Source organism: Notolepis coatsorum, assembly GCF_963971535.1.
Source record: "Notolepis coatsorum genome assembly, contig: SCAFFOLD_588, whole genome shotgun sequence".
Taxonomy (NCBI): Eukaryota; Metazoa; Chordata; class Actinopteri; order Aulopiformes; family Paralepididae; genus Notolepis; species Notolepis coatsorum.
The window spans coordinates 67,454-132,264 of record NW_028174836.1 but is presented as its reverse complement, the minus strand read 5'-3'; the positions used below and the strand labels follow the sequence as shown (position 1 = coordinate 132,264).

At 42.2% G+C, this 64,811-nt stretch overlaps 2 protein-coding genes across 2 annotated transcripts in view; both read left to right on the top strand.

The window, feature by feature from the left end:
• Nucleotides 1-5,781: 5,781 nt before the first annotated feature.
• On the top strand, nucleotides 5,782-35,833 carry LOC311247457 (endoribonuclease ZC3H12A-like; the record flags this gene model as incomplete). Its single annotated transcript, XM_084338498.1, has 6 exons — nucleotides 5,782-6,386; nucleotides 10,091-10,230; nucleotides 17,089-17,255; nucleotides 17,956-18,023; nucleotides 33,759-33,859; nucleotides 34,869-35,833. 6 exons carry the CDS (start codon nucleotides 5,782-5,784, stop codon nucleotides 35,831-35,833), a joined length of 2,046 nt encoding a protein of 681 aa, XP_084194624.1.
• Nucleotides 35,834-60,982: 25,149 nt separating this feature from the next.
• Nucleotides 60,983-64,811, top strand: part of smim13 (small integral membrane protein 13) — a 3,839-nt gene continuing 10 nt past the window's right edge. Inside the window, exons 1-2 of the mRNA XM_084338497.1 lie at nucleotides 60,983-61,474; nucleotides 62,733-64,811. The exon at nucleotides 62,733-64,811 is cut by the window's right edge and continues 10 nt beyond it. Coding sequence (XP_084194623.1) covers nucleotides 61,396-61,474; nucleotides 62,733-62,926 — 273 coding nt within the window. The 5' untranslated portion in view covers nucleotides 60,983-61,395 and the 3' untranslated portion in view covers nucleotides 62,927-64,811. The remainder of the gene's footprint in view (nucleotides 61,475-62,732) is intronic.

Here is a 64,811-nt window from a genome sequence, read left to right as displayed (position 1 = left end):
CAACTACACACCTGTACTACACACCTGTTCCAAAACAAGTTACACAACTACACACCTGTACTACACACCTGTTCCAAAACAAGTTACACAACTACACACCTGTTCCAAAACAAGTTACACAACTACACACCTGTTCCAAAACAAGTTACACAACTACACACCTGTTCCAAAACAAGTTACACAACTACAAAAAAATAAATAAATAAAATAAATAAATAAAATCAAGATAAATAACATTAGAACAAAAACACAACAAAAGCACATAGACATACGATAGGGATACAGGTCACAATACAGTCATGGACACAAGGACAGAGCACATTATGACATTAAAAGACCCAGGCATAGACAAACGCACCATATCCACGCACGCACGCACGCACGCACGCACACACGCACGCACGCACGCACGCACGCACACACGCACACACGCACACACGCACACACACACACACACACACACACACACACACACACACACACACACACACACACACACACACACACACACACACACACACACACACACACACATTGTGTTGACAATTCTGGTTATCAATGAGCCATTCCTTAACCCTGCACTTGAATGAATGATATGGACACTCTAATTGTTTGAGGTATTGAGTTCCATTGGTGGGATGCTCTATATGAAAATATATATTATAACCACCATTATTTCCACATTGTTTATAGTTGTTTATTGTTTAAAAGGATCCCCATTATCTGTCACCTAAGTGGCGAGCTAGTCTTCCTGGGGTCCACACAGAAAGACAACAGAAAACACAAAACATAACAACATGAGATACATATGACAATCACAATTAACCCTTTCCCCGCCAATAACGTCGTACAACGGGTTCAAGTTCATGCGAATTCTGCCAATAACGGCGTACGACGTGATTCTGATCATAATTTCATATTTTCGCCATGGTATTCATATTTCACTCATGGAGCCTTGTCGGATGCTGTGTGAGCCAGCACAACTCTGCAACGCTTCAATACTGCCACCTGGTGGCTGATCGGCGAGTTGCAACCGGAAGTGGATCTCTTGTGATCCCGGTGCGTCTCCCTATTCCGTCCGGCCACTCGTTTATCATCGCGGGACTTAATACACACACCGTGGATATGGATCTTTGCCATAACTCAATAATCTACATGATTTGGGCGTGTATTAGTAATATACAAACCGGAAATGGATCGCCTCGATCCCCACCACATAACTGGGATCTGTTTGCTCCACTCTCATCGCCCAACGGTACGAGGAGACTGACGTGAGTTTCAGCGTTTTTGTTTATCGATACAAACTGCCATACTACATAAATCATTTAACGTCGGTCACGGAATTATGGATTATAAACAGTAAACTGACTCATATTCAATCCACCCAGTTCTTCCTGTGGGGCTAGTTGGCGGTACCAGCAGGGGGCGGCAGGTGGCAGGCGGAGCGCACGAGAGAGGCATGGAGGAGGAAGCAAGTCAACTGAAACGGAAGTGGAGGCAGCCAGCCTCTTCGACATTGGACGTGGACCTGGATGGTCGTGCCGTTGTGGAGCCCCGTAGTGGATTACGCGGGTGAACGTATTGAACATGAATATATTACGGGTTATACTAGAAATATAAGCGTAGTAGCGTGTTGAACATCCCCACTGAATAACCCTAGTGATACAACGAGTTATCCTAGAAGAACGCGGTATAGCCAAGAGTTGGCTTATGTTAACGTTATCCCCTCCAGCGAGGTGCCCGGCAAGATTGCCTGAAGAGAACTGGGGCTTAGAGGCACCGTGCGTTGTTGCATGTTTTGGCTAGCAGGAGGGCTGTCTAGGACCCACAGAGTAGCTTCAGTTAAGGTAGCCCCAGGTTATTATTGCGCGTCAACCCAGCACCGGCAGCCAGAAGCCTGTCTTCGCCGGCGGTCTACATCTGCTCTGCACCGGCGGTCGTCAGCCTAGCACAGGAGTTCGTCCCGTCCAGCAGATGTCGCCATCACCCAGCACGCGCCGCCAGCCCGCTACTGCCCCCTCTGCATAACACAGCTTGCTAGCGCCTGAGATGAGAGCGTTCGACGCCATCTTACCACCCGGACAGTAGTGGTGCGGCGAGGCCGCCATCTTGGTTGAGTACACTGGCGCTTCGGTGCTCAGGATCCTATTGCACAGTACACAGTGTGGCGTGGCCTACGGGCGAAGCTAATGATTGCTAACCACAGTTCATAGGGGTACCCCATAAACATTACATGCCGGCATTAGTTTAGGACTTTTGTGTGGTAAAGTGGGCCCACCTTTTCATTTCCTTTGAGTGTGATAACGTGTATGGTCATGCCTCTTGATTTCCCGTCTAGTTAACCCTGTTTCTTCCTTGGGTACATTAATGCTGCCATAATATGTAAAGCCTTAGAGGAAGGTATTATTGTATATGTGTCATATATATGTTATTATTATAATTATTAGTAATTAGGAATAATGATATTATATGCCATTTGACTCACTGCCAGTAATACTTGTCACTGCCCAGTATAAGTAACACTAAACGAACTAAGACGGGAATTGTGTGTGTGCGTGTCCATTATTGAGTCTAACCCTAACCCTTTTTGATGCGGGTAATATTATTATTATTTAACCCTTTCCCCTTACAGTCATTAAGGTCTCTAGTGGTCATCAAGGGAGGGTACTGCTTGCGGGAGGAACAAATCTATTTATTCATCTATCAGTCACTAGGTGTGGGAGGGCTAACGGAGATATTGGGGGAAGTGAGAGCAGGTTGGGGAGTACTGCTGACCGCCCCGGAAGGGCGAGGAAGACCAGAGTACCAGACCAGGTTGGTAAATCCCGGGCCCCATCCCCTCCCACTGCCGGCCTCCAGTTTGACGCTCCAGGCCCAAAGACGAGGGTGCAGTCAGACGGAGCTCTACTGTGTCCCGCTACCCAGTGACTGTGCACACCTGTTCCCACGAAGCAGGGATAATCCACCCTGCTACATATACACTATAATTGAAATAAAAATAACATTTAACAGGGCTGTGCAATTGAGCAGCAGTGATTTCAAGTTACTTTGTGATTACTTTAACCCTTTCACTACCACACTACCAAAGGGTTAACCCTTTCACTGCGACAATACAGAAGGTTAACAAATCCATGTGGGCACTGAGAGGTGGTAGCTAAGCAGGGAAATACCCAACTTCCATGTCCTCTGCATCATGAGAACAGCATCACATCCTCCCTTGTAGCTACCTCATCCCATTTATATTGTATTGCAACTACTCTGCATTGTATATTGTACATATGTACATTGGACATTTCTGTCTTGTTTACACTTGTTTAAGTACTTGACTTTCTATTTTATACTTATTATTATACTTTTTATAATTATCTATGTTTGCCTAGCACACTCTCAGGAGCAAAACAGAAAGAAGCATTTCATACAAAAGTATCCTGTATTTCTGTATACCGGTAATAAAGAAACTTGAGCTGATTCCTGCAAAAAAGTAGTAGAACGCGCTCACCTCACTAGACTTGACACTGGGTGCTGTAACCTCTGATACTATACATAAAAATATGGAAAAAGTGCAGGCACGCACTCCAGGTTTATATGCAAATGTATTGGCAGCCTGAAATCATATGACGTTTCGGTGTGAACACACCTTCTTCAGAAATTAATTAAAATTAAGGGTAAGTGACCAATTATCTGTGTGTGTGTGTGTGTGTGTGAGAGAGAGAGAGAGAGGGAGAGTGAGAGAGGGAGAGAGAGACAAAAAGAGAGAGAGCGAGAGAGAGACAAAAGAGAGAGAGAAAGAGAAAACACACCTTCTTCCGAAAATTAAATGATGTGTTTGTGTTTGTGTATGTGTGTGTGTGAGAGAGAGAGAGAGAGAGAGAGAGAGAGAGAGAGAGAGAGAGAGAGAGAGAGAGAGAGAGAGAGAGAGAGAGGGAGAGAGAGGGAGAGAGATGGAAAGAGAGAGAGAGAGAGAGAGAGAGAGAGAGAGAGAGAGAGAGAGAGAGAGAGAGAGAGAGAGAGAGAGAGAGAGAGAGAGAGAGAGAAAAAAAGAAGAAAAAAAACACAGCTTCCTGGCTCTACAGCCAGACAGACAGACAGACTGATCATCATGTTGTCACTGTCTCGGAAAATTCGCCGGTGTGCAGCGACGAACTTTCAGTGTGCAGTTGAATGATTTATGTGAAGACGGGTTCATAACAACACAGCCCTCCGCTTTTCATCACTATATCCATTCGTGGTGGTAAGTTTATTTTCTTCTCGCAATTTTCTATCTAATTATATAGTTATGGTTTAGACAAGTTATGGTGTACAGTAGAACACAGTGTCGGCTATCTCACCGAGGAAAGAAAACAAGCACATGCAGAATCCTCCTGACCAACATAAAGATTCACAGAGAAGACCAGGGAAAGTTTATCAAATTGAACATGAACAGTTACAGTAATTGTCAAACGACAGCATCACAATGACAGGTATATGTCTATGCAAATATACATTTTAATAATAAACTAGTTTTCAAGTTTCAAGTTTCAAGTTTCTTTAATAGTTGTCATACAGAAGTACAGAATACTTTTGTACAAAATGCTTCTTACTGTTGCGCTCCAGAGACTGTGCAAGACAAGATAAGTATGAAATAAAAACATAGTAAAATTAGAAGTAAAACTAAAACTAAGAAGAAACAATGTCATATGACAATTAGCCATAGATATTTAAAAACTGTCTTGCCTACTTTGGAACTTTGTATTGTATCCATTCCAGACCCTTACCCACTCAATAAAAATATTGTACAAATAAGGTCCCAGTGGGGTCAAGAGGGGCAGAGACAGACAGCTAGATATCAGAGAGGTCCCAGTGGGGTCAAGGGGGGCAGAGACAGACAGCTAGATATCAGAGAGGTCCCAGTGGGGTCAAGGGGGGCAGAGACAGACAGCTAGATATCAGAGAGGTCCCAGTGGGGTCAAGAGGGGCAGAGACAGACAGACAGCTAGATATCAGATAGGTCCCAGTGGGGTCAAGGGGGGCAGAGACAGACAGCTAGATATCAGAGAGGTCCCAGTGGGGTCAAGGGGGGCAGAGACAGACAGCTAGATATCAGAGAGGTCCCAGTGGGGTCAAGAGGGGCAGAGACAGACAGCTAGATATCAGAGAGGTCCCAGTGGGGTCAAGGGGGGCAGAGACAGACAGCTAGATATCAGAGAGGTCCCAGTGGGGTCAAGGGGGGCAGAGACAGACAGCTAGATATCAGAGAGGTCCCAGTGGGGTCAAGGGGGGCAGAGACAGACAGCTAGATATCAGAGAGGTCCCAGTGGGGTCAAGGGGGGCAGAGACTGACAGCTAGATATCAGAGAGGTCCCAGTGGGGTCAAGGGGGGCAGACAGCGAGCTACAGGTCTATTATTCTTCAGTTGAGAGGTGCAGGATTGAGTTGGATACTGTATTCTACAAAGGGCTGCCAAATAGGGAACTTTAATCCAAAACCTTGTGGAATGTGTTTAATTTCTTCTAATATAATAATAATAATAATAATAATAATAATAATAATAATAATAATAATAATAATAATAATAATAATAATAATAATAATAATAATAATTGATAACTCAGTGATGTAGAATATGGCACGTGATTAAATAAATTTAGTTTTGTCACCCGCTTCCTACCGCAATATACAATATTGGATGAATCATTCTAATGACGGCCTGTCTATAGCCAGTGAGCTAAATCCCACCGATGTGTTTTCTCAACAGGTGGGGACCTGTGAGAAAGAGAGGGGCGCGCCAGAAAGGAGGGTGAAATGAACGTCGACGTGTGTCTCGTCCCAACGCTGCACCCGCCCGCCGGCGTCTCCCCGTGGAGCCACGCGGCCTGTCGGAACCCTTTGGAGACCTCCACGGTCACATGGAGCTCGACTCGACCCCTGGTCCCGAGTCAGCCCCGTCCCGTCCGCGAGAGAATGGAGCGCGGAGGAGGAGGAGGAGGAGGAGGAGGAGGAGGAGGAGCGCACCGCTCCGGCCCAGGGGAGGAGGAGGAGGCAGAGGCCGCCAGGTCTGACGGTCCCCCGGACGCCCACGCAGAGAGCCAGCTGGACCTCTTCCACAAACTGGGGTACTCCACGGCGCAGGTCCGTGCCGTGCTGCTGAAGTTCGGCTTGAACACGGACACCGACAGGGTGCTCGGGGAGCTGGTTCGGACCTGCGCCGCCGGGCCCGGGGGGGAGGAGGATGGGGTACCGGTGACCACCATGTCAGTGCTGGTGTCCAGGGGGGACGGGGCGGCCAAGACCACCCCCGCCAGCCTGCTCCCTCTCACGCCTGCTGCTCGGTACCGAGGACACGAGGAGGAAGAGGAGGGACAGGCTCTGAGGCCTGTTGTGATCGACGGGAGCAATGTAGCCATGAGGTGAGAAGCTGAGTTTGTTAGTATGTGGCTGCTATTATGTTCTGAGGGTTTGTTTGGTTTTGTTTACTCCAACTCTTTTAACAGTATAGGCCTACTTTTCAAGAACCACTGGAGTCCCAAGTTGCTCCAAGACTCTTGACCCCATAGGGAGGTGTATAGTCTGACGTCACTGGTTGTTCCACCCGTATAGGGATTTATCATTGGGAAAATGGATTATCGGCTATTGTAACAATTCTGCCGCATGGAAATTGAAAAGCTTTCCATTTTTGCACAAAATGAGTTCCCAATCCCTTCTATCACTAACATTATTGTTTAAGCATTTTTGGTTGAAATACAATTTGGCGATTTTTTGATTTTTGATTAATTGCGAATATTTTCATGTTGAGCTATAGATTGTGGATGAATAAGCACAGAAAGGTACACCATGCAAATGTTAATGCTTTATTTGTTTTAAACGAGACGATTTAGAAATGGGCAATGGGGAAATACATTGAACACGAAAAACGACAATGACGTAACCACTACACCTCCCTATTGGGACCTAATTTAGAGTTAATGTATCTTGTAGTTTAAGCTCGTCTTGCAGGCTATTCCATGCAGAGATGGAGCAGAAACCCCAAAAGACCTTCTTCTTTCCAAGATTAGAATAAAAACGTGGGACCGTCATAAGAATTATTACTGTTGTTTATCACTATTTATCCACTGGTTTATCATCCACGATGGAAACCATCCCCCCCCACAGATCTATTATGTTCAGACGAATGTCTAGCTGGTTTCTATGAGCTCAGGAGTCTCTCTGCACCTGTTGTTTAATGCTTTCAACACTTCGGCTCATCCTGTGACCTCACAGAGTCAGTCTGAACCACAGCTTTTTATTGTGTTCAGCGGACAATCTGGTAGGTTTGCAAAAGACAAAGCGCCAGTTCAGTCTCCTCCCCGTTCGTCTGGCCTCCCGCCTTCTCCAGGTCTCTAGAGCGTATTGTTGTCGTTTTTGGAGGATTCTCTTTAACACATCCACCGCCATAAACGGCTTACGACGGGTTTGCTGATCATGCGAATTCCGCCAATCCACGACGTACGACGTTATTGAGATCATATAATTTTTTTCCGCCATGGTTCATTCATAATTCCGCCACCCAGCCTCGGCTGAGACAGTGGGACTCGGCACAACCGTGCAACGCTTCAATACCGCCGCCTGGTGGATGATCGGGCGAGTTACTACCGGAAATGGATCTCTGGTGATCTCGGTGCATCTGGGAATTCCGTCCGGCAGTCACATATTGTTGCGGGACTCTAGACACACATCCGTGTATATGGATCGCTGCCATAACTCAATAATCTATATGATTTGGGCGTTTATTGCGCCATACAAACCGGAAATGGATCTAGTCGATCGACGTCAAATAAGTGGGATCTTCTTCCTCCAGTCTCATCGGCGAACGGTAAGAGGACAGTAACGTTACTTTCAGCTTGATGGTTTATTCTTTTCAATGCAAACCGCTCTGATCAATATATCACCCATACTACATAAAGCATTTACTGACGATCACGGAATTATAAACGACCCCCACCCCCTTTCATCCGCGCATGATGAGTCATAACGTTTAGGATCGTATTCAGTTGGATTTTTTAATATAGCGTGTATCGCGAATAAACTGCAATCGATAATCCATATTATGCGTTTAGGCCTATAACTAGCGTTCTAGGAATTACTGCAGAAAACGATAAAAACATACTTATATTCTAGACGGTATTTTCGGATGAATATATGAATGAAAAAGTATAACGTTCCTACATCCTGAACGATAGATAATCGATGTTGAATGGGCCATAGTAATGTCAATTTAGCAATACAATTTAAAAAGTTATAGCCCTGCAAAGAAGGTGAACATCTCCATAGGCTTAGACTGGTGGCAGTGATCATACATTGATGGATATAAGCGTGGCAGTTAATGTGTTAATCACAAGATGAATAACACATGAAGAGTTGGATATTGTTGAGATTTCTTTTTCTCTCCTATAGTAAAGCAATTAACCTACATAATGTCAAACATTCTAGGGACATCTGCCTCTGGGCAGACTCAACCTTTTCTCTCTTTCACACACACACACACACACACACACACACACACACACACACACACACACACACACACACACACACACACACACACACACACACACACACACACACACACACACACACACACACACACACACACACACACACACACACACACACACACACACACACACACACACACACACACACACACACACACACACACACACACACACACACACACACACACACACACACACACACACACACAAACTTTTATCTGCCCCGCCCATTTGGCCCTGTCCCATTCCGTGCACACAGCCAGGCACGCCCGTGCAGGCACGTCTCACTGCTCAGGTATGCAAATCTGAACATGCAAATCAGTGCCCCCCCTCCCCCCTCCCTGTTCCTCTGGGGAACAGAAGAAGAAGAAAAGCCCTCTGCTCCGCAGGAACCAGCCTGACGGTGTATCTGGTTCCCTCGCTGTCCTGGAAGCCGCTCCTCTCTCCTGGCTGAAGGTCCACACTGTTCATGGGCTGCCCAGGGGGAACCCCTTATACCAGGGGTTCTCAAACTTTTTTTATACCACGACCCCATTTTATTTAGGATTTCTTTTGGCGACCCCACACTTAATGTATTGCGTCATTTCAACGTGGAATTAAGGAATATCAAAATAAAAGCACACGTTGTAGAACTTGATCATGCATATTTATAGAAAATGTAATTACAGCACTATGTTATCAATACACATTTATAAAACGAGGCATATTTAGCCAAAATATGTTGCCAGAACATTAAAAAAAAAAAATATATATATATATATATATACTGTATATTATTTTACTTGCCAATGCGCTGTCACCTACCCATGACCCAACTTTGGGTCGCAACCCGTAGTTTGAGAACCGCTGCCTTTCTACTATTCATGGACCAATCTCAAATCCTACCCTCTTTTCCTGATCCTCCAATCACAACTGTTGCACTGTGGGACATAATAATAATAATAATAATAATAATAATAATAATAATAATAATAATAATAATAATAATAATAATAATAATAATAATAATAATAATAATAAATAATAATAATAATAATAATAATAATAATAATAATAATAATAATAATAATAATAATAATAATAATAATAATAATAAATGTTATTTGTAGTGCACTTTTTGTTCAAGCAGATCCCAAAGTGCTACAGGTTTAAAAACAGAAAAGTAAAAAACACAAGAAAAAAAGAAAATCACAAGAAATAGTTATAGTAGTTAGCATAGTTAGTTAGCAATCAAAGGCCTTTTGGAACAGAAATGTAATGTAATATTTTTTTACATTTATTTACCCAGGCAAGCAAGTAAGAACAAATTCTTATTTTATTTATTGTCAAAAGTATGCATAATGTTGTGTTAATTCCACGACAAGAGATATGTAATGTTAATTACCTGAAATTATTCCGCATATATCGGTATCGGTTGATATCGGTATCGGAAATTAAGAGTTGGACAATATCGGTATATCGGATATCGGTAAAAAAGTCAACATCGAACATCCCTATAGTTTCTAGTGGCGGTGAGTAAACATCTGGCCTGTCGACTCATTGGCTTCTCTTTGCTCCCTCTCTGTGTTCGCACCACACAGCCACGGAAACAAGGAAGTGTTCTCTTGCCTGGGAATCCAGCTGGCCGTGCGCTTCTTCCTGGACAGAGGCCACACAGACATCACAGTGTTCGTGCCCTCGTGGAGGAGGGAGCAGCCCAGACCTGATGTTCCCATCACAGGTAACTGAGGAGATGACTGGAGGAGTACACTGCTGTTAAGGTGTCATCCTTCTGTTTGTTCTGATTGTTTTTAGTAATACTGTGCATGAGCATTACACGTGACTAGAGGTTCCAGTAGTGGGCAGCTTGAATTGCCAGGTCCAAAAACCAACGCTTTTGACTATTTCTTTCACTATTTGGGCACTTTTACACAATTCCTGTGAGTCTATGGAACACCTCTCTGTAAGTTCTTTTAAAAAAAATGCATTGTTTTGTATTTCTAATCAAGTACTCAAAAACAGCATTTTTCTACCTCAAGATCTTAAGCCGTTTTGAGGCTGGGCTCCAACCACTGTGTGGCCTGGTGCCAACTGCCACATCAACTGCCACATTATTATGCAGCTGAGAAATCTCTGACATCACAGATATGCACATTTTCAGATGACTCAGTTCAGTGAGGGTGAATATTGTGAGAGGATAATTAGAAGAATGCGCCAATATGAGAATTAGAGACATAGATCCTATTAATATAAGTCCACATAGCTAGGAAACAATGCTAAACACTGAAAAAGGCCATTATAAGATAGTCCCCCTTTAAGGAGATCTTTTATTTTTAGAGCATTAACTCTTTGGAATAACCTGCCTCAAAACCTCTGCTGCATTTACACTGCATTCACTTTTAAAAATAATCTTAAATTGCATTTAACACTGTAAAGTTTTTTTTAGTTTTGTTTTCTGTTTGTGTGCTTGCATGTAATTTTAGCCATCTTAATTGTTAGTTTCATTATGTGTTGAGTACTGACTTTTAATAATTTAGTTTTGCAATAATAATTGTTTTTGTATGTTTTTTGTGTGTGGACCCCAGGAAGACTAGCTGGTTGCTATGGCACCAGCTAATGGGGATCAGTAATCAAATCAAATCAAATCAAATCTTCTGTACAAGGCGATGCACTGCGACCGAGCCCTCACTGTGACATAACTGTGCAGGGTTGGAAAGGAAGGCCTCCTTCAATTAAATCAATAATTTTTTTTAACAGAAAACGGGGTGTATTTTCTAACGGTAAAGATTGAGCATTCGTTCATTAATTATCGGTAAATAGGTTGGATAAGGAGACCTTCCTATGCCAAATTTCCAATAATTGTTTTTCCAACCGTTTTTAAAATGTATTATTATTTACATTTTTACTTGCCAATGCGCTGTCACCTATCCGCAACCCCAATTTGGGTCACGACCCGTAGTTTGAGAACCACTGCTCTAGGCTTTAGACGTGTCAATGTGGAACTCTCTAGGCTTTAGACGTGTCAATGTGGAACTCTCTAGGCTTTAGACGTGTCAATGTGGAACTCTCTAGGCTTTAGACGTGTCAATGTGGAACTCTCTAGGCTTTAGACGTGTCAATGTGGAACTCTCTAGGCTTTAGACGTGTCAATGTGGAACTCTCTAGGCTTTAGACGTGTCAATGTGGAACTCTCTAGGCCAGTGGTTCTCAAACCTTTTACACCAAGTACCACCTGAGAACGTAGCTGGCTCTCCAAGTACCACCATATATATGACCGATGTTAAAATACAGTCTATTCAGCTATGCACAGTTCACGCAGGAGGCAAATGTATTCCTAATACCATTATTTATTGTTAACTTTTGTCAGACACAGCCACAATGTACAAAGGGGTAGCACTAGAACTAGCAAACTCTTCCACACAACTCATACAATGCAAGGGGCATTGAGAACATAATAACTAACATTCTCACATAGCAAGTGAGAAAATTAAGAACAACTGTATTTCAGCAAATGTACTTAATTCTCTCTCTCTCTCTCTCTCTCTCTCTCTCTCTCTCTCTCTCTCTCTCTCTCTCTCTCTCTCTCTCTCTCTCTCTCTCTCACACAGCAAGCAATTGTCCTTCTCTCTCTCTCACACTCTCACACTATCACACACACACACACACACACACACACACACACACACACACACACACACACACACACACACACACACACACACACACACACACACACACACACACACACACACACACACACACACACGGCATGTTGTCCATTGACAACTAGGGTTGGGCACCGAAAACCGGTTCTAATTAGGAACCGGTTCCTAACTTCCGGTTCTAGAACCGGAAGTAACATACCTGCATTTTGATTCTTAAAAAGAAAATAAAAAAAATAAAAAAAAAAGTAAAATATTTTCAATATATCAAATGCAAAGTAAATTTTTCTGGGGGGGATTATTACAGGCTAGGCATGTGTCAATGATTAGCAACAACACAGATTTTGATGGATTTTTTGTAATGTCAGATTTAACAACAACTCTTTTCAGAAAAGTGGGAGTATTTCATTTTTGTATCTGACATTACAAAATAAATCTAAAAATAAAAATGGTTATGATCAGGGCTGAAGTTGAATAAAATATTTATGACTGTTTAGACTGCATTACTCTCTGTCACAGTGATCTCCTGGTTGTTCCCCACTTAGGTTATCTAACTCAGTGGTTCCCAAAGTCGGGGTCGCGACCCAAAGGTGGGCCGCGAGCAGCCATGGGTGGGCCGCGAGATGATAAAAAATAAAAATAAAAAAAAATCATTTTCTTATTCTTTTTTTTTCTTTTTTTGTCAGGCCACTGAACTTAGAAGCAGGCCAGGACAGTGTTTCTAGTTGTATTATATTCTATTGTATTCTAAAATGTGACTATATGGTTTTATATTAACTTAATAAATAAACAAAAACTAAAAAATCAACTTATTTCAACGAACATTTCAAACTAAATAACAGATTATGCACATAAAACGCTGAAAACAACCGAAGCAACAATAGTATTTTAATGAGGCTATTATTATTATCATTATTATTTTGCAACAAGTTAGCCCTCTCATAAATAGCACATATAAATGAATAACTAACTTGAACTAACTTAATAGGATTGAAGTGATATTTGGCTTAAAAAATCGGCCGCCTGGCAAAAAAAAAAAAGCCTGTCGATGTGCATTGGGCCGCGGCTCTCAGACGCCTTATTTTCTGGGTCCTGGCCTGAAAAGTTTGGGAACCCCTGATCTAACTATCGCGCCGCCGCAACTAGAAACATTGGCCTGGCCTGCTTCTAAGTTCAGTGGCCTGACTGCAAAGAAATATATATATTTGTTTAAATATATATATTTTTTTCAAGTACCACCAGCAGTACCACCAAGTACCACTAGTGGTACTCGTACCACAGTTTGAACTCTCTAGGCTTTAGACGTGTCAATGTGGAACTCTCTTGGCTTTAGATGCGTCAATATGGAACTCTCTAGGCTTTAGACGTGTCTGGGCAAGTCATGATGTATTGCATGTGTCTGTTTAGTAGGTAAACACGATGTACAGCACACGTATATAGACGAATGACTTGTCGGGTGTTTCCAGGGGCCCAGGTGTTCTACTATAATTATTTACATATGTCACTCAGACATCATCAGCACATTGTTCAGTGGCCCTGAGCAATATCTTCCTGCTAACAAACTTAAAGCCAATGTATGACTGTCATAATAATCTTGCACCCTAACTGTTTGCGGTATGAACATTTTAAATCAACCGAGACACATATGGGACTTTTCTTGTGGGCCTGTATCACTTCCTGTGATGGCCAAAGATAATGGCCATGTCATCATGAGCTGTTGCAAGTTTCAAGTTTCTTTATTAGTTGTCATACAGAAGTACAGAATACTTTTATATAAAATGCTTCTTTCTGTTTTGCTCCAGAGATTGTGCTAGATAAAAATAGATAAGTATAAAGTATAGTAAGTATAAAATAGAAGTCAAGTACGTAGACAAAGGTGTTCAATATATACATATATACAATGTACAATGCAGAGTAGAAAAGTAACTGAGTTACAATACAATACTATATACTATACAGTACAATGCAGAAATGGGATGCGGTACAATTTAGGTACAGGCAGCAGGAATACTGTATCATAACGATACCTGTGGTGGTTGTGAATGGCTTTGGCTATAGACTGCCAAGCTGTCGGCTGCTACCACCTGTTGACATTATCCTGTTCTGCTGCTAATCCCCTTCTAGTCGGCTGTTTGCTTTGCTGCATTGACAGTTGACTCCCAAAATTAAAACCGCTGTACATGTCAGGAAATAGTAGGCTTGCAAAAGTGTGTTTATTTTATTTTATTGGTGCTTTTGTTTTTTTGCAAAGCTGGGTCATGTATGTGGAAGTCTGTCTGTGAATGAATGAAATATCTTGGAAAGTGATGGCCGGATTGTCATAAAATTAGCTGTGTACATTCATGACCTCAAGAGAAAGAATCCCATTGGCTTTGGTGACCATGTGACCTTTCCTTTAGCGTCACCATCAGGCCAAACATTCCATTGTCAAAGAGCTCATGTCCTGGTCTGTTAGTCATACAGTCACAACATATGCTGTGAATATTCAGGACTGAGAAACCGTGTGACCTTTCTTCTAGTGCCACCATATGTATTTATAACCTGGGTCTGTTAACACATTCACGGCCATTGGAATGTGGCTGGAACGCCAGCTTTCCATTACACACTTTCACTGTGCGTCACGTTGTTTGTAGAGCTAAATCTATATTTTATATTATAGCTATGGATACAATATCATGGTCATTTGACAGAAAGAACCTTCCGTTCAATATGCAAAAAAGAGATATTTTTCCCATCCATACGTTCCCGTTTTATACCATGGTGAATATGAGTGTTATTACGGAATGATCAGGGCTAATTCCTGTGAGGTTATAAGCCGCGACGTGTATTATACCAAATCCATTGGCGTTTTGTCCCTACACAACACACGCTACAGTTAAAAAATCAAATGCTGATAGGCATTATGTTTCATCATGAATGCATGAAAGGGGTGGGGGTAGGGCTGGGCGATATGACCAAAAACGTTATCGCGATAAAATTATTAAATTATTTTCATATAATTCGATATCGATAATTATCGTCGATATAATGTCTGTCAAGTTTAATTAACTTCTAATATCCTGCTGCGAATGTCTCAAGTCGAGTTGATGTCGTCATCAGTCCGCGCACGTTAACAGTTAGCCGACAAGCGGAGTATCTCATGACAATAAATATGACACTAAAATACTCTCTTCCGCCACAATATATTGAAACGACGTCCACTCCCACACTACTATAAACGTGGCCTCAGAATTCAAAACACACACATACTCGGCACGTAAATATATAAAACAGTGCCGTGCAAGCTAGGTATCCTAGCCAGCCTGTTGCTTCTAAGCGATGTATTCCACGACAATGTGCTAAATATGACACTAAAATACTCTCTTCCGCCACAATATATTGAAACGACGTCCACTGTATACCCCACACTACTTAAACGTGGCCTCAGAATTCAAAACACACACATACTCGGCACGTAAATATATAAAACAACGGGCGTGCAAGCTAATTAGCCTAGCAAGCCTTGTTGTTGAGTGAGTCCTAGTACGTCTCCTTCCGGATCTCGTTCGCTCTCGGCCATCTCCTTCACTGATTGGTTGTTAGCTGTTGTGCGTATGCACGTCACGTCATCACGTAACGTTGGTTGTTGTTAGTGAGTGTGGTGAGCCGAGGCTGAATGGAGCCAAGCTTGGAAATCGATATATCGAAACTTTGCGACCACGTTTCATGTTTATTTCGAGGAAATAATTTATCGCGATAGTTATCGTTATCGTTTTATCGCCCAGCCCTAGGTGGGGGGGGTCGTTTCTGATTAATTGATTGCCAATAACGGCATTCGTTATTACCACAACATACGCTGATCAGGGGGATGGCTATGAAATCCTTGCACGATCAAGCTGAAGTTGACGTTAAATTGTCCTTACCTGTGGCGAGTGGGATTCCAAAAAGAATATTCCAATTATTTGATTGCCATCTGGTAGATCATATGTCCATTTGGCCCATGATATAACCCACCACAGCATAATGAATCGTGGGTCCAGAAAACTATTCAATGCGATCGGGTGAAGCCATAGATTCACGTTAGTAGAAAAGTCCGCCCGGAGTGTTTTATTCAGTGTGGCACCCGGTCTAGAACAGGGGTTACTGCATTCACAGCGCCACTAGCAGGATCTGGCCGGTACTGCACCTTCGGAGTCCCAATATGCCTTTTCCAGGCAAAATACAGCTCCCTGACATTGAATAAGGTATTAAAATCGAATAAAAGAAAAAAAGAGTCAAAAATGTATACGTTTTTGGCCGCCAACCGCTGGCTCCCAATAACGTATACATGGTTGGCCAGGAATGTGTTAAGACTGGCAATAACGGTAACACCAGCCAGTCAACTCTTGTTTCTATCCTCCACTCAGTAAAATGTTGCATGTGAAAGGACATGGAAGAGACTTAGGCCATGGCGGAGCTCTTCAAGTTGTCTACTTAAATTGATAACGTGGAATAAACAACACTGTCTGTCTTTAATCTGACTAACTTTTATCGCACTACACTATTGCATTATTTTGCTGCTCTTTTATCATTTTAAAATTGTCTATTTTATGTGTGACGATCAAGCAGAGTTTGTTTTTATTTGTCACATAAGGTACATGTATACTTTACAGTGAAATGCTTGGTTCTGTATGAGCCCCTGAGAATGTGCTTCATACAGTAAAAGAGGAACACAACATTATACAATATACAATACAATATCCAAACTAAAGTACAACCTAAGTACAATGAAGTAAAAATGCAGACAATGAGGTACAAATGCAGACAATGAGGTACACACACTTTTTAAGGCGAGGTGCAAATGAGGTAGCACCTTGAGCTGCATTTCTTGTATGAAAGGTGCTATACAAATAAAGTTTTATTATTGGTATTATTATTATTATTATGGTTATCTAATGTTTTGTGTGATCGGTCTGAAGATCAGCACATCCTGCGAGACCTGGAGAGGAGGAAGATCCTGGTGTTCACGCCGTCGCGGCGCGTCGCGGGCAAGCGCGTGGTCTGCTACGACGACCGCTTCATCGTCAAGCTGGCGTACGAGTCGGACGGCGTCGTCGTGTCCAACGACACGTACCGGGACCTGCAGGTATGGAAGGCCATAAGAGGCAAATATATACGCCAATAAATAATACAAGTCAAGTCATTTACATTTCAAACCTTTATTTATACTCGTGAAAGCAGCACTGAGGTTTCCCTCATTTACAGTGATGACGAGTTAACAAAGGACACAAATATCATAACAGTTATTAATTACAAGTCAAGAGTCAAGAGTTTTATTTGTCACGGCATACAAGGCATACAGTGAAATGCGGGTGGTCATGCCCGCAGCGATTGTGCAATAATACAAGTAATAAGAATAAGACATAACAGGTATAATGTACATACAGTTTAAAATGCATGGTAAAAGACATGCTAAGGTCCTGCAATACAATGTTAGCTACGGATGAGGCACTGGGTCTTATGTGTACACTACTATACAATACTATACAATATACAGTTATACTATATATCCTTATGCTATCTTGCTATATCCATCTATTGCTATATACAAGAACCACTCCCGTTCTTTTTTTTTATTAAATTTTTTAAGTAAAGTGACCTTTTCATTGTGTAAAGTGACAGTTTAGTGTGAGCGTGTGCAGCATGCGTGTGTGTGTGTGTGTTCGTGCTAAAGTGACTGTTAGTGTGTGAGCGTATACAGTATGTGTGTTGTGTGTGTGCTCATGTGTGCTTGTGTGCCCAATACCCACCCGTTTGTACAATAATGAACAATAATCCATATGCAGGGGGAGAAGCCCGAGTGGAGGAGGTTCATAGAAGACCGGCTGCTCATGTACTCCTTCGTCAGCGACAAGTGAGTGGCGTCTTTTACAAACGCAAGTCTCGTTGTGTGTGTGGTAAGGCCGTCCCCGAAGCCTGTTTTTGGGATTCGAACTTCGTCAGGGTTTTTCGAACGAACGTTCGAACCTTCGTTTTTAATAAAGAAATTATAATAATTAAAAGAAATGTCATTTTGTTTATTTTATTTTTTTTATATATAAATATCCTCAAACTAAACCCTCAATTAGAATAAAGTGATTAATCTGATTAAATTAGTATTTTATTTTATTAAATCAACTTTCCAGCCCCAGACCCAGCCCAGGGAGAAGCCCCAGCTGACTAAATCAATTAAATCAACTTTCTTTAATGAATATAACTCATCAGTTTCTTTTAATACTATAATATTAGTGTAGCCTAATCTTTATCTGCAACTGTGAAGAAAAACCAGAATGAATAGATAAATAAAAAATTCAAATGTTGATTTAGAATTCTAATGCCAACGTAACGAACAAAGGTTTGAACGTTTGGGCTCAGCCTATAGTGTGTGGGAGTTAAAGACTCCCTTCCCCCCTCTCTTTGATGATCTCCCTCACCCATCTTTCCTTCCTACCCCATCTTCTCCAGAGAGAGACAAGAAGATAGATACCAGTTTCCTCTCTGTGCGTTCAGTAGAAAGCTATTTGGCTGCATGTTAGCCTAGCTTAGCACAATGAATGAAAGCGGACAGTGACGGGTAGCCTTCGGGAGAGATGTTAGTTGGACAATGCTTAGGCTAACTGGCCATGTCCGCTTCCATTTAATTTGTTTCTTATTTAACAATATTTGATGGTTTTTGGTTTGTCTAGTGCAAATTAGAGTGTTTTTCTGTAATATAATTGTCATGGTGCTTTTTTTATACCCAAAGGGGTATATTTTAAATTTTTAATACAATTTTATCACAAACTATAATACTGCTGCAAGGAACACATTTTAGACTAACTTAAAAATACATGTATAATTTTAGGATTTGTATGTTATTATATGTATATATTATGGATGCCCCCCTGAAACCCGGTTCTAAACGGGAACCGGTACTAAATTCGAAAAAAACTGAGTATTGATAAGCTCCGACGTTATCGGTTTTGCTATCTGTACTCGAGAAATTATGGAGTTTTTTTTTCAAGGAATTTAAACGTCGCAAACTAATCTTGTTGGCCATTTTCTATATCTCTCCTCCCTCGGTCTCTCTCTGTCTGCATGAGGAGCGGGGCTGTTAGTTACACACACTCAGCTCACACTCACAAAAGCATGCATGGCGCAACCTGTGTAACATGCTATCTCAACGTTAGCAAGCTAAGCATGCATAGCGCGACGTGTGTAACATTAAGTTACACTGCTACAGTATCTTAACGTTAGCAAGCTAAGCATGCATAGCGCGACATGTGTACCGTTAAGTAACTTGTGTTCCGCAGGGAAAGACCGTTCATCACGGCATACAACTTGGTTTAATCCAAACCTCCATTCAGAAACTTGGTATTATGAAATAATTCTGGGATGATCATGTCTGACTATTTTCCTATGCCTTGTTTGGTGCGAGTTCAGCTGACACTGTTGACACGCCCACTACGCAAAGCGTGCGCTCTCTCACACACGCACACACACACACACACACTGCTCCGGTCATGCATCCACTCAACTCATGGAAAATACAGCATCAGGCTATTGTTCTAAAAGTATCTCTACTAATAAAATGGAGTATTGAACCGTTTTTAACAGCTGGGTATTGGGTGGGACATTCTGATTTAAGAACTTTCTAAATAAAATAGAAAGTCCCAAAATAGTTAATTTATCTGACTGCTTGTATTAATTGATCAAAAAGTAGCCATGTGCAGTAATATAGTTATATAAAAGAATAATAAAGCAATGTCGATTCTGTTCGTAATTAATTAAAAAAAAATTCTTGCAAAATAATAAAAAATAACCGATAAGAGTATCGATAAAGTACCGAACCGTTAAGCAGTATCGAGTAGTAGTATCGATAAAGTCCTAACGATACCCATCCCTAATTATATATTGTATTATGATATTGTTGATGACGTATACAAAAAATCCATACCTTTGCATGTATCCATGACAATCCATAAATTAACATTAAGGTTAACATTAACTCATTGGGGGCCAAACACGTAATATTACGCGTTTCACCGTCAACGCTTGAGCGCCGAATACGTAATACGTTTTTTGATCCTTTGATATTTTTCCTTTGATCCCCGTTCTAAACGATCATCCGGATCACTCTAGCCGTCCCTGGCTCGTTTGCCTACGTTGGAATTGCAATGCTGATCGAATCTTATCAGGTGGCAGTATCGCCTACCTTTTGAACTCTGATAGAAAGGGATCAGTAGAGACAATGAATGAACTGGACTATCAAGACTCGCTCTGAGGGGGAGGAGCTCTTGCAAAGCAATCGCTAGCAGATCTGCTCGCTTCAAAACCTATAGTTTCCCGTAAACACGTGTAATTACATATACACGCGTAATCGTGATCGCTGATGGGATCATTGGAATTATTCTTTCTGGAGTACCTTCTGGCTAAGGTAAGGACCCCCTGTATGTCTATTTTACCTAATCTGAAACATGTTTCTGTAACGATCACAGTGTCTTACTTTACCGGACATAAACCAAGCATTTTGTTTTGATTGATTGATTGATTGAAAATGTTATTAACAGATTGCAGAATGGGTACAATACAGTACAGCTCAATACACACAATTGTTAAGGGGATGCGGACCAGAGAAAGACTTTCGTCTTGTTTACATCAGGGTCCCCCATTTTCAATTCATCATAACATATGACATACATGACATACAGATAGACAGTATTGCTACATCTATACATTTATGGCAAACCAGATTTACAAATACAGTACTGTTTGTGATACAAAAAGAGTCTAAAAAAGAGAGTATATACATTGTAACGATCGCATTTTCGGGGTAAGACTACCCCCCCCCCCCCCCCCCCCCCCCTTGATTATCTTGTGAAGGCACATGTGTACATGGTATATACCTTTGATTTGGGAGTATTTGGGGGTTCAGGGAATCAACCAGAATGATTTGGGCTTATTGCATATAACGCGTTTTATCTCGCGATCTATGGAAAAAGACTGGACTATTTTGGAAATGGGCGATGTTTAGCAAATTCTTTTTTACATGTTGGACTAGAAATAGTGTCTGTCAAATGAGCCATACTATTGTCTCCATAGCTATAATATACAATAGCTCCGCAAAGATTGTGAAATATCGTGAAAATGGTCAAGAAAAGCTGGCGCTAGACAGTGAAGGATGGGGGAAGCGTGTGGCGCTTGCAGGTCTTGGGATATTTCAATGTTTTGGCTAATTTAGATTTAAATTGTATAATTTCCATTTTAAAATGTTTTACCATGGTATGTTTGGTATCTTTTTTTTCAGCACAGCCTCACATATATGACCTGACAGTTAGTTTTCATATTGTATAATACTGTATATACTGTATACTGCATAATGTACAACACAAAACACAAAATCGGATTGAGAAAATGTGTTATTTTTAGTATGAACCAATGCAAACATATCAAATCAAGGATATAAAACAGTGGAAATGCACCCTCAGGTAGCATATTTACATAAACAAAAGAGAACAGATCAGAATTCAATTTACAAAGCATTATTTTCTCCATACACAGGTAATAAACACAGACGAAATTTTGATTCTCAACTGGAAATGATCACCAGCATGCTTTTTTTTTATTACAAAAAGTCAGTAAAGGTAATTTCTTCTACAAAAAAAAAGTAAAAAAAAAAGTTTTACAGTAAAAAAGTAAAAAATAACTAAATAATTAAATTGTGGGATATTCAATATACATATATACAGTACACATATGACTAGAGTGCAGTCATATAGAGTGCAGGATGCCTGAGGCGTATCCAAAAAAAATATTGCACCTGTCAAACTGTAACGCCTTTTGACAGGTGTTACCTGTGTATACGTGGCATGGGGGTCTAGCTGCGGTCCTGGGGGTCTGCACGGCATGAACCGGAGGGGCTGAGGGGCTGGATCAGGATCACTGTCGGTCTTCCAGGGCGTCTGATCTCCTGCCTGATCTCCTGCCTGGGCTGGACGTCTTGGCCTGGCCTGGGTTGTCCTGCGTCGGACTGGAGCAGGCTGCTCATCATGTCTGCACATAAATGGCACACACATTGTACATATAAAACACTGCTCATACAACACACACACACTGTATATACACTCAATATTCCATTCTGTATATATTGCGTACAAAGTCTGCAAACCTAGTAATAATAAAAAAGCAATAAACATCCATAATAAGTCTCTCACCTGTCTGGGTCATTTCTTGACCTGGATCTGGCTTGGGCACGCCCTGCCCCCTAGATGTCCCAGGCAAATCATTGCTGTAGACAATGACATGTAAAAATACATTATTTTCAACTTTTATGAACAGAGTAATAACTAAAACAAAAGCACTAATAATAATAATAATAATAATAATAATAATAATAATAATAATAATAATAATAATAATAATAATAATAATAATAATAATAATAATAATAATAATAATAATAATAAGTCTCACCTGTCTTGGTTAGCCCTCCTTCCATGTCTCACTGAACTGGTTGAAGGCAGGGCTTCTGCTCCTTCTGCTCCTTGCTCCTCCTCACTGTAGACATTCAACATTCAACAAGGACTCTCTTGATGCACACTTATCATGTACACTTATCCTGTACATGTGCATTCATCATGTGCACTTATCATGTGAAAGCCTTTCTTTGCCTTTCCCAACAAGTCTGACTAAAACAAAAGCAATCAAAGTCCAAAATAAGTGTCTTTACCTTTCATTGTTGTCATCAGTGGACCTTTCGTTGTAGTCACCATGTTATGGTTTGTAACCGACCCCAATCGCACAACACAAGACAGGTATGAGAGTAAGCCAAAACAGGGCATTTATTCAATACAAACAAAAAGCGGCACTGTCCCTTTAAGGGAGAACACAAAAATACTGGAAACAAAGAAATAGGGGAAAATGTGGCACTGTGCCTTTAAGAGGCGAGCAGGCTAAGGGGCTAAGGCTAAAGGACAGGGCCAGGGCAAAAAGGTCAGGGCAGGAACAGGGGCACTGGAGAGGGGGAACAGGGACAGAGGCCCGGGGAGGCGGGCTGGAGACAGGGACAGAGAAAACAGGGTTAAGGCCTTGGACAGGGCGAGGGCTAGAGCTGCTTACAGGGATGGCAGGGTTCAGACGGCGGAGGCCTGGCAAGGAGATCCTCCTCGGAAGTGAAGAGACGCATCCTCCCGTGGGATAGGAAGCGATGCGCGCCGGCTTGAGCGTCTGGAGTAGGAGCGGCGTCTGGAGTTGGAGCGCGCCGGCTTGACGTCTGGAGTGGGACACTGGAAAACCTCCCGTAGAGGATTAGAGAGCGCAGACTGTGTCCCACTCCAGGCAAAGGAGCGCGCCGGCTCGAAGAGACGCATCCTCCCGTGGGATAGGAAGCGATGCGCGCCGGCTTGAGCGTCTGGAGTAGGAGCGCGCCGGCTTGAAGAGACACATCCTCCCGTGGGATAGGAAGCGATGCGCGCTGGCTTGAGCGTCTGGAGTAGGAGCGCGCCGGCTTGAAGTCTGGAGTGGAGCGCGCCGGCTTGGGGTCTGGAGTGGAGCGCGCCGGCTTGGGGTCTGGAGTGGAGCGCGTCGGCTTGGGGTCTGGAGTGGAGCGCGCCGGCTTGGGGTCTGGAGTGGAGCGCGCCGGCTTGGGGTCTGGAGTGGAGCGCGCCGGCTTGGGGTCTGGAGTGGGACACTGGAAAACCTCCCGTAGAGAATTAGAGAGCGCAGACTGTGTCCCACTCCAGGCAAACGGCGACAGGTGGCGATGGCTGGCACCTCGTCTCACGCCGGAGACGCGGCAGGTGATGGTAACGTCTGGAGTTGGAGCGCGCCGGCTTGGGGTCTGGAGTGGGACACTGGAAAACCTCCCGTAGAGAATTAGAGAGCGCAGACTGTGTCCCACTCCAGGCAAACGGCGACAGGTGGCGATGGCTGGCACCTCGTCTCACGCCGGAGACGCGGCAGGTGATGGTAACGTCCAGAACTCCATGAACACTGAACACAGAAAAGGATACAGAGTCCAGAACAAAGAACCAGCATACAGAATGGCACAACGTCTCCCAGTGAGAACAAAGGAATCCTCCCGTGGAAGAATAGAGAGCGATGACGATGTCTCACCAGGAGCGCGGCGGTAGATGGTAGCATACAGATCGACCCGACCAGGACTGGAGGGGAAGTCCAGGTATTTAAAGCCCTCTGGGGCGCTAATCATAACTTATCACAGCTGTGAAAGGTAGTCCAAGGGTGGGGGCGGGTGAAGAGCAGAGGAGAGTAAAACATCGCGAGGGTGGGGGCTGGTGAGGTGAGGAGAACAGGGAATTAAAGGTCCAGGGAACAGGCGAACCTCACACACCATCACCAACCAAAGATGGATCGTCAACGTTAGTGTAACTGAGGGGTACAATTCCCTGACTGTATTGTTAGATATGATACTTACTACCACTACCTCTTGTACTTTAGACTCTGGCCACCCAGTACTAGGTATAAATAATTATGATAAACACTCCCACCTGATGAAACGGATCCAACACAAATGTACCAAGTCGAAAGTCTGCGTTTATTAATAATACATAGCAAAAGGTATGTACAACGATCACTTAATTACATTTATGATTTGAAATAGTATGCACTTTTATGACAAATGAGTATTCGTAGGTAGATCAATATCGAATGTCCAATCTCTGATTGCGCAGGAAGCAAATATACAACCTGGAATATTTAGGGAACAATAGCAATGATACTTGAATGATTATATAGCTGGATACACTAGGGGAAGGTTCCGACTGCTTGTAGGACAGCTGGAGGGGGGGGGTAGAGTCTGGCTGTATCCCGTCTGGCCGAGGGTATCCTGGGAGAGCCCACAGTCGTGCGACCCGGTGCCCAGCGATCCTCGATCCACAGATGAAAGCAGTTGGACTCTCTGTGGCCGGCGTCCTCCGGTCCACGATGGAGAGACGTGAGGCGACCTCGTCGTGTAGAGCGTCTTCTCACCTGTCGTCCTCTCCGGGGGGGGTATTTCCAACACACCACAGTGTTGGCCTTTATCCATAGAATAATCAAAGTACTCAAAGCATAATCCAAGCCGGGGAAGGCTAGCCGTCGTCGGTAGAATAATCCAATATACAGGTCCACTCGCTCTTTGGCCTGGAGCTCCTCGGGTGCAGCTTCACGTGGGGTCAACCACCCTGGATAAGCGTCCAGCTGATGCCCGAAACGATGGGGGTGCTGATTACTATAGAACTCTTACCGCACGAGGCACTACATATGAATAGACTATTATTAGCTTAATAGAATACGTCCAACTCGACGATATAGTGCCAAATATGACTATTCAAATATTAATATACACGATGTCTCAATGCCGATACTGGGCCGAATTGGCCTTACTGCCCACACGTGGTTTGCGGGGAGGCTTTTGCGTCTGTCACTCTGTTGGAGGGTAATGAACTGGACTAAAAAGAAAGTTCTACTTTAATAGCGCAGTATATATACGCACTATGAACAAATAGTACCATTAGTGGTGCGGTAGACATATTCCTACGCGGAACTAGGACTTGTCCATACATGTTGAGCGGTACGATTGAACCTGGTCTGAGGGGTATGGCGACCTGGCACCAAGGTCTCGTCCAATGGTAGAATGGAGACTATTATGGGATGTTCAGTAGACTAGAAGGGATATTCAATGCATATTGTACAAGGAATATACAAGGGATATCAGGGGATATACAAATACAATTAAATATATATATATAAATAAATATATATATTCGGTTTAATCTGATCCTTCAGAACAGTTAGCCTAGGATAGCTCAAACTACTACTACTAAAACGTCTACTAATACTACTACTACTGCTACTACAACTACTATTACTGCTACTACTACTACTACCACTACTATTACTGCTACTACTACTGCTACTACTACTGTTATAAAAGTCTAACTACTAACTACTAACTGTCTGACGAATTTCTCGCTCATGTGTAGGCTTGTTCTACTCTTTTTTTCTGGCAGTAACTTCCGCCTCCTTCGTCACTTCCTCCCAATCTGTTCCGTTTCATTCTAGCACAAAAAATTGCCAAGATATTGATAAAAATGTAATGCATGTAAAATAAAATCTGGCACATTTTAAGCGTGCGTAAAAGTTTATTTAGCATCGAATTGAAATGATCCTGGTTGAGTCATTTATTGGTTTATCAACACAAAATAAAAAGTAGCGTGTCATAATCACGTCATAATGCCACGCCGAATAAAACCCGGAAATGGACTACGTTTTCGGTACAGAGCGTCACAAACTGATGACGTCACTTCATCACGGCGCCGTGAGCCGCGACCGGGAACCGTTGTAAAATTATGACACCACATCAAAATGTAAATCTCCAACAGACCTGTAATTATATTCCATCCATATAGGCAATGTGCATAACAATAGTTTTAATAAACCTTTTCCTCTCATAATTATAGAAGAGAGCTATGCAGGAATGCTGCCGTCTTTATGAGATGCTTGCTTGCCATACCAGGACACATTCAGCCTTGACGTTTAACACTCAATGTTCGGCAAACAACAACAACAGACTGACCCTTCTGATTGGCTCTGACCCTGAAATATCAGTCAACCTACCATAAATAACAAGCTGTGCTGCCAACTGCCAATGGCTATGAAAGCGGTAACTCGGCATGGGGATGAGAGTCGGTGTTAATTTCGTCAGCTATTTTGAATTTTAGTTTTCGTCTTAGTCATGTCTCAAATGCTCTTTTTCGTTTTCATCATATTTAGTCACCTTTATCTATTTTTCCTTTAGTCAAGTTTTAGTCAACTACAGGTCTGAGCATTTTCGTTTTAGGATTTTTTGTTTAGTCTCGCCACTCAGTTACAGCATCATAAATTAAAGTTGGCTGGTTAGACTTATGTAAGCTATTTAATGTGTTCTATTGTGGTGGATCAACATAATGTAGACATCCCTCATGCAGTAATGTAGGGAAGAAAGAGGAGTTTCCTTTTCTGTATGGTGCTATATTTCTATATTAAGATACCATGTGCCAATGGTGGCACTCGTGCCTAAGGTCGCTGACCCCTGCCTGCTATAGACTGTATGGATCACTGCCCATATACTATACGTTAAGTCCTCCCTCAGTTTGTTAGATGTTTCTGTAATCAGCCAGTATCACCTTTAGCATCTGTGTTCGTGAAGTTTCTGCGTTGTGTTTATTTCTCTCTCTAAAGTCGACCTTCTCATACTGGCTGTACATCTTTGTCATCCCCCTGAGTGCAATCCATAATCATAACAATTCGACACGGGCAGACGTGGTACCTTTCTTGGAAAAACGTTGTTTATTCCATAAACAAAGCCTCGTAATCAGATGTAACCCTGTTCTGTAATGGTAAATGGCTGCTTTTTTATGTAGCGCTTTTATCCAAAGCGCTTTACAATTTGTTACTCACATTTTTACCCATTCACTCACACATTCACACACCGACGGTGGAGGCAACCATGCAAGGTGCCAACCTGCTCATCGGGAGCAATTAGGGGTTAAGTGTCTTGCTCAAGGACACATCGACACGCTGCCCGGGAGGAGCGGGAATCGAACCGGGAACCTCCGGAGCCACTGTCGCCCCTTGTCCTTGTTCAGTCTTAATTCATTATTCTAACGATCTCTCTCCTGTCAGCCCGCTCGGTGGTCGTGCGGCCTAGCTGTCCAAAGGCCTTCCCTGTCAGCCGAAGCCAGTGATGTCGTGGCCCTCCAGTCCTCCCCTCCCCGCCTCGTGTCTGAATCTAACTTACACGGCAAGAAACTCACAGCTGTAAACGATAGTCCTTGGCAACGGCTGACCGCCCCTAGCAACCGCTACTTCTCCTGACCTACGACCCAGATTTCTCGGTCTCTCTATCTCCCTTCCCTGTGACAACGGCGATGTTGATATTAAAACACCTCTCAGCCTCTCACCCCACTCAAACACACTCCTCTGTTGTGGTGATAATGACCTCGGCAGCTGATAAAGGCCCTTTGTCTGCACAGTCTGGAGACACACATACACGACTGATACTGTCCTCTTAAAACTAATATCTATCAGAGCCGATAGTGGACCAATGTTACAGAATCGGTACTCGAGAACAAAGAGGCAACGGTCCAAGAGTCATCATTGTTACTCTGCGCAAGACGGTAATAAGAGATGACATCATCAGAGTTGCACGCAACCAAAGGGGGAAACTGAAATATGGTGAAAATTCAATATTTATCTACGAAGATCTATGCAAAGAGGCCATCGCTCAGCGTTTCCCCTACAAGGAGGTGATGCAGAAATTGTTCAAGAGTGGCTTCAGGCCAAGGCTAACATACCCGGCACTATTATCGATCGTGGGAAAAGACGGCCGGAGGGAAGGAATACGCACGCCTAAAGACGCCGAGGAATACTTGAATCTACATGGAGCAGGTCCCCCAGGGCAGAACGCAACACTGTCTCGCACCAGATAAGCCTATTCATCTCTCTCTTTCTCTTTGTATTTCAGTAATTTTATTAGAATGACTTTACCACGACTCAACAAAAGTAGCAGATGATATGCATGCCGGCAACACCAAGGCACAAGGTGTATAATATGGTTCGTAATGCATTATATTTACAGACTTCTGGTCTCCGTGGAGACAAGAATCTATCATTGACACTGTGAACAATCTGGAATATTCTGGGCTCATCGCTCGACTGCTCTGGAACACAAAGGAATATCCCGAAAATACTAGTAGTCATGAACCCTGGGTAGGAAGATCATTCTGGAACATAACAGCAGTCTGTTCGTATATACTAGGGTATTCTACAACCTTCTAGAATATAATGCACCATTACAACGAAGGCCTGCAACTTTAACATTAACATCCGGTGTGTATAAGCATATGATCAATTGACTGAAGTTTAATCAGGCCTTAATAAGGCTTTAAAAAAAATCAGCCACATCTAAATGTATGAGCACAACAAGGTTATTCTAATATTTTAAATAATCACTCCACTGATTTAGAGATTGGCACAATGTAGCTCTAAAAGTCTCTGTTTTTCTCTTTTATCTCTGTATTCAATTTTATTTTAGTGGTTTCTCCACGTTGAGTTTTATTTTAGCTCTCACTCCCTTTTTTATCTTACATTGTTCTTTTCTATTTTTCTTCATTTTAAGGTGTTAGTGTTTGTCTCCAATCTTTTCCTTTTTCTGATGTTTCCTACATAAGTTAGTAGAAGGTTCAAATGAATATATCAATGAAGGTATTCTTTTTTTCATTTTTCATAATATTTTAGTACATTAAGGGAAGGCGCAAGACCAAAAGCGACATTCTATTTAATTAGAATGAAAATGTTAGATCCTATGGCAATTAGCATAGAAAGAGTAGGATTACAAAGCTCAGTTTGGGCAATCCGGTGGCCTAAGGGAGGGAGTCATACGCGGAGGATGTGTCTATGGAACACAGGCCTGTACTGGGAGAGGGGGAAAAAGGGGATTTTTATTTGTATATATATATGTTTTTAAGCTCGGCTCTCAACGGGACCTCAATAATTGGATGTACATCTATTGTAGCTTCGCACTCCAGAAGCATTACCAAAAACTACACAACAACATGTATAGATTATGGCTAGTTTGAATATAATGATATGGAACACTGGTGGGATAAATAAACAACACAAACGCAAAAGCGTGCTCACACTGATGAAAAAAGAACATGTGGACGTAGCTCTACTAAGCGAAACGCACATTTTAGAGAAAGACATAGATACGTTAGCGGACAACACATATCATAATATTAGTCACTCTTCTTTTGGTACGAGAACTCGAGGGGTAGCCATAGTCGTTAGACGTAAGTTAAATATTGAATTAAAGGGAGTATGGTCTGATGCAGATGGTCGTATAACTATAGCTATGATTGTACACAATAACAGGAAAATAGCGTTGGCAGCGGTATATGCCCCAAATTTGTACGAAGAGGGTTTCTTCTCTACACTAACCAATGCAATGTTAGACCTTCCCGATTACTCATTTATAATAGGTGCGGATTTTAATGCCATTTGGAATCCAAGGATGGACAAATCTTACCTCGCCTTTTCCAGCGAACAAAAGAATTCATCTAAAGCATTAAAGGATTGGTCGAAGATTACAGGTGTAAATGACTTATGGCGATCACTTAATCCCACGACCCGAAAGTACTCTTGTCGATCTGCGAGACATAACACATTATCCAGAATAGATTATGTCTTTGCATCCCCGAGACTATTTGATAAATATGAAGTGGAAATGATACCCAATGCACTATCAGATCACTGTTATTTACTACTAAAAGTAACATTTGGTATACTATCTTCCCGAGCCCCAAGATGGCGATTTAAATCGATGCTGCTTAATAACAAGGAATTCATTACACAACTCAAAGAAGCTCTTATAGTATTCCTACGGGAGAATGCAAACTCGGTGCAAGACCCCAGAATAATATGGATGTCGGTAAAGGGAATGATCAAGGATTTCACTGATAGCTTTTCCTCCAAAATGCGCAAGAATCAATGCACAAAACTGTCTGAACTGGAAACGCTTTACTCAACGTTATTTAATTCTTTAAAATACAACAACTCAACTCGACTAGAAAATCAAGTTAACGTACTAAAAAAAGAGATCAAGGCCATATACAGACAACAATCGGAAATACAAATACGCAGCACAAGACAACAGCAGTACTCCCAAGGTTCTAAACCTAGTCACCTATTAGCCATGCGATTAAGAATTAATGCAAAATTTGCAGATATAACTACCATTAGAGCACAACAAGTACTTGAAACAGACCCTGAAAAAATAAACGATACATTCAAAGAATTCTACTCCGACTTATATAAATCAGAAACGACCTTCGATCAAGACAAAATGGACACATATCTTAATCAAATTATTCTCCCTAAACTTTCAGAGGATGACGCTAAACAGTTAGAAACACCGATCACACTAGAGGAAATCAAGAAGGCCATATCCGAAATGCAAAGTGGTAAGGCTCCTGGAAGAGACGGTATCCCACCAGAAATGTACCTTTCTTGTTGGGACATAATTGGACCCTTATTACTAAATATGATCTTATACTCAGTCAAGGAGGGGAACTTCCATAAAAACGACAATATTGCACTCATAACAGTCCTTCTCAAAAAAGACAAAGACCCCACCAAGTGCGGTAGTTACAGACCCTTAAGCCTCCTCGGAACCGATATCAAACTGTACTCTAAGGTATTAGCCATCAGATTACAAAAGCATATGACGTCTTTAGTTCATCCGGACCAAACTGGCTTCATAAGAGGCCGTCTGATCACTGATAACATAAGACGAATACTGCACGTACTAGATGCCGACAAGGACGACACCATACCTAAGGCGATGCTGTCCCTGGATGCAATGAAAGCTTTTGACAGGCTGGAATGGTCATATCTATGGGCAGTATTAGAAAGGATGGGGTTAGGAAAAGGATTCATTGATATGATTAAAGTATTATACAAAGACCCATTGGCCATGATTACAACAGGTACAATCATCTCCAAAATCTTTCCGGTATCACGCTCAGCCAGACAGGGTTGCCCTCTTAGTCCCAGACTATTCGATCTATCATTAGAGCCTTTAGCACAATATATAAGACAATCCCAATCCATAGAACCAATCGTAATCAAGGGCACACAACATAAAATTAGTTTATATGCGGACGACGTAATACTGTTCATGCAAAACCCCAACACCACATTGCCTCATCTGCTCAAGTTGATTGAGAACTTTGGTGATTTATCGGGATTTAAGATAAATTGGCCGAAGTCGGCTTTCCTTCCACTTAACACCCCTGCAAAAAAAGATATAACCCTCCCAGGAGAGATACCTATGGTAAAACATTTTAGATGCTTGGGAGTGGAAATATTCCCCACCATAAGACAAACGGTGAAGCACAATTACACAAAAATCCAAAACAAAATCAAAGACGACCTTGATAGGTGGGCAAAACTTAAAAACTCAGTACAGGCACGGATATCAATAGTTAAGATGGACGTACTACCTAGAATCAACTTCTTCAGTTCAATGCTACCGTTACCCCCTCCAGAGGGTTACTGGAAAAGATTACACTCCTCCACATACAAATTTATTTGGAATAACAAACCACCACGTATAAAAAGATCCACCGCACAGAGAAATAAAGCAGACGGTGGCATGGCATTTCCAGATTTTTTCCATTATTTTAAGGCGTACACATTAAGACCATTGACAACATGGTTTGATCTCCAAGCATTAGTATCCTGGAGAAAATTAGAAGAAAACATAGTAGCCCCACATAGACTGAAGGACATAGCATACACTAAACTACCAATCAAGCACTGTGAACGGAAATTTGGCCCCATAATTACTCATGCGATCCGGATATGGCGTGAAACACAAAAAAAATATCCTAACCCACATAAATGGCACAATCATACTCCCTTATTCAACAACAATGCACTCTTAATTGAAAAACGACCTATAAGATTCCCTATATGGGAAGAGCAAGGCATACACTCATTAGGGGATGTTTTTAACAAACAGGGTTTTTGTAGTTATGGAGAAATATGCAAAAAATTTAATCTCACCAGGTCCACATGGCTTTTTTACATACAGTTACGGCTATGTTTGAAGTCTCACGGTGTTCCATTAGACATACCAATTGAACACCACAGATACCACAAATTCTTCTATGAAAGAGAGACATCGAGAGGTTTTGTTTCAGATTTTTATCATCAATTACTAACGTCCTCGTATGAAACCCTCCAACTAGACTCTGTCTGGAGGAGGGATATATATCCAGACCTGGAAAGTGACTTTGATTGGCAAGGAGCCTGGGCAAATGTTCGACTTACATCAAGGAACCCGGACCATCAACAAATCAATCTTAACTATATTCACAGGACATACTTGACTCCTATAAGACTGAACAGAATGGGTCTTAAACAAGACTCCAAATGCTCCCAATGTACAAATGGGGACGAAGGGACATTTATGCACATGTATTGGGACTGCCCACCAGTTAAGATATTCTGGAAAGATGTGACCCAACAATTATCAAAACTCGTATCTTGGAATATACCTGTACACCCCTCTGTATTACTATTGAATGATGTTTTTGAGTTTGCAGTACATCCACAGCTAAAGAGATTGGTTTTATCGGGTATCACAGTAGCTAAAAAGCTGATAGCATCACGCTGGTTTCAACCGGAAAAAATGTGCCGGAAAGTTTGGTTTCTTACATATCTCGATGTGATTTATCAAGAAATATCTACAGCAAGAATTCTGGGTCTCAATGAATCCAAAATGACAATGTGGTTAGAAGTGGTGGAGAGAATAAAAGCTAGCTTATAATGGTAGTGTCTGGTTAGGAGTGAGGGATAATGGAGGTACTATCCAAAGAGGGGTCCGGGAGGGGTGGGTTCGAGCTGGAGCATATGTGTGTAGGTTTTTAGATAACAGGTATTAGGGGTATATCCTGTATAAGACATTGGTATAAATGGTAATTTCGTTGAAAAAAAAAAAAACTAATATCTATATAGGTTATAAACCAAATGCAAATCATCGATTTCCTTCACTCAGTTGTCCTTATGCTTGAATGTCCCCCCTCAGGTTTATGCCTCCTGATGACCCTCTAGGGCGGCATGGGCCCACCTTGGACAATTTCCTCAGGAGGGTTCCAAGAATAGCCAAGAAACAGCCGTGTCCCTACGGTGAGACCACCTCTCTATGATGACATGTTTGTTTTACGTCTGGTCTTTTGCCCAATGCTATCCTCAAATGGGATATGATAGAAATCACTTTCAAATGACAATGTTGTGGAATATTTTAAATGAGCCAAACAGTGAAACTGTAGAAATTCAGATGAGTCTAATTGTATCAAAAATAGAACATAGTTTATTTCTGTTTCTGTGGCCACAGAAAGAGTATGCTCAGTTTACAATCAGAGAAACAAGTGTACACACAAGCGTCTGACCAGAAAGTGAGAAAGAGCTCTGGTCAGACTTACAATTAAGTACAAAGTTGACATGACGTCAAAAGATGACAAATTAATAACCAATATGACAAGAAAGGTAAACAAAGATGAGAAAAATTTAAACAAAGATGGGTTTAGGGGTTTTGTCGTGTCTCACACAAGACTGGAGACAAGGCCAAATGTCATATCTAAGTAGGGATGTCTGATATTATCGGCCTACCGATATTATCTGTCGATATTGGCATTAAAATGTAATATCGGAAATTATCTGTATCTGTTTAAAAAAAAATATATATATATATATATATTTTTTTAAATGTTTACATTTATTGAACCTTTATTTACCCAGGCAAGCAATTTAATTTATTGTGAAAAGTATGCATAATGTTGTGTTTTTGGGTTGGGGAAACCCCGCATATATCGGTATCGGATATCGGAAATTAAGAGTTGGACAATATCGGTATATCGGATATCGGTAAAAAAGCCAATATCGAACATCCCTATATCTAAGTCAAGCTATCTCGGGCCTTGGCCGTTGTTTTAAGAACACTGTTAAGACTGTCGCCCTAGTGTCTGAGCTGTATACTAGTTAACTATATTAACTAGTCAAGGCTGTAGTGTACAGAGAATATGTATTTAAACAGAGCTATGGACATGATAATATTTTCCAAGACAACGTCATCAGCTGTTTACGGTGTGAAAGATCAACAGCGCTCCTAAGCTCCATGCATGTGTTGGTCTTCCAGGAAAGAAGTGCACCTACGGCGTCAAATGTAAATTCCATCATCCGGAGCGGAGCGGCCAATCTCACCGCTCGCTGGCCGACGAGCTGCGGGAGAAGGCCCGGCTGTGTTCAGGCTCTGGTCCCGGGCCAGCCCACGGCCTCTCTCTGGAGGACGAGGTGGCCCAGAAACTGACGCTGGACCAGTGGGGCGGCTCCTTGAAGAAAGGCCAAATGAGTGAAAATGTTATCCTGGTCAAAGGGGGTCACCGTTCCAGCAGGAGGGCCCCGTCCCGGAAGCCTAGCCACCGGTCTGACCCGGACTCTGTGCTGCCCGGCTCTCAGGAGCAGCTGGACTCTGGTTTGGGTTCCGTAGAGTGCCAGCCCGATGCCCCCCGGGGCCACGGTGACCACCGCCATAGCGCCGGGCTCAGGAGCTGCAGATCCAGCCCGAGCGTGACGCAGCATTATCACTCCCCTCCGTGGAACACACACACGCCCTGTAGCTGCTGCTCCCGGGCCCCCCCCCCGCCCTCGCCGCCGGGGTCGCACCACAGCCGACATGCTACTAGCATGGGCCCGGCTAGCACCTGCCACAACCCGGACCCAGTGATGGCCTACTGCCCCCCGTGTCACCCCGGCTATGCCGCGCCGGTGTATCCGGTCAACGTGGCTTACGGCCACTCTGCGGACTTCCAGCGCGTCAAGGTCCAACCCCCCCAGCAGCGGCTGTACTGGTCGGATCCGTACGGGGCCTATCCTCTCTGCGGCACGCCGGGGGAGGGTTCACACTGGGAGCCGCCCCCACCTCCGGGGACGCCGCCCAGCCCTCGCCGTGCGGAAAGAGAGGGTGTCCGGAAGAAGCTGCTGGCCATCTTTAACACCTGCGTGGTGGACAGGGCCATGGACATGTTTCCTCAGCTGATGGATCCCCAAAGGCTTGCCGCTGAGATCCTCATGTTGCAGAGTCAAGACATGACCCTGAGATAGGCTCGCTCTCTGCGGTCGTCCGGACTTACGTTTTTCATTCAAAAGAGTCTCTGTTCAGAAGGTTGTGTAAAGCCAGTGGTTCCCAAACTGTGGGGGCACACCAAAATATGTCGTTCCCTCATATAGTTCTATGGTTGTTCCACTATATCAGTGTTTCTCAAAGTGGGGGGCGCGCCCCCCAGGGGGGGCGCAGAAGCATGACAGGGGGGGCCTTGAGATTTTTTTTTTTTTTTTTATTATTACAGAAAATGTACACTAAAGTGCTATCTGTTGTAGCTGCACTGTTCTCCATGAAAATACCATTTCTCAAAATCTGAAAATCATTATTTAATAAAACACAGAAAAGGATCACCAAGTTACTCTGGATAAAAAAAAACTTTACAGACAACATTGAGACAAAGCTTCCTGACACATCTCCACCCAAACTCTTGGAAGAACTCTTTGAAATCTCATCTGATACCACCTAGAGAGCTAGTTTCAGAGTGTGGTGCTGAGTACCAAGTATCTCATCTCATGGCCCACCAAGTATCTCATGATGCAGCAGTTAAGGTGTTGATACCATTCAGCACCACATACAGTATCTGTGTGAAGCTGGCTTTTCATCCATGACAGCTCTGAAAACAAAATATAGGGCCAATTTGAAAGGTCACGATATTGGTGTTATTTCAATAAATTTAAACATGGCCCATTTCATGACTATTTGGTTGGTGTGAGGGGGGGGGGGGCCCAAGATATTTTGGTCCGCCAAAGGGGGGCCTGACAGAAAAAGTTTGAGAAGCACTGCACTATATAGTTCTATGGTTGTTCCACTATATAGTAGGGCTGAACGATTAATCGATTTTAAATCGAAAATCGCGATTTGAAATGATGCAATTAGCAAATCGCAAATATATATATATATTTTTTTTTATTTAACCAGGAAGTCCCATTGAGATACAAGATCTCCTTTGCAAGTTGTTGTTGTTATTGTTGTAGGAACGGTTTGGGAGAGGGAGGTAAGGGGTTTTAGATTGTGTGTTGTGAAGTTTAGACTTCAGAGAGGGAGAGTAAAGTACAGAAAAAAAGGTACCGTTGGGTACCGGTATCGATTCCCAGGTAAAAAGAAACTTTTTCAGGCTCGGTGTCCCGAACAGACCCACCGCGTAGGCCAGATGCAAGCCACATTTTACAATAAACCTCTGTGGGGCTGCTTAAAAAAAATTATAATTATAATTGCAAATTTAATCGCAATCGCAATATCTGTCCGAATAATCGCAATTCGATTATTTCCCAAAATCGTGCAGCCCTACTATATAGTTCTATGGTTGTTCCCTCATATAGTTCTATGGTTGTTCCCTCATATAGTTCTATGGTTGTTCCACTAGATAGTTCTATGGTTGTTCCACTATATAGTTCTATGGAATGCTGGCACAACGTTAACACAGTGTGAAGAGAGGTCTGACTTAAGAGACCTCTCTCAGAGCGGAACAAAGTGTATTTAAAATACAATGTGTTGCACACGAGAGCTGGAGACACTTGCCGTCACACAGAATCAGTTATGCGAGCTAGCCAGCTGACGCCAACCAGGGAGAGAAAACCATCTGAAAACAAAGTGGGAAACGTTTTTGACACCGCCAGGAGCTAAAAGCTGACTCGGCATTCCAGGTGATGTTAACATCGTTCCCACGTTACAAAGCCAAAAAAACAAGACGGTATGATGAGGCACACCTCTCTCCCTCTGCTTTAATTTCAACTTAATTTCAACTCGTAAGACACCTCTCAACCTAAAGTCACAAATAACTATCTGTATAGTCAAAGTCATGCCTCCAAGACAAGTTAATCATAAAATAGCATGTTTTTGAGTGGAGGGGATCTTCAAAGAATCTGTAATGTGGTCAAAGTCTGTAGAGATTGGAAATGTCTCCACGAGTGTTGTCTGTGAAATCAAACGGGCAAAAACAACTTCTTCATCTTTTTGTGAAATTTATTGTGAGCAGGAATTCTTGCATTGAGTATATAGTACATCCATCAGGGTAATCAGGAGAATAGATCTATAGCAGGTACTGATACTGATGGGGGCTGTCTTAAAGGTTTGGGAACCACTGGTGTAAGCCGTGATGTACGTGTGAGTTGTATCGCGGCATGGTGTGTGTGTGTGTGTTCTCCTTCTGAGCAACAATGATCACACTCTTCATACTGTGGGACACTGAGCTATCAGATCACAACAAGTTGTCTCTCGAGAGACCAGTTCAAATAAGAGGCAGAATACTGTCGTCGATGCAAATTGTATCTTTTATGAAACGTGAAAGTGGATTCTAACACCCGTTTGGGGTTTAGGAAGGATCAGGGAAAAAAGATTATGTTGCCACACAAAAACACAATGAATGACTTATGAATGAATAATGTCAATGTTTTATTGGCACTGTGTGCCAACAGTGGGTGAGCTTGCTTGCTATAGTGTGGGAAGATGGTGTGTAGACCCCGTGGGCCAGATCACTATTCCCAGCAGAGATGTATCATAAATGATACAACATATCACAGATTAGAGGGAATTGTGACCGTTAGTGATCAAAGCAAATATGAAAACTTGAACATTTTCATTTTCCACTGTGCCGTTTACAGTATGATACTGCTGAGAGGGTTGAGTCACATGGTTCAAGTTCTCCATTAAGTTATTCCAGTGGTGTATGGTAATTTATATACAGTATAATTTTTTTTTTTACATATATTTTATTTTATTTTATCCCCACCAGCTGTATTTCACACACGCAACTCCTCAGATGTCAGGGAAGTACAGCGACGCTCTCCCTCTTCATGGGAAGAATGTGAAAAAGGCACTCCGGTGACAAGTTCTGCACAAAATAAGTTAATCTCTGTAGTCAGTCACGCTTCCGAGAGGAGTTAACCATAAAAGAAAACACATTTTTGAGTGGCGGCGGCGGGGCCTGGTGAAAGGGCCTTTGGGAAGTAGCAGTTGTGTGGTTGGAGGATCGATCAAAGAGGGCGGGGCTTGAAATAGGTCCATTCTATCTTAGCGTTTTACCACTCAGTAGTTCGCGGTGGCCAGTAGCCACTGTGACGACGTTCGAATGTTCAGTTCTGAAAATCTCATACTGTATGTGAGACTGTAACGGAAGTTAACTATACTAAGTGTGTGGTATTCCTGTGGTTTTTTCATACACACACTATAAAGATTTACCACAGAAATGCTTTAGCGATTCACCATAGTATTTCTTTAATGGAATATTACCATAGACATGCTATGTTTCTATAGTGATTCATTATGTCTATAAGTCATTGGAGGATGAGAAGAAAACAGGAATACTACTATAGTTTTACTAGAGTCCATTTCTGTGTAGAATATATAATCAATATTTTTCATTTGAATGTTCAATTTCATTGTCTCTGTCATCTAATAAAATTTTTAACAATCTATATTGGAATGATGAGTTCTCGTGACTTCTACATATTAGCATACGCTCATAACCAACTTGCATCTTATGTCTTACAACTTTGCAATGACCTTGCTCATTGCTTTTTGATATAAGTCATTACTGTGACCTTTAGAATGTTGGCTCAGACAGACACTGAACTTAATGTTCTCGAGCTCAGAGCCTTTTACAAGGTACTGTACATGTCATCTTAGAGTCACAACCACAGTTATACAACAGGTAGTTCCGACCACGCATTTGGGATAGGTCGAGAGCGTTCTAAACAGTGAGTATATTCATGATACACTCACGGTTAAATCACCATTAATATATTACCACTGCGCTGGCTTTAAAATGTTGTAGAAAGTTTCAACTGCCATTCATCAAACGGAAACTGTGTCATCATGACCTACTCCGCGGACAACGTTACGTTTGATTTAACGTACCCCTTAACCATAAACGAGTGGATAGATAAAGAGGACGGCCCTACATCTACCGGTATTCAGAAAAAACAGAATTATCAGACGTGCCAATCCAACGAAAGACGAACTGGACACGCTGGAGAAAAGCCGCAATGAAATCAACACCACCACAAGTCGAAGGCCTGGGCATTGACCTGTTTCAATAGCTGGGCAAACATCACCACTGTTGTAAGTTTATTCCTAATCGATATAAATGTGTTAGTCAGTAATTATTCTGAGCTCCAAGGTGGTGATCCCCCAAGGTGCTGATGACTTTCTCTGACTTTCGCTTGCATTCGACTAATATGTCATTAGTTTGCGTTGCCCAGGCCATCAGGATGCTCAACGAACAATAACACTATGTAACAACCATCAAATGCACTCACAGCACACACATCCACACGCACACACTCACTTTAAACAAACAACTCACTGCAGCACCCACTTTACACACTTTAGAACACCTAAACACACTTTATATTTATTGGTAAAGAATTTGCACTACAACCCATACTGCATTACACCTTACTGTAAATTGTACCTAAATTGTACCTCATCCCATTTCTGCTTTGCACTATATAGTATATTGTATATTAGTATATTGTATAGTATATTGTATGGTAACTCAGTTACTTCTACTCTGCATTGAACATTGTACATATGTACATACTGAACACTTGTGTCCACGTACGTGACTTCTATTTTTTACTTGCTATACTTATTTTATTTTATACTTATCTATTTTTGTCTAGCACAGTCTCTGGAGCGTAACAGAAAGAAGCATTTTGTATAAAAGTATTCTGTACTTCTGTATGACGACTAATAAAGAAACTTGAACTTGAACTTGCCAAGCTTGTTGATGGCCTATACCATTTGAAATTCCATAGCAACGAGACATCTTTAGGAATTATTTTTCTACACCAAGCTCACTGAAATCGATATAAAATACCCTATAATTGGGTCCGGCTGGGTAGCACAGTGGACTAAGCACTCTCCTACCACTGCAGAGACTCTGGGATCGAATCCAGCTGTCAGCGGTATACCTCCGGCTTGGTCAGTCGTCCCTACGAACACAATTGGCAGTGTTAGCGGGTGGGAAGCTGGTGGGGTGTGTGTCGTGGTCGTTGTAAACTGCGACTCCTACTGGTCGGTCGGGGCGCCTGTTCAGCAGGGAGAGGATCTGGGGGAAATAGCATGAACCTCGGCACGCGTTCTACACCCTCCCCAGGCCGATAGTGGGGCAATGCGCGCAACAACCAGGAAGGGAATTGGCATAATGACTAAATTGGGATGGGTGAAAAATACAGAAAGCCCACATTTTTTTCTTTCTTTTTTTTTTAACCTTGAATTGTCTGTATTCATCCTATTTTTCCAGGCGGCCCAACCTGCTGTATAAAAGCAATAATACAATAATATTATTGCTCGAGATAGAGCTTCGTTCTCGTGCCTGCGGCCGTGTCACAGCCGTGGCAATATTCATGACATGTGAACAAAGTTGTAAAATGCGCTCACCTCACTTGACTTGACACTGGGTGCTGTAACCACCTCTGATATTCATGACATACCAGGGCTGAATTGTTTGAGTGTAAATTCTGTAGTAACATGTATTCCAAAACCGTCAATGGAAGCCAGCCAGTAGAATGTGACATTGTTTACGTTCCGATTCTGATATGCGTGTAGGTCTACACATCATGTCTTATAGGCGTCTCTACTCTGTAGGTATGTATAGTATGGTCTCTGCCTGTAGGGCAATTATATATAAATTAATAATATACTCCTAAGGCATAGAATACATATAAACTACTAACTGAAACGAACCAGTAACGATGAAACAAGGTTATTGGAATGTTCATGTCAGGAATGTATTTGTATCTGTCCCTTTCAAATAAATCAAATCAATCAATCAATGCTCCTAATCAATTCATAATACAATACAATTGTATTATTGACATTCCCTATTATATATTAAAGGTGTGTACGTAAATTAAAATGTATGTATATGATAAGGAAATAAGGATATATGTAAATGAAAATGTATGCATCTGATATGGATATATTATTAGAAGATTGAATAATTGGTTGATATAAACATAGATAATGTATGAAAAAGCCAAATGATATATTGTATTATGAATTGATTAGAAGTATGTATTGTATTGTATTATGAATTGATTAGGAGCATGTATTGTTGTATTGTATTATGAATTGATTAGGAGCATTGATTGATTGATTTGATTGATTTGAAAGGGACAGATACAAATACAATATACTCCTAAAGCATAGAATACATATAAACTACTAACTGAAACGAACCAGTAACGATGAAACAAGGTTATTGGAATGTTCATGTCAGGAATGGCATTTTTTATGGTGTAGGGTCAAAAGTGTTTTAAAGTGTCTAAGTGAATGTTAACCTTCTGTGTATTGTCACGGTGAAAGGGTTAACCGTTTGGTAGTGTGGCAGTGAAAGGGTTAAAGGTGAGTGTTTGTTTAAAGTGAGTGTGTGCATGTGGATGTGTGTGCATGTGGATGTGTGTGCAATGCATGTAGATGAGTTAGTGATTGGTTAGTGAGAGTCATTGAGCATCCTGATGGACTAGAAGCTCCTTTTTTTTTGATCTACTTTTTCTCCCATTTTTCTATTTTTCTCCCATCCCAATTTCGTATCGTCCAATTCTACCCTCCCCTGTCTCGAACGTTGTTAGGCCATGCCTCCCACAAGCCGGCTGCAATGTGGACTAAGCCTTACATCACGTGTCCCCTCCGGTACTCGAGGAAGCAGCAGTCGCATCTTTTCACCTGCACAGCGCGATCTCTCAGCGTCGGGGGTCTGCGTTTGGAGGGCACGCCGCCCCCGTCGCTTCTTGATTCTGCTGCGCAGGCGCACCAACCGACCTGTAGGAGTCGCTGTCCACAACGTCCGATCCCCACCCATCAGCTTCCCACCCCCTAATACTGCCAATTGTATTAGTATGAACGACCAGTCAAGCTGATAGCAATGCGGAGAGCTGGGCTCGAACCCAGCGTCTCCTGCATTGGTGGTGAGCGCCTTGCCCACTGCACCACCTAGCCGCCCGACTAGAAGCTCCTTTTGAGTCACTCTGTGCTGGCCATGAGACTCCGGTAGCGCATGCAGAGCATTTAGATGCACCACTATCGTAGACTTTCCGTTGCAGCAAAACACCACAGGCACATTCCCATCATAATCATCATCATCATCATCATCTGCATAAACCTACGCACACGTCTTTGAAAAACAAAGATGTTATGAGCAACTTGAGAAGCTCAAGTTAAGATTGCGTTAAGATGTCCTAGTTAGATATAGATAGATAGACGGTAGATAAAGGCAATGCACAAAATAGCTTCGAATAGAGAGGAAGTGGCAAGCTTTGAGCCCAAGATGACTAGAATCAAGAAGTACTGACTGCTGCAAAAGTGATGTTGTTTCTGTCAAACACAATTCATAGGTTTATTTGACAAAGATTTAGTGACGTCTCTGTTCTCTCACTGAGCTATTTATCAACATTCATTTATCAGTTAACCCTTTCACTACCACTACAGAAGGTTAACCTTTCACTACCACACATCTGTTAAAGCCCCTCCATGCTTTGATCGCTATAAAGAATTAAACAAAAACAAATCATTAATCGCAAAGAAAATGCTATTGTGAGAAATACTAAAATGCCAAAGCTGGGACCTAAAATAATTTACAAAAGATCGTATTAAGTTAAAATGTTTGCTCAAGACAGCTTTGTGAATGATGTTAAAAACCTATGTTGGTCAAAGGTATTGAGCGAAAAGGATCCCGAAAAATCTCTGTGGGAATTTGATACCATTTTTATGCCACTTGTTGAAAAACATGCACCATTGAGAAAGTTTACCGTCAGAAGCGACAGAACACCATGTTTGGATAATGAACTAAAAGAGTATGATCAAACATAATCAAGCAAAATTAATAGCAAATACATCAGACTGGGAGGTATATTGTAAATTAAGACATTTTGTAAATAAAATATATATAAAAAGAAGAAGGAATTGTATTATGAAATTAATTATATAAAAGATTACAGTACATCATTATGGAATACTCTAAATTAAATAATGGGCAGGAATAAGAAACCTACCCCATCTTTTCTAGAAACAGAAGGGAAATTCCTCACCAAACCAGTTGAGATTGCTAATCATATAATATTTTTTTATCTTTCATTATTTTATTCTTTATTAATAAATATGATTTTTCATTATCTATCTATATTATTCCTTAAATTGTCTACTTTTCCAATAAACTAATTGTTAATGTGACTATAAGCAATGTAGAACATCTGCTAAGTACCACTAAAAACATTGACGGTCTTGACAAGAAATGAGAAATTAGTCCCTGATATAATTGCCCCTGCTGTCATATTATAAATCAATCCTTCACTGAATGTGTGTATCAGTGGGAAACTGCCAAAGTAATACCATGCACTGCCAAAAAGAATTTATTGCCATTCTCAGGAACTAATATAGTTGTCCCATAAGTTTACTGCCAGTTTTAAGTAAGCTGATGGAAAGAATAGTAAGTGAACAGATTAAATGATATTTTTCTTTAAACACATTAAGCACTGATTTTCAACATTGTGAAGGACATTCAACAGCGACTGCTTTAACCCAAACAATGGATGATTGGCTGAGAGAGATGGATAAAAAGAAAATGGTTGGCACGGTCTTGCTTGATTTTACTGCAGCATTTGATATCATTGTCAATGATCACAAATTCTTACTTTAAAAACTTGAATGTTACGGTTTCTCCTTATCTGCATTATCTTGGATTCAAACTTATTTAGCAAACCGGAAACAAATAGTTTTTTTTTTTAAATGGGAGTTACTCAGAAGTTAAAACGGTAAGGTGTGGAGTACCCCAAGGAAGTTGCCGTGGGCCTTTGCTCTATATACCATATTTACAATGACATGCCTCTTGTCCTAAATAAGTCCTATATTTCAATGTATGCGGATGATTCAACAATTTACACATCAGCATCTACAGCCAATGAATTAAATGCGGTCCTAAAGGCAGAGTTGCAATCAGTGGTTGAATGGATAAAGAATAATAAACTAGTTCTAAACATATCAAAGACAAGTAGCATATCGGTTCAAACCATACTCTCAGTATGAACCCAGTCTTGAAACTTTTAATAAGTGATTTGGTAATTGATTGATTGATTGATTGAAAACTTTATTAACAGATTGCAGAATGGGTACAATACAGTACAGCTCAATACACACAATTGTTAAGGGGATGCAGACCAGAGAAAGACTTTCGTCTTGTTTACACCAGGGTCCCCCATTTTCAATTCATCAGGACATATATGACATACATGACATACAGATAGTCAGTACTGCTACATCTATACATTTATGACATACCAGATTTGCAAATACAGTACTGTTTGTGATACAGAAGGAGTCAAGAAAAGGGAGTATATACATTTGACGTAGAAACTGTACATTGGAGGAGGTTGGGTGGGGGGGGTTGGGTACACTGGGATATTGACAACCATACTGGGTAATTTACATTGGAGGTGGTTGGGGGGGGGGGGGGGGGGGCACACTGTATAAGCAAGCAAAACTGTACATTGAGGGGGGGAGACTCTGTACAAACAAACAAAATTGTACATTGGACTATTGACAAAACCATACTAGGTAAATGACTGTACATTGGAGGGGGTTGGGTTAGGATATTTACAGGGGCCAGTGTTGAATTGCAGTCTCCCGTAGGTGTCTCTTGAGAGAGGTTTTGAAAGTGGGTAGTGATCCACATTCCTTTACAGCTTTGGGTAGGGCGTTCCACATTGATGTGGCATAATTGCGAAACGTGTTTAGTCCCTTATTTGAGCCGAATCTGGGTTTAACATGATTTGTGGAGCTCCCTCTGGTGTTGTGATCGTGGTATTCACTGACCTTTGGGAAGTATTTTGCCATGTACATGGGTACCTTGGTCGTGTAGTGTATCTTGTAGACCAGGCCCATTGCAAGTTGCTGTACTCTGTCATCTACTCTAAGCCATCCTAGGTTGTCAAAGTGGGCAGGGGTGAGGTGGGTTCTAGGAGTAAGGTCAAGCAGTAGTCTGACCAGTTTGTTTTGAGATGTTTGTAATTTTGTTTTTAGCGCCTTTGAGGTGCTTTGGTACCATGAGGTGCAAGCATAGTCGTAGTACCCCTGAATGAGTGCTCCTGCCAGAGTCTTCAGGGTATTCTTGTTTACCAGAGAGGAGATCCGGTACAAGAATCGAGTTCGTTGGTTGACTTTTTTTATTACATTGGATGCCATTTTGTCACAGGAGAGATTAGCCTCTAGGATGGAACCCAGGTAGGTAATTTCATCTTTCCTTGTGACAATATTGTCACCCACTGTAACTGAGAAGCCGTCGGTCTTGCTGAGTTTGTTATTTGAACCGAAGAGAATGGACTCTGTTTTGCCCATCTGTAATGATAGTTTGTTATCAGCGAGCCATATGCAGATTCTGCCTAGTTCCGAGCTGAGGGTTTTTTCAACCTGTAACTTGTTCTTGTCAGAGACCAGCAGGGCTGAGTCGTCCGCAAACAGGAACAAGTTGCAGTCACAAGCTGACGACATGTCATTTGCATAAATTAGGAACAGTAGCGGTCCTAGTATGCTTCCTTGTGGAACACCACAGCTCACTGTGAGGGGGGGGGATAGGGTACCGTTTACCTCCACCATCTGTTCCCTCCCCTCAAGGTAGGATTGCATCCAGCTCACTGATAGACTATCAAAACCAATTGCTTTTAGCTTGTCAATCAGAATGGAGTGATTGACCGTGTCAAAGGCCTTTTGTAGGTCCAGCATGACCATGCCGCAGTATTTGCCTGCGTCCACCTCTTGTTTGATGTGGTCATTCAAATAGAGAAGGCATGTGTCAGTGGAGTGGGATGTTCTGAAGCCAGATTGGAATTCGTAGATTAGATTTTTTTCCGCTAGGTACTTTTCGACCTGTTCGTAGACTATTTTTTCCATGACTTTCGAGATGGAGGTGAGAATAGAAACAGGGCGGTAGTTGCCTGGGTCTAATTTGCTGCCCTTTTTGTGCAGAGGGGTCACCCTCGCAATTTTGAAGTCCTTGGGGACGTGTCCCTGTTTTATGGAGAGGTTTATTATGTGTGTGATGATTGGGGTGATGGCGGCTGCTGAGTCTCTGAGGAATTTGGAGGGGATGTTGTCATGGCCAGTGGCCTTGTTAGGTTGGAGGGCGCTCAGTTTATTGAGTACCTCATCTGTTGTTACCATTTCCAGCTTGAAGTCGTCCTTGCGGACCCCTAGGTTTTTGTAGTAAGCTACTATGTGTTCTACCCCATAAAGCCCTGAGTGGGAGGGTAGTTTGTTTACCAGTGTTGTGGCCAGTGGCGGACTGGGACACAAATTCAGCCCGGGACATTCAGACGCACCAGCCCACACACCGGCCCACACACCGGCCCACGCACCGGCCCCGAAACCGGCCCACACAATGGCCGTTATGAAACACTTGTCCAGTATTAAACAACCCAAGGCTGTGGCTAAGGAGTCAACATCAGGGAGACCAAATCTACACCCCGCCCCTAGATGTGCACTCGTGCACAGTGCACACACACACACACACACACACACACACACATACATATACCGTTACTTTGGCTTTTTACTTTTTAGTAACATCTTAGTGCCTCATTAGCCTAGGGATTAAGGATACATGAAGTATTAACTACACCATAATAATATTGAGGTTTTGATCCATAGAAAGGTCTGTGCTACACAATTTCAGTTAGATTGGATTTATTGTCCTTTAATTTGGCACACATGACATTAGTTGCTTGCCGTTTAATCAACATCGAAAGACCCCCCACTTCCTCCCAGACACCCATTCCAAGAGTCTCAGTCTCTCTCAGTCTCTCTCAGTCTCTCTCAGTCTCTCAGTCTCTCTCAGTCTCGAGGCCCCGTCCACACGAACGCTGGGTTTAATGTAACCGTGATTGTATGTGCGCAGTTGCACTGTTCGGCCACACACAACCGGGGATTTGCTACACTGCAACCGCGGTCTTTTGAAACCGGTGGCCAGGGTGGAGTTGTGCGGTTTTGCAGTTGCGTGTGGGCATAGCAGGTTCAGTCTCTCAGTCTCTCTCTCTCTCTCTCTCTCTCTCTCTCTCTCTCTCTCTCTCTCTCTCTCTCTCTCTCTCTCTCTCTCTCTCTCTCTCTCTCAATAGTGACTCAGTATTAGCAGAGTTGATAGGAAAAGGGAAGTTTTGTCTGGGCTCTGCTGAGAAGTCATGGGTCAAATAGAAGGTGTGGGGGTGACTAGAGAAGATGGGGAAGTTGGTGAGTGGTGACTACTCCCATTTTCAGAATTTGAGGGTTCATTGGAATCTGATTTTCTTCAGAATTCAATGAGGCAGAGAATGCTCTGATTCAGACTGACATCACATCTATATTCTGTATGCTGTTCCAACTCTTTGTTGAGGCTTTATTGAATAAAATGTTTGAATACAATGTTTTTATCGCTGCACCATTTCATCCAATAGAGAAAAACATGTTATCTTCACTAGAATTGAAAATAAAGTTGAAATCTGTGCTAGTAGTGATGGACCCAGTAGTGGGGGCAGTAAGGAAGAAGATACAAATATACTAGGGATGTTCGATATTGGCTTTTTTACCGATATCCGATATAGTCCAACACTTAAATTTCCGATACCGATATCAACCGATACCAATATATGCAGGGTTTCCCCCCCAAAAAACGAATAATTTCAGGTAATTAACATTACATATCTCTTGTTGTGGAATTAACACAACATTATGCATACTTTTGACAATAAATAAAATCAGAATTTGTTCTTACTTGCTTGCCTGGGTAAATAAAGGTTAAATAAATATAAAAAATAAAGATATTTAATTTTTCTTTTTTTGAAAACAGATACAGATAATTTCCGATATCACATTTTAATGCCAATATTGGTAGGCCGATAATATCGGACATCACTAAAATATACACATTATAATACACAATTTGAAAAGTAATGTCATGATCTAGGTGTCTTTTATAAACGTTTTCATTCTACTGGATGAAGCTCAACTTCATCATGGCTGCTTGCCATCTCTCTCTCTCTCTCTCTCTCTCTCTCTCTCTCTCTCTCTCTCTCTCTCTCTCTCTCTCTCTCTCTCTCTCTCTCTCTCTCTGCATTCACACTCACACACGCTACTGGTGGTCATGAGCAGCATCAGCAAACACAGCTGCCCTGTGGCAGACTGACGGAATCATGTCTGCTATTCAGCGCCAACCACCATCAACAACCTTCATAAATACATTCAACATTAATGGAATAGGCTAACTACCAACTTAGCTGTAGCAGTTAGCTGTTATATGCAATCACATTTGTTTAACTACGGGGTAGTAGTTGACCGAGTTGTTAGCTTAAGCTAGTTAGCTGTGGTTATTTACAAACATGTAGATGAGACTAATCATATCGAGAACATGGCTAACAGTTGGGAATTCTAAGGTACATCTTATTTAAGCATGTAAAATGGCAACTAATCAATTCAATCAATTAGATTACCAATATTATATCAACATGAAAATTTGGAAGGGAACATAATAGTATTTTATTTTAGTATTTACTATTATAATATTAGTAGCCGATTAATTTGCAGCCCGTCCTAGGTTCTGATTGGCTCTCTAGGTTAGCACTTTAGCTTCTGATGCTGTGGTGGGCACTAGTCCTAACATTGCTAACTAAACTTTTAGTCAGAGAAAAAACTTCACGAGTCACGACTATTTATGTCCACGTGCTGTAAGGAATCAGGAATACGGAAAGCACATTGTCTTGTAATAGAATGACTGAAATCACTGCAAGAGCTAGTATAGGCTAGCTAGCCCTCATGATCCGGCAGACACCAACAGTAGAATATGCACTAGGCTACTGCACGCACCTGTCATGTTACTGTTGGTTCCTTCCACTTGAACTTCATCATTATTAGCAGCAGCAGCTACTCTAACGAGAGCCCTTCCTCTACTAAACATGTCTGTAATTTTAGAACATTGTTCTGCGTCTTTTACTAGCAATTTTTGTTTTTTTATTCTAGCTTTTTCAGCTCCACTTTTTTTTTTTTTTTTTTTCTCCATTTCTGCGCTTCTAGGCCTACTACCGCGGTTGGGAGGAAACGTGAATCTCATTCACTGATGTCTCATGTCTCATTCAAGACAAAAACAAAAGCATGTCTTTCACTTAACACCAAGAAAACAGTGTCTATGATGTTCACAAAGTCACCAGTAGAGGTCACTCACTCTAATGTGTTTCTGGGAGAGGCGGAGCTGGACATTGTACATTAATTCGGGAGCCTGTCTATGTTCCCCGGGTCCTATGTTCCCCGGGTCCTATGTTCCCCGGGTTCTATGTTCCCCGCTTTGATTGATTGAAATTTTTAGACCACCAGCCCTGATTCCAAACTCTAACCGTAACCAGTTCGAAAGAGGGCCTAAGCTTAACCAGTTCGAAACAAGGCGGACATTCATAATTAATAAAATAATAGAAATTAATAAAAATGTCAATCTATTAATCAATCAAGCGGGGAACATAGGACCCGGGGAACATAAGGATTATCCCATTAATTCAAGTATCTTGGGGTCACATTGGACTCTACATTGACCTTCAAAAAGTCATGTGAAGAAAGTGACAAACAGTCAAGTTTAACATCGAAAACTTCAGGCAGATCAGGCCCTGCCTGCCAGTTAATGCTGCAAGGATGTTTCTGCATTCAATGATTTTATCACACATCGAGTACTGTTTTATCAACTGGTCTCTTTCATATGTCACTACTCTTACACCAATAGAATTACTCTACAAAAAAGCCATAAAAGTATTTGATAGGAAACCAATTTCATTTCATCACTGCATTACCACCAGGGCCATCAGTAGAGGGGACTGTAAGGTGCCTTTTCGGTATACTACCTTTGCAAAAACTGTGTTCTCTGTTAAAGGTGGTAACTACTGGAATAGCCTACCAGTTGTGATTAGAGAGTGCCCTACATACTCCATGTTCAAGACCCATCTTAAATTGCATCTTAAGGCAAACCAGAACTGTGATCATTTTTAATCTGATTTAGTTTATGCAACTTGTTTATTGTTTTATTGCCGGCCCACACAATGGCCCACATTTTTTTGGACCAGCCCACTTTGGTTCCGGCCCATCGGGATTCGTCCCGAACGTCCCGATGGCCAGTCCGCCACTGGTTGTGGCTATGTTTGTGAAGAAAATGTTTAAGTAATTGGCTACATCCAGCTTGTCTGTGATGAGCGTGTTGTCCGTTTTTATGTTTATGTTTGAGAATCTGGTTTTAAGTTTTTTACTGCATCCTAGTTGATTATTGAGTAATTTCCAAAGTTCACGTGGTTTGTTTTTGTTTTCCTCAGTTTTGTCATTGATGAAATTCTTTTTTGCAGTTTTGATCATGGAGTTTACGTCGTTTCTTAGTCTGTTTCTTTCTAGTTTGAGTTCAGTCACGTGGGCTTGGAGTTCACTGCTCGTGCTTTTAGTAAGCTTTGACTGACTTTTACGAAACTCAGAGCATTTTTTGTCTCTGGTTTTCATAGCGGCCAGTATATGATCAAGTCCAGGAGACTAAACTCCTAGGAGTAACATTAGACAGTAAATTGTCATGGTCACAACATATAAACAATCTAGTAATGAAAATGGGAAGAGGTATTTCTGTTCTCATTTGTTAGCACAAAATTCTATCAAACAGGTGATTCAAGCTCTAATTTAGTCTAATCTTGACTATTGTCCTGTAGTATGGTCTAATGTAACGACGAATAAACGATAAAAAATGGCAAATGGTACAAAACAAATCAGCACGAATAGCACTTCGCTGTGAGTACAGAACTAATGTCGCAGCTGATGCACAATAGTTTAACTTGGTTATGTTATGGTTTGTAACCGACCCCAATCGCACAACACAAGACAGGTATGAGAGTAAGCCAAAACAGGGCAAATATTTATTATAGAACAAAAAGCGGCACAGTCCCTTTAAGGGAAAACACAAAAACACCAGAGTCAAGGAAATATGGAAAATGCGGCACTGTGCCTTTAAGAGGCGAACAGGCTAAGGGACTAAGGCTAAGGGCCAGGGCTAAGGACCAGGGCTAAGTGTCAGGACCAGGGGCACTGGAGAGGGGGACAGGGACAGAGGCCCGGAGAGGCGGGCTGGAGACAGGGACAGAGAACAGGGTTAAGGCCTTGGACAGGGAGAGGGCCAGAGCTGCTTACAGGGATGAGGACAGGGTTCCGACGGCGGAGGCCTGGCACGGGGGCAGGGGCCCGACGGCGGAGGCCTGGCACGGGGACAGGGGCCCGACAGCGGGGGCCGGGCACGGAGATCCTCCTCCCGTCCCTACACCAAGTAGGGCTCTGCTGCTCAGGAAGGAATCCTCCTCCTCGGATGCTGCAGACGGGCAGCGCAGAACAAAGGGGGTCCCAGGGGAACGGGATGGGAACAAGCCATCCTCCCGTGGAATACTAGGGAGCGACGACGAGCCTCACCCCAGGAACGAGGATCACGAAGAGACGCCTTCCTCCCGTGGAATCGGGAGCGATGGCGAGCCGGCTTGACGTCTGGAGTGGGAACACCTCCCGTAGAGAATTAGAGAGCTTCCTCCCATGGAATCGGGAGCGATGGCGAGCCGGCTTGACGTCTGGAGTGGGAACACCTCCCGTAGAGAATTAGAGAGCGAAGACGGTGTCCCACTCCAGGCAAACGGCGACAGGTGGTGATGGCTGGCACGTCGTCTCACGCCGGAGACGCGGCAGGTGATGGTAACGTACAGGATGGTAACGTACAGAACTCCATGAACACAGAACGACCCGAACCAGGACTGGAAGGGAGGTCCAGGTATATAAAGCCCTCTGGGGCGCTAATCACAAACTATGACAGCTGCGTGAAGGTAGTCCAAGGGTGGGGGCTGGTGAAGGAGAGTAGACAGGGAAATATCTCGCAAGGGTGGGGGCTGGTGAAGGAGAGTAGACAGGGAAAAGCTCAGGGAATAGGCGAATCCTCACAGGTTACTTGTCAAACAGGTTACTCTACTCACTCCTTGTATTCACTAGGAATATTCTTGTTACAAAGATCCCCTCAAACTATTTATCTATAAGTCTTGACAGACACGACCATTCCACCAGACATGCTTTTGCACGAGGTTTTACACTTCCAAAAGTGAGGTCGAATGCAATGAAGCAAACTGTCATGTTCCGAGGTATGCAGGAATGGAACTCTCTTCCCAGACATCTTACGCAGGAGAATAGCAAATGTCATTTCAGAATCTTGGTAAAACAAAAAATGTTCAACCAGAGAAATTGACATTCCCTATTAGATATTAAAGGTGTGTATGTAAATTGAAATGTATGTATATGATAAGGAAATAGGGATATATGTAAATGTAAAATGTATGCGTCTGATAGGGATATATTATTAGAAGATTGAATAATTGGTTGATATAAACATAGATAATGTATGAAAAAGCTCAATTATATATTGTGCTGTATTGTATTATGAATTTATTAGAAGTATTGTTGTATTGTATTATGAATTGATTAGGAGCATGTATTGTTGTATTGTATTATGAATTGATTAGGAGCATTGATTGATTTGATTTATTTGAAAGGGACAGATACAAATACATAGATAATGCCTGTATCATATAGTGTTTGTAGCCAAAGCTAATTTGCAACACCCATCAATGTGGCAATAGCCAATTTAATGCAATATAATGCATCCCTTTTCTTCACTCAGCTATACCGCTTGTCAGTAATTGTGTTCTAACAGGCTATTCAGCTGACAGAATGTTGACAGTGACAGATGATTATATTGCTATAAATAACGCATGGCACCACAAGACATAGAGCATCAACAGTGCAGACGAACAGGCAGTTAGAGAACAGATGGAGAGCAAAACACAATGGGTCAAAGGATTTATGACTCATTCAAGGAAACATTTTCCCATCTGCGTATTGCTGCTGTACTTTCCCTAACTCTGAAAGACATCAAGCTTTTTTAGCACACACACTCTGAATCCGGTGGAGGAACAGGAGGCTATGTATACGGACTTCCCCTCGGTTTATTTCAGTTTCCTCCCCGTGGTGTCACGCTGACATGACACAAAACTGTTCATGTTTGATTCTGAATGAAAAAGTTCAAAGATAATCTCACACTCAATGTGGATCAGTACATCAATTCAAAAGGCAACAATCCTAATTCAGTTGATAGAATATACATATGTTGACTCCGATCGCTATTAATCTATTGTAAAACAGTTCAGGATGCAGTGTTGTAGTTGAGTCACTAAATCTCAAGTCCAAGTCCAAGTCATCAAGGTTGAGTCCACTCCACTCTGGCAGTCAAAGAGCTGACATACAAATAAAAAAAGGTCTACGTAAACATAAATGACACAAAGGTTTCAAAGGGAGTTTATTTACTTTGTGACACAATAGCCAAACAAATGCACTAGCCAACAATATCATATGCCAAATGCTTAGGGCCTATTACAAAAATAACACCATCCATTTGAAGAATTCACACAGTTTATTCTTGTTCCCCAGCACAGTTCAGAAAGAGTGGTACACATAAATAAATATTGACTGAACTCAAACCTCAAATTGATGATGGCACCTGGATGTAAAATCTAACAATGAATGGTAACTGATGTTCACATGATAACCACGTGTCATCATTACATCACCCTCACAAGTCGACACTCTTCCCAGATAGCAATTCAATGTTGAAATCACATCAGAATCATTGTTTTGGTTGAGATTTAAAATTAAATTTCGAATCAACATTTAATCAACGTTGAATTCATGTTAACAACTGATTACCTTTTTTGTTTGTTTGTTTGTTTGTTTGTTTGTTTGTTTGTTTGTTTGTTTGTTTGTTGGAAAAGCAACATTGAATCAACACATTTCAGCTTTATTTACTCTTAAACACTGCTCCAACGTTGTTTCTGCGTCAGTTGGCTCTCTTTAGCGGTAAGTGAAGGAACGGAACACCAGGTGTCCTGTGATGAAATGTGAACAACAAATATAGCCGCAAGCGGCAAATAATGGGTTTCAAGCCAATCGAAACGATCAATCCATGCCAAAGCTATATGTAAAAGGTGAAAGATTCACACTCACATTGTGTGTTCTATGTGATCTGGGAAGATGAACATCATTTTGTTTTTTATTGCCCTTTGTACACCGATTTGAGGAGGGCTTTATTTGAGAAAATTCAAATTGTAAATCCGGATTTGTTTTGGCAGTCTGAGAGTTGTATGTTGAGTTATTTTTTTGTGGAGGACATCTTCAGTTTTGCAGGATTTTTGGAGAAAGCGTGGCACTTGAGACAAAACACGCTATATCCTATATAATTGTATATGAATTCCTCTTGTTTCTTTGTTTACATACATTGAACAGGCTGTCATCCCCACCTGTCTGAAGAAGTCCACCATCATCCCTGTACCCAAAAAATCTACGCCCGCTTGCCTCAACGACTACCGCCCTGTAGCCCTCACCTCCATAGCCATGAAGTGCTTTGAGAAGCTAGTGAAGGGCTACATCTGTTCCTCCCTCCCCATCAACCTGGACCCCCTGCAATTTGCATACTGCCCTAACAGATCCACGGAGGATGCCATAGCCCATGTGCTGCACACAGCAGCATCACACCTGGACAAGAGGCAGGGGAACTATGTGAGAATGCTGTTCATTGACTACAGCTCAGCATTCAATACCATAGTCCCCTCCAAACTCATAGCCAAGCTCAGGGACCTGGGCTTGAACTATGACCTCTGCCAGTGGGTCTTGGACTTCCTGACGGGCAGACCCCAGGTGGTAAGAGCAGGCAACTGCACCTCCTCATCCATCACGCTCAACATAGGGGCCCCCCAGGGCTGTGTTCTGAGCCCCCTCCTCTACTCCCTGTACACACATGACTGCGTGGCACAGCGGAACAACAACACAATCATCAAATTTGCTGATGACACAGTAGTGGTGGGCCTGATCTCTGCCAACGACGAGAGGGCCTACCTGGAAGAGGTAGAGAATCTGTCACAGTGGTGTCAGGAGAACTGCCTCTCCCTGAACGTCAGCAAAACAAAAGAGATGATTGTGGACTTCAGGAGGTCGGGGTCAAGGACTACAGCCCCCTCAGCATCGACGGGGCACCGGTTGAGAGAGTGAACAGTTTCAAGTACCTCGGAGCCCACATATCCGAGGACTTGACATGGACCACACACATTGACAGTGTTGTGAAGAAGGCACGACAACGCCTCTACTTCCTCAGGCGCCTAAGGAAGTTCCAAGTCAGTCAGAAGATCCTTAGGAACTTCTACTCATGTACAATCGAGAGCATCCTGACTGGCAACATCACCTCCTGGTTTGGGAATAGCACTGCACAAGACCGTAGCAGACTACAAAGAGTGACACGTTCAGCCGAACGCACAATTGGAGGGGGGCTTCCCACCCTCCAGAACATTTACAACAAGCGGTGCAGGGGGAAGGCTAAGAGAATCATCAAGGACTCCAGCCACCCGAACAACTGCCTCTTTGAACTGCTGCGGTCAGGCAAGCGATACCGGAGTCTTAAGGCGAGCACAGAAAGACTCAGAAGGAGCTTCTATCCCCAGGCCATCAGGCTGCTCAACGAACAATAAACACTATGCAGCAACCATCAAATGCACACAGCACACACATACACACGCACACACTCACTTTAAACGGGCAACTCACTGCAGCACCCACTTTACACACTTTAGAACACCTAAACACACTTTACACTTTATATTTATTGGTAAAGGATTTGCACTACAACTCGCACACCTTACTGTAAATTGTACCTAAATTGTACCTCATCCCATTTCTGCTCTGCACTATATAGTATTGTATATTAGTACATTGCATAGTATATTGTATATTGTATGGTAACTCAGTTACTTCTATTCTGCATCGAACATTGTACTTATGTCTATACTGAACACTGTGACCTCTATTTTTACTTCTATTTTACATGCTATACTATTTTATTTCATACTATCTTGTCTAACACAGTCTCTGGAGCGAAACAGTAAGAAGCATTTTGTATAAAAGTATTCTGTACTTCTGTATGACAACTATTAAAGAAACTTGAACTTGAAACTTGTGTTATATTACGTTTTATTGTATTTATTTTTTTTCGTGGCCATCTTGGTCTATATGTCATAATTTGTCAAGTAATTTGTCAAGTATACTATTATATACTTATTGTTTATGTGTCTTGTAAGCCCATATGGGCTGGGCATACACCTGTATGTAAGACACGAAAATAAAAAACATATTTATCTTGTCTTTTGTCTCTCTCACCACTTAACCCTTTCACTGCCACACTACAGCAGGTTAACCCTTTACTATCACACTACCGACGGTTAACCATCGGTAGTGTGATAGTAAAGGGTTAACCTTCTGTAGTGTGGCAGTGAAAGGGTTAACCTGTTGTTGTGTGGCAGTGAAAGGGTTAACCGTCTGTGTATTGTCGCAGTGAAAGGGTTAACCGTTTGGTAGTGCGGCAGTGAAAGGGTTTTAAAGGGGCACTTCACCCAAAAAAAACCAATGCTGATTTATTTTGCACATAATCTCACACACATCCAAATTCTCAGTTTTTGCATACATTAATTTAGAATTTTAAAGATTATTTTTTTGGTAGATTTTTATTGGTTTATTGGACAAGCCCCGGCAGAGAGAAGATATGGGAGGAGGACATGCGGCAAAGGGTCGCCGGGTCCGGGAGTCGAACCCGGGACGGCCGCATTGCACTGCAGTGCGTTACGTGGTGCGCCACCCTGGAGCCGAGAGTAAATACATTTTAATAAGGCCACCAGTGATGTCATCGGGAACATTGGATCCTTGTATTGTGTTAATTACAGCTCAATTAAATGATAAGGTAAAAGTCCCAGTCCCTATAAGACAAGGTCTTGCTATTTTTTCATCTACATCATTTCATGGAAGTGTAATTAACACAACACAAGGATTCAATGTCCCCGATGACATCACTGGTGGCCATATTCAAGCTCATTTTACTCTCAATAACTCAATTAAAATATTAACTTTAGGTTACAAACATTGATGCATGTAATTTCATAACAACCTCCAGCCCATCTTCACACACACACACACACACACACACACACACACACACACACACACACACACACACACACACACACACACACACACACACACACACACACACACACACACACACACATACACAGAAACATTTGCCACCGTATAGCTTACAGTGTTATGCTAGTGTCAAACTACATACCGTTGTATGTAGGCAAATGAGCACAAGTGCAGACATGAAGTTGTGTTTCTAAAGATTGCACAGGCACAGAAAGAGAGAGGGAGACAGAAAGAGAGTGAGGGGGAGAGAGAGAGGTAGACAGAGGGAGTCAGAGATAGAGGGAGACAGAAAGAGAGTGAGAGAGAGGGAGACAGATGGAGACAGAGAGAGAGGGAGACAGATGGAGTCAGAGAGGGAGACAGAAAGAGAGGGGGAGAGAGGGAGACAGAGGGAGTCAGAGATAGAGGGAGACAGAAAAAGAGTGAGAGAGAGAGAGGGAGACAGATGCAGTCAGAGATAGAGGGAGACAGAAAGAGAGTGAGAGAGAGGGAGACATAGTGAGTCAGAGATAGAGGGAGACAGAAAGAGAGTGAAAGGGAGAGATAGAGAGGGAGGGAGAGAGGGAGACGAGAGAGAGAGAGGGAGTCAGAGATAGAGGGAGACAGAAAGAGAGTGAGAGAGAGGGAGACATAGTGAGTTAGAGATAGAGGAGACAGAAAGAGAGTGAGAGGGAGAAATAGAGAGGGAGACGAAAGAGAGAGAGAGAGAGAGAGATAGAGAGGGAGGGAGAGAGGGAGACGAGAGAGAGAGAGAGAGAGAGAGAGAGAGAGAGAGAGAGAGAGAGAGAGAGAGAGAGAGAGAGAGAGAGAGAGAGAGAGAGAGAGAGAGAGAGAGAGAGAGAGAGAGAGAGAGAGAGAGAGAGATACCTAATAGGTTGACAGTTGCACCTCCTGCTGGCCAACCAAGCAGGTCCAAATAGCAAAGAGTTCCATTACTGTACATCAAGCTACAGCTAAACATGGCATGAATAGATGAAGATAATGTACTTTCAAATGTACTTGAAACCTACCAACTATCAAGAGGACATAATCAGAGTTATGCCTACCACTTTGATCCTGGAATACACAAACATTATATATAATGTGTCTTTTACTTTAGATACTTAACGTTAAGTACAATCACTATCAAATACTTATCTTTTGTATTTTATTTTTTTATTATTTTTTAAACAAACATGACAACACACGATTAGATATACAAGCATTGTTAACAGTGCACATCAAATTAAATCACTGTTTAAATAAATGTCTTATACAAGATATGCCCCTAATACCTGCTATCTATTCCCCTACACACATATGCTCTTGCTCGCACCCCCCACCCTGGACCCCCCAATGGATAATCCAGCCATTATCATTCGCTCCTAACCAGACACTACCATTATATGCTAGCTTTTATTCTCTCCACCACTTCTAACCACATTGTCAATTTGGATTCATTGAGACCCAAAATTCTTGCTGTAGATATTTCTAGATAAATCACATCGAGATATGTAAGAATCCAGACCTTTCGGCAAATTTTTTCCGGTTGAATCCATCGTGATGCTATCAGTTTTTTAGCCACTGTAATACCAGATAAAACCAATCTCTTTAGCTGTGGATGTACTGCATACTCAAAAACATCATTCAACAGTAATACAGAGGGGTGTACAGGTATATTCAGAATTAAGAGATTTGATAATTGCTGGGTCACTTCTTTCCAGAATATCTTAACTATCAAATACTTATCTACTTTTACTTATGTGTAATTTTGAATGGAGGAATTCTACTTCTACTTGTATTTCTACTTAGGAACTGTAGCCTACTTCTTCCACCACTGGTTAACAAGATGGCATCCAATGTAATAAAAAAGGTCAACCAACGAACTCGATTCTTGTACCGGATCTCCTCACTGGTAAACAAGAATACCCTGAAGACTCTGGCAGGAGCACTCATTCAAGGGTACTACGACTATGCTTGCACCTCATGGTACCAAAGCACCTCAAAGGCGCTAAAAACAAAATTACAAACATCTCAAAACAAACTGGTCAGACTACTGCTTGACCTGACTCCTAGAACCCACCTCACCCCAGCCCACTTTGACAACCTAGGATGGCTTAGAGTAGACAACAGAGTACAGCAACTTGCAATGGGCCTGGTCTACAAGATACACTACGCGACCAAGGTACCCATGTACATGTCAAAATACTTCCCAAAGGTCAGTGAATACCACGATCACAACACCAGAGGGAGCTCCACAAATCATGTTAAACCCAGATTCGGCTCAAACAAGGGACTAAACACGTTTCGCAATTATGCCACATCAATGTGGAACGCCCTAACCAAAGCTGTAAAGGAATGTGAATCACTACCCACCTTCAAAAACACTCTAAAAAAACACCTACGGGAGACTGCAATTCGAAACTGGCCCCTGTAAATGTCCTAACACAACCCCCTCCAATGTACAGTAAAAATTACCAAGTATGGTCTTGTCAATATTCCAATGTACAGTTTTGCTTGTACAGTTGTACAGTGTCCCCCACCCACCCCTCCTACCCAACCTCCTCCCCCCCACTCCTACCCAACCTCCCCCCACCCACCCAACCACCTTCAATGTACAGTACCCCCCCCCCACCTACCCAACCTCCTCCAATGTACAGTTTCTACGTCAAATGTATATACTTTTTCTCTGGACTCTTTTCGTATCACAAACAGTACTGTATTTGCAAATCTGGTATGTCATAAATTTATAGATGTAGCAGTACTGTCTATCTGTATGTCATAAATTATATGTCATGTTACGATGAATTGAAAATGGGGGACCCTGATGTAAACAAGACGAAAGTCTTTCTCTGGTCTGCATCCCCATAACAATTGTATGTATTGAGCTGTACTGTACCCATTCTGCAATCTGTTAATAAAGTTTTCAATCAATCAATCAATCAATCAATCAATCAATCAATCAATCAATCAATCAAACAAACAGTCATTTGACCTATAATAACAAACAAAGATGTGACAAGTGTCTAGAGAGACTACACTACCCAGAAGTCAATTGGGCCTTGCGCAGTCGCAGTTTGAGACAATCCTCTGAACAATAATTGTGTTGTCTTTACGTTACTGTGTGTTGCCTTCTCTTGTATATGCCAACAACACGTCCATGTTGCAATAATGTAATTAGCTCATTAGATGTGAATGGTACTCTATACCCTCTTGTGGATAGCTAGATATATAACCTGTCCGTAGTTTCGGCACTGTATAACTACTTTTAATCGTGTTGCTCAGCTAGCTACGTTAGCCACTGTGTATATCTTTCCTTTTGCTCGTCGTCAGCGCATAACAAGTCAGCTAGCTCGCATAGTCAATCATGCTGTTACACTCTATAGCCTCTTGGTGAGCTAACTATCTCCAGTTGGGACAAACACGGCGTGTATTCCGTTTCTTTATGCGGTATTTTCTGTTAGCATTAAGTTGTCAGCAGCTAACTAGCTAACGTTAGTCTTGGATCATGTTGTGGCAAAGTGTTGGGCTCACAGTGCTGGTCATTGTGGCGACGCTTGTTTGTGCATTTCTCTTCATGCTGTTTGGTAAGTGACACACAATCCCAGCTGTTTCTCTACCCTAGCTAGATGCTCGTTCTGATGTGAATATACGTGCATTCTTTGGCATTAGTTAAAGGCCTCTTGACTTGTTCATCATGACATACAGTACATGTAGGCCTACTGTCTATCTGTAAGTATGTCACGTATGTCATAATATATGTTATGATGAATTGAAAATGGGGGACCCTGGTGTAAACAAGACGAAAGTCTTTCTCTGGTCTGCATCCCCTTAACACTTGTGTGTATTGAGCTGTACTGTATTATTGAGCTGTACTGTATTATTGTACCCATTCTGCAATCTGTTAATACAATGTTTCAATCAATCAGACTTGACTTGAGGACAGCGCTGCTGTTTCACCCTATCTTGTACTGAAGCTGTTTAACCATAACAATAACATGATGGCAGCTAATCATCATAATAATTATTTTAAAATCACAACCAATTTATGCGCAAGATATGCACGTGCACGAGATTTTAAAACAGTATGGTACAGTATAGCGTGTTAATGGGCAGTTGCTATTTTTATCATGCACGGGAATACCCTAAAGAGTCAGTGTGCTTGGTCATAACAGTTCCTTCACCCATACACTACTACTGCTTCTGCCTTGTCTTCTATACACTGTAAACTACATACATGTTGTGTAATTTTGACGGGAGCGTGCCTATGTTCCCACAGCCCTACAGTATGGTTCCATATTTAAGATGTTCTTTTCACTCAATTTGAAACGCAACTATGTTCCCACAGCCTTTTTTCATACATTTGTATCTTGATTTTATTATCCCCCTTTCTCTTAATTTGGTAGCCAATTACACCCAACCTAAGTATCCAATTGTCCTCTGGTAGTAGTAGAGGGTTCGTCCGGGAACATAGGGCTGTGGGACCATAGGGCTGTGGGAAGGAATAGGGCCTAATTTTGAGAGAAATCTTAGAAATGTGGTAACATAGGGCTGTGGGACCATAAGGCTGTGGGACCATTGGGCTGTGTGAATATAGGGCCTAATTTTGAGAGGAATCTTAGAAATGTGGGAACATAGGGCTGTGGGACCATAATTCCGCTGACCCCAGTTTGACATGTGGATTTTGTAAGTGTGTTCCATGCTTGAGGATTAATAGGAAAATATAATGCTATTCTTATTCAGATTCCTTTTTATTTAATATGTATTACTTACTATGTATTACTTACTATTACTATTATTAACTAACCCCTCCAGTGATTCATTGTATTCTTCCACACCCCTCAGGTTGGTATGTCGTCTGGCAACTCTTCCTGTCGAAGTTCAAGTTCTTGCGTGAACTAGTGGGGGACGCCAGCTCCCCGCAGGCCGAAACTCAACCGTCCGAAACCAAAAGTGAGCGTTCCTCCAACGCTGCTCCGCGCCATCGGCCCAAGACTGCCCGCCAAAGAATCTCTTCTCCTGAGAGCACTAGTACATAGACGACCACCCAAGCCAGTGACTGTGCATCTTCACACACACACACACCTTGTACCTGCTAGCCATCAAACCTCCGTCTCTCTCACTGTGTGACTGCTGGTCAACCCTCTCTAAATGTTCACAACGTCTAATAGTCACTAATGTCTCCCATCGCCCCCCCCCCACCCCCAACACTGCACTACTGAAGGAACTCCCAGACAGACCTGGGTCCTCTTTCCTCATCGGAACACTTTCAAAAATTCAGGCGTACCTCCTGGTTTTAAAAGGGACAAAGCCATCCAATGAACTGATCACTTCTGTATGCCACCTGTGTCCATGTGTGTATTGTAGTTGCCTACGTATGGTGTTGTCGTGTGCTTAGCGGCGTGTCTGAGGGCTCTCATCGTCCTGCACTAGTGACTGTTGGCACTCGTCACTGAGCTGCCGCCTACCCGGAGTCTTGAGAAAGTGCTCTTGTCACACAACTGATAATTGTCTTATTGTGACTTATGTATACACTTTATACTTTTTGTTGTTGTTGTTGTTGTTGTAGCACGGCCTACTTTGACAAACGTGGGCCAGTGACCGTCGGGGAAAAAAAAGGGGCTTGTTTTATACACCACTTTGAAGAGAGAATGACGGATCGAAAAACCAAATGGAAACCGAATGAAGCAAATTTGTATTATAGCTGACAAGTGAAGTTAATGGACGCTACTTTTGTTTGTGTAACAACAGACTTTGTAATAATAACTAATAAGTGCAATGAAAGGAAGGTTTTTGTTTTATTGCTATTTTATATTTTACATACATTGCCATCACTATGTATGTATGGGATGACCACCCTTAAGATGACCACCCAATTGACCTATCTCAAACCCCACCCGTTTTCTTGATCCAGGGAAGCAACGGTTGTGATTGGGAGGATCACGAAAAGCGGGCGGGCTCGAAATAGGTCAATAGATGATGCCCCAAGCCCCGTACCACCACCACCAGGAAAACAATATAACCAGGATTACACATACCAGTTGTCTAAGAATAAATGTGACCTTTCTTTCCTTCATGGCACCTAGATGCCCCAAATACACCTTAGCTTGAGGGGTTAAGGGATGGTGTGACGTGGAAAGGACAGATCTTTTGAAGCAGCAGTACTGACTTCCTGGGGTGGCTTTACAGGGGCTCGTTGCTGCGGCGCTAGTTGTGTCTGATCCAGAGCCCCCCCCCCGTGCCTCTGTCTGTACTAGTGCCTGTTCAGAATGGCGTCCCCTGTTTGTTACATGACCTCTGATACGGTTGTATAGCCAACAGAAACTCAAAGGTTTCCAGTACTGCAAGTCAACACAAGGCCTGCCAGAGCTTAGGCATTATTTATGTTAATTCAGCAAATGTGCAGTAGTTTAAAACAAATAATGTTAAGATACATTTTGAGTTGGTCTTGGCAAGTCCCCATGTTCCTCTGGTGCAAGCAGGGCTACTGTTGGGAAAACAAGTTTTTAACTGGTTATACAAATAATGGAAGGGTCAAATCCTTTTTAGTTTTTTTTGTCATTAGCTGAAATGGACCTTCATAATGAATAAATATATTTCATAAAAATGTCTTGTTCAGTATGCGAAGGTCATATTGATCTAATAATGATATTGTAAACCTCAGATACTTGGATGATTTTGCTAACTATTTGCATCCCATGGTGTTTTATTGTCATCTCATCAGGCTTCCATTTAAAGTAGCGAGGGTTGTATCTTGCACTGTGATTTTGAATGCTAAAAATACATTCAAATGAACTATAAACGTGGCACAAAAGACAACTCGTTATTTTAGATGAGAGCCTGCTAGATGAGTACAACCACCTTGGGATTACAATTATTTTCATTTGAACTTAAAATCTTTAATTAAAGGTGTTTCAAATTACA